The following is a 72,089-nucleotide window of genomic DNA, read 5'->3' as shown; positions in this document are numbered from 1 at the left end:
TTTCTATGCTAGCAGTTGTGAGACTCTTCAGTGACTGTATAGCAGCGTGATTTGTCGTGCTGGAAGAGGTTCTGTCAATTTATGCTAAATTATGGAGTGAAGAGTTAATATTCGTGTAATACTTCTGTTAAGTTACAGAGGAAGATCTAATTGTTGAGCCAACTCTTAGATCCTGTTAAATGGCTTAATGGAAAATAGGCGCAATTGCAGAGACGTTAGTCCTAATACCAGCCTTACATGTATGATCTGGTGCTGTTGGACAAGCAAGTGAATTTTAGGAACTTCATTCTTTGTCCCAAGAACATTTGGCACTTAGTCAACCAAATGAGATTACTGTAAACTTTGTAATTTATTCATTATGCTTTACTACTAGGAAAGAACAGCGTTGGCATGAAATTCTGTGCTCTTCACAAGGACTTACTTGTGTTGTGATTTCCCGTGTTGAAGCTGCCCTGTGCTTCAGCGGGCGTGTGGTCAGTATATCCAGATCCCTTGTTACTGTTGGATAGCCTGGCAAAAAGAGATTGATCTTCCCTTTTGCAATCCTGCAGGAAAACCTTACGAAGAATTTTAAGACTATGGCGTTTTCAAAACTGATAAAAGTTGAAGTGCCCCGTGGGGAAGATTTGGGAGGTTCAGGTGTATCCAAGAAGCCCCACGTTTACATATTCAAGTCTGTTTCTATGCAAAAAACTGTTCAAATCCCAATTGCTTTTCTAACTAAGGATACGGTGTTAAACTGTGTCCATAAAGAATAGTTCGACTCTGATGCTTGTCAACATAAACAAAAAAAAAAGTTGGATTTATTTTCTGACCCTTTTTGAGGGATGTTATTGCTCTCTTCGAAGTAACCATGGCTGTAATTGCTGGAAGGGGCTAGTGACGCTTTAGCAGCGGTGATAGTCTTTCTGCTCGTAAGGTCTAGTCGAGATAATCTTGAAAACTTACATTTAGCTTCTTTTAGTTATAATCTTTCTGTTAGGCTCTCTAAGCAGAACACTCATGAGATAGTCTGTAAGACACTGATGTACATTTATCAGGAAACAGAAGAGAATGGAAAAAGGCAACCGATACCACCTGTCAGGAGTGTCACCTGTCCTGTTTACCTCATAAACACGTTGTCCAAAATCCATAAGGTGTGACTTGTCTGTCTCTCATGAAACCTCAAGAATCCTTTATTTCTCTGGATACTCTGTCAAATGCCCATAGATCCTTTTGTGTCCATGGGGCCGTGTGCTCATATGGAAGAGGTCCTATGGAGAAAAAGAAAGATTGCCGGTAACGTGGTCAGAATTTCTCACACTTCTCTTTGTAAGACATTGTTATTTTCTGAGGATGAGTAAATTTTATGTCATGAAGCTGATGGAAGTTCGGTCTTTAAAATTCTTTGGCAAAATGACCTTTTTTTGATTGAATTACTAGTAGCTTGGGTAGATGAAATGGATGGGTGATGAAAGTAAAGAAGGTACAAATTTTTTAAGTGAGCGTGCCTGCTTTTTTTCAGAGTATCCTTCTGAGAATCTGAAATTAAAACCTACAACTCTCCCACAGTGTTCTTGTCAGGCCTCCTAATTGCAGTGATTATTGATTTCCTCAGTTGTTTTCGAAACTAAGTTTATCACATCTGAATTGTTACCTCAGTGTTTATTTTCTTGACTTTTTATTTCAGCAAACTATAAAAATCATTTATAATAAATACCTTTCACTTTAAGCTATTTAAAACTTTACCCAATCTGTTTCCATTTCTACCTCATTAATTTTTGGCATATGTTTTAAAATCCATTGTCAAAAAGGGATTGGACCCCAGGGGGCGATTACCCCTGTTCTTCTTTATTTCCCTGATTGTGTTGGGCTCTCATAAGAATTTTTGGATAGCTGGTTGAACCCTAGAACCAACAGATAAATAATAGACCAATTATCCGTTAATGGCACAGCACTTGCTATATTCATCTCCTGGTGTTGTTTTTTTTTTTTTTTTAATGTGGAATGCAGGGCTTGCAATTTGAAATTTAGTATTCATAACCTGGATCATTTGGGTTTCTTGGTGATTTCATAGTAATTGACTAAGTTTGTCGTTGGGGAAGACATGTTTATAAATATTGTATGTTTTCTACTCAAGTCTTATTGGAATGATAGAAGGTTTTTTATTTGAATCATGGAAAAAGCAGGATGAGAGAGATCATTCTGACTTAAACAGTGCTGACTTCTGTGTACATAGGCAGATTTTCAGCTTTTGATGCTGCGTTTGATTTTTTGAAAAAAAAAACCAATGTAACTTTGTCATGCTTTAAAATGCTGGGAAATCATTTAACTTTGGCTAAAGTATAGTTAAGAATATATTGAGAACAGCACTTCCTCTGTGCACACTCAGTGAAGTTAGGTCTTCATTTTGCTTTTAATATTGGAAGAAAAATCATAGGCCAAATATCCTTGAATGCCAGAAAAAAAGAAAGATTGTGTTGTGCTACTTCAGTATCTAGAACTGCAGGGAGGCAATTTGGGAGGTTTGCACAATGCAGACTAGCTTGCCATAATGACCCAAAGGCTGTTCCAACGCCGTCTGATTCCTGTTGGGTAGTGTGCGCCTGCCACGTCTGCTCATTTTCCCACTGCACCCTGCTTTCTTCTTCTATATCCAACAAATTAAGGATATTATAGAGAGGATTGACTGCAACTGGCTATGGTGTGCCACAGGAGGATTCGAGGATGCTCGTTCAAAACAGCTTTATGTTTTTACAATACCAACCAGCACACGCTCAGAATGAGGATCTCTCGTATATAGAGAATCTGTATTTCCACCATAGTCTTCCAAGGTGGTTGTCTGGCAGCACGGATTTTGGCATTGTGTGGAAATCCTGTGGGTTCTGGCTGATCATCGAGATGCTGGGTTCTGCTGGGTTTCTGCTCGGCTTTACTGAATTAAACAGAAATACCTTTTGTTGTTTAATTCATTTTGAACAAGTATTAGTTTAGGATATTATTACATATTTGGGGTTCCCCCCCCCCCCCCCCCCCCTTTAATTCTACAACAACAGCCTAGCATTCTGTGCTCAAAACAGCTCTGAAAGTCTCTGCCCAGTGGTTTTTGGAGAGGAAAAGGACATAGACTAGATGAATTTAGAAGAATAAGTTGTTGAAAGGAGTTATGCTTTGCTGTGGGAATAGCTGAGGAGGGGAATGCCTAAAGGAGTTGCTTCTCACAAGGACAAGAACTTAGTTTAATGGATTTTGGACAGTTTTGCTGAAACGTTTTTGTGGCGTGGGGAAGAAATTATCTCAAAATGAACTATCATCTGCGTATAGGGGTGTGTGTGTACACACAGCTTTTATAACCAACTGTTAACTGGTTCCAGTGCATTCCAGTGCGAGGGGCCTACTTTTGCCTCTTTCAGGCAACAACCTAGCTGTGTCACAGCCCAGCTGGGCTGCGGTGACCACCAGTGTTGGGAGGCCTCTTTCTCCATTTCTCTTGCTAGAGATTGGATCCCAAATAGGTTCTAGCCTGATAGCAAACCGCCTGTCCCCCAGATGCAGCAGAGTCGATAAAGCAGGGATTTCAGTGCTATGTGTGGTAACCTGCTATAGAATGGTAGTTTGTTGTTATTGTTATATTATATTCATTATTCCTTTTAGTCAGAACTTTGGGAAAACCTCCCGTCAAGCTCAGATTTTAGAATCTTGCAGTGTTATTTCTTATCTCTATATAGCTCAACGTGTAGTGACCTTTTCTTTAAAACAAATGACTGTGTCACTTCTAGTAAATAAGACTAGTTGTTAACGTTCTGTTGGGAGCTCTTTCTGGGTTCAGTCGTGGTTTGCTAGAGTTGCAAGAACTTTTCCTAGTGTGGAATGAAAAAAGGGCATTACGTCTGGTTTCTTCAGTATACAAGAGCGCTCTGATCTTCCGAAAGAAACGGATCGCTCTGGACCTCGTCTTGCACTCATTGGAGCGGTGCTTCTGCTGTCTTTAAATGGTGTGACCCATGGCCCTAGTTAGAGAGTCTCACTCTTTCTTTTAAGAACTTCTTTTTATTTCAGTCACTTTTAGCTCTTCATTTCTGGTATTTCAGCGGAGGGGCACAGCTGATTGATTTGGTGTAATACATGACCTCCTGCCCTCTGGGGAGGCGGTGAATTCTTCATTGTTGAAGCTTTTTTAAGAGATATTTCCAGGGCTCGTTTTAAATGTGAATTTGATTCTGTTAACAGTCATCTCTGTGTGACAGTTTCATTTACTTCCCATGCTAATCTGTCAGACAACATGGCATCTCTCGCTGCCCCCGGATCCGCAGCATTCATTTATTAGCGTTACACTGCAACAAATGCAAAAATAGCTTCACCTTAATGTTGAACCTTGCCAGCCCATTTCGGCCTCTGTACAACTACTGATGGTTTGGGGTGATAGTGCTCTTTTAAGAGGGCTACAATCTCTGGAAGTAATTATCATTTAGTGATCCAGGAACAATTTGGTTAAATGTTCTCAAACATCTAAAAGAATCTTCTGTTTCTGTGCCGTGCATAATGTGGTTTGCATGAAAACCACACCTGCGTATCTTTGCGAGCCGTTTTTCAGAGGTCACGAATCATTCTTTCTATGCTGCAATGAAAACAACGTTCGGTGATGCAGTCATGAGAACAGCAGATTTGATGCGTGCTATTCTTCAAGCACCTTATTAAAGCACTAATTATGATCCTTATCAATAGAGGCGAGAGTATTTTATAAAGGAATCAAATACAAAAATCGATCAGGCATTTCTTACTGACCTATTTTCTATTGCCAGGTGGAGGGGTGAAGGTGTGTGTGGGGGGGTTTTATTCCTTTTTTTTTTTTTTTTTTTTGTGGGGATGAACAACATACTAATTTTTCTTCCAGGCTGATGTAACCTTTTGTTTTTTTTTTCTTTTCTTTTTTCTCCCAAGTCATACGGAGAGGTAGCGTTTCTACAGAGTTGCTTTCAGTGAGCTGTGCAGATTAGTTCCCTGGTGTTGTGCATCACTGTGACGTTTTGCAGGTTGAAATGGGTGGTGTTTGGTGGAAGATGTGCTACGTGTCAGGAGATAGCCCCTCTGCTAGGTTGGGTGGGCATGTGAGGTGTTTAAACTCCGCTTTAAAGAGCAGTTCAGTGGATCGTGTGAATATTTTCCCTTTTCAAAGACAGGAGGTGAAATCACAGGAGAGGGAAATTTCCTGCTGTTAGGCATGAAGCCATTATGACCTAGGACGAAAGTCAAACCTCTTTAATCCCAACTGAATGTCCTACTGACTATTTCACAGTGTCATTTTGTAGCATCTGGCGGAAGAATCGCGCTGTAGATTTCCACGTGGAACACAAGCTGGCTAAATAAACAATCATAAATTGTGGGAAAACATGCCCTATGTTTCTCTCAGGGCTTAACTAGTGGGATGTACAAGTCATTGGAAAACAGTGATAGAGAAGTGATTAATATTGATAACTATTTGGCTGCTGATAGCCGAGATGTGCAGTTGCCTCTTAGCAATGCAGATGCTGGAAACTATTTTGAAATTAATATTGCTATAATTAAACTACTTTAAACTTATTGGTTATTCCTTGCCAACATCATGCATTGTTCCAAAGAAAACGTAATTTAATGATGCATCTGTAGAACTTTTGCTTTTACAAAGTAGTAAAATAACGTAGTTGCACACAGTGACGAAATGCAAGTGCTGTCGTTAGTTTAATTTTGCCAGACCTACTGAATATTTGGTGCTGCTGTTCTTGCCTTGTAGCTGTTTGTTTAGGATTGGGAAAAGTTTTGGAATTACTTGTGGCATTTGAGAGGAGGATAAAAGTAATTCTGAGAAAGATACTTACAGGCTTTACCAGTGGCCCATCATCTTTTGTCACCGAGATGTTAATGCTTTAGATATTTGGTTTATTTTGTGTGTGCGCACGGCTTAATGCTGGTAGTTGGTCCAGAGGTTAATTGTCTGCAATCTCACACTGCGTGAAAGCATTTCTGGTACCCATTTTAGGCGTGTGTGTGTTGACGATGAACATGTTAGTGTAAGACAGGCCCCTGTCAGGATCTCTAGTATCTCCATCTAGTACTAGTTCTTAATTCACAGAGCTAAAGAGTAGCGGTGTAGGTGAGAGTGCAAACACCTAGCTAATCTAATGTATAGCTGACTGCCAGTCTATACATTGTCCTTGTTATGTACTCTTCTCTCTTTCTCACCTGCAGTTAGCACTGTTGGAGGGGTAAGCCATCAGCTAATGCTGTAACTGTAGCACCGTGCAGTAAGAGATTTTTGCTGCATAGTGTATTTTTGCATGGACTGGGTTCGTCTTGAAGTGTGTAAGTTGTAAAACAACAAAAGAAAGAACTGAGGCGAGGAGCGGGATGTCATTGACATCAGTTAGGGCAGCAGCTGATAGCAGGAGGCTTTATGGAAAGCAAAGTCACGTCGTAGCTTTCAAGATGTGAGAAAACACTTTATGACCTGTGATACTGGACAGATACGAGTAAATAGATAGCACAGACCCACAGCTTTTGTGTACTGGCAGTCATCAAGATTACTCCCAGAAATGAAAATTTCCTCAGACCTGGCAGCTACAAAATACTGTATAATAGTGATGTGCGAGACCTTGTGACCCAATGGAAATTATGACCCTCTTAACAAAGAGTAGTTCTCAGTGGTAGGTGGACAAGGAGTACTACTAGAATCTATCCAAAGATATTTCAGAGAACTAGCTTATATAATATAAAGGCAACTTTAAAAGTTTTTTGAGCAAATGTTTGGCTAGTCCACGCGAGAAGACTACGTCTGAGACTTGATCCATCTTGCACATTGCATCTATTTTTCATGCAAAGTAAAATTAGGCCCCACTGGGTAGTCTGATGCTGACAAAACTCATTTTAAGAAGAGAATAATATTTGTACAAATGCATAGTATTATGATAAAAGAGGGAAAACTTAAAATACTAAAACCTCTTTAATGTATGCTGTATTTTGTATAGGTATATTACTTTCTTTTTATATGCAGTTTGCTTTCTTATGAGTTGCAAGTAGGAGTCTTCATTTAGAATTTAAACCCGAGAACAGGACCAACTCGATGCCATTTACATTTTTAATTTCAGAATAAGTTCCACCTCTGTAATAGCAATAGCTATCTCCTTTATGTGAAAAGCAGTTCCAATAGCGGAGGCTACAGTATTTGGGTCATCTTCATTTAGGCTGATTTGGAGAGCCAATTTGCTTGGAAATTACTTTTTTTTTTTTAAATTTTTGGCTGCTCTGTTTTTCAGCTGGATTTCTGTCTCTCGGTGGATACTAACGCTGGCATGACAGAAGGGCTTGTATGGAGTATGAGAGGATAGGAAGACAAGAATTAGGTTGCTTTGGCTGCCAGAGCCTAGCCATGCTTGTAGAGGAGATAATGTGAAATCGCTTGGCTGCAGTGCTTTTAAGACACAACTGAGTGCTGGAACCTGTATTTTCCTACAGCGACAAATTGTTGAGAGGTTTTTACTTTCCATGGAGCTTTGCTTCTCCACCCCTTTATTTTTACTAAATCTAAAATCTAAATTCTACTATTACTAGCATGATTATTATGGCATTTAAGAGCTTAGAAATGTGAGCGTTCCCCTTGTGCTTACAGCCATTATTGGAAAATGGAAATACTAAATGCTAATATAATCTGAAAATTTTGCTCTGTTGGCAAAAAGTCTCATGCTATACAATTTTCACACTTTATACATTTAATGTGATAAAAACCTAATTTTAATACCGTAAAAAGGCTGTAGTTTAAAGTTGTTATTCTTCTGTTGCTGTAGGCTACACGCATGAATATAGTGGTATAAGTGGAAAATGTATGATCTGTTATGGTGTGTATGAGGAAGCCATTAAAGCCATGGATAGGAAAATCACATAATTCTGGTTTCCCCCTGTTTTTACGTTTGTGTGACTGAAGGGCCTTCTTTCCCAGTCTGCGTTATGGAAACACGTGGAAGCCTGCTTTGTAGGTCTGTTAGCTGAATCTGGAGCACTTGTCACGTGTTGGTCATGTCAGTTGTGGCATACAACTATCAGCTGGTCTGACAGTCTGCCTGTAAGCGTCTGTGAGGCCTGTAAGTGTTCTGTGGGCAAGGAAAGCTTAGAGGGTGTCCCAGGCGGGCAAGGAAAGCTTAGAGGGTGTCCCAGGCGGGCAAGGAAAGCTTAGAGGGTGTCCCAGGCGGGCAAGGAAAGCTTAGAGGGTGTCCCAGGCGGGCAAGGAAAGCTTAGAGGGTGTCCCAGGCGGGCAAGGAAAGCTTAGAGGGTGTCCCAGGCGGGCAAGGAAAGCTTAGAGGGTGTCCCAGGCGGGCAAGGAAAGCTTAGAGGGTGTCCCAGGCGGGCAAGGAAAGCTTAGAGGGTGTCCCAGGCGGGCAAGGAAAGCTTAGAGGGTGTCCCAGGCGGGAAAGGAAAGCTTAGAGGGTGTCCCAAGTTACCAAGTGCCGCAGCCACTGAAGCAGAAATACAGTTCAGCTCGCCAGCGGTCTCCTCCAGACCATGCCCCCTGCAAGAAGGATGGACTTGTACTCATTGTTGAACTACAGTAGAACAGGGAAGCGATTAAAGAAATGAAGCATGGCACGGTGTCTCTCTCGCAACATACATGAAGTATGAAGTGGAAATATAAATGGAAATAAGGTATTTTTTGTACTGTTTACCTTAGAAAAAGCTAAGTTGTGCCTTGATGGAAATTATTTTGAATATTAGAAGCGTCTGTGACCATTGGACTTATTCTCAGCAACCAGTCCAAGCCCAATGGCTCTGTCCCAGGCCTTCTAGCGCTTTGGGTTACATACATTTTCCTATTCATCCAGCTAGGTTTCCATAAGTGCCTTTGAAGCCTTCAACAGCACGTTCTATGGACAGTAAGAATGACTTTTTATTGTCTTTCCAAATGTCCGCTAGCCAGTGCACAATATTCCGGTCTGACAAAAAACTGGTTTCCTACTATTCCAGTGGATTCTAGTGTCGTTTGCCATGAAGAAGACTGTGGAGTACCATCATTTTGCTGGCCACTTGTTTTACTGTACTTTGTAATTCTACCAAGCAATGAAGGAAAGTGAAAGAAGTCGCAAGTACTTTCACTTTTCCTTTTTAAATAACAAAACCGCTGGTGTTCATTTACATGGATTTCACATTATAGCAGTAGTACTTACATTTGACTAGTTTATATCCTCTTGGGAGGATTGATAATGCTAGTGAAAACAGCTTGTTTTTATAATTCACAAATCCAGTGACAGAAGGGTGGTGCTAATTGAGCATAAAGAATGTGGATGTGTTCAAACTCAAAACCGATTTGAATATGGAATAAAAATTGGCGTATGCCTATCTCTAGAAGTGAGGTGGGCCTGTCTCTGTGGTGTTAAGTAGCTGAGTGTTTAACAAAATCTGTTTGCAGTTTTGTTAAGTGTGTGTCAGATCTGGTAACCTTTCCACTGATGGTTTTTCCTCTGTCTCAGGGAGATAATTAAGCTTTACTATTTAGGGAACACCTGCTACTTTTTCTGCTTCAGCTTGTTTTTACGGAGTTGCACATTACTTTTACACCACGGATTCTAGTTGGTTTGTTTTTTTGTAATAATAATAACAGCTTCACGCTATGGTGTGAAAGCACGCCCTGTTTAAAGTAAGAAAAGGAGTTTACACAGGGCATGGTTCTCGGGATGTAGAAGACGACAAAGGTCACGTTGGCCTATGTGACCGCAAATCTAGAGCGGGGTCCTGGTGGTCAGCAAACTGAACAGGAGCCAGCAGCGTTCCCTTGCAGCAAAGGAGGCCAACAGGATCCTGGGCTGGCCCAGAAGTGTTGAGGGAGGTGGTCCTTCTCCTCTATTCGGTGCTGGTAAGGTCTCAGCTGGAGTACTGTGCCCAGTTTTGGACTTCCCAGTATGAGAGAGGTGGAATTGCTGGAGAGAGAGTAACAAAGGGCCACTGTGATGGTGAAGGGGGTGGGGATCTCATCAATGGGTACAAATACCTGAAGGGGGCTGTGTAAAAGAGACGGGCGTAAAGAGTTTGTCTTTGTGCACATGTGAAGATGAACGAACCATCGATTGGACAAACTCGTTAGTCAGGATGCATAGATGTATGGAATTTGAATCTTAATTATGTGTTGTTCCTTACCTGCCTCAATGGCAGTAAGCAGGGAAGGTAAAAAGCCAGCTTCAGCTTTAGACCTCTTTGTATTTCTTTATACTTGGTGGTCCTGCACAGGTAAAATAAAATATTGTCCCTCGCAAGCCTTCCCTTACAACTTGCTCCTCAACACAAAACAGGGTTTGGCAGTTAGTTATACGCAGTCTCCTGCCTCAAGCTATGCAGAATTTCTGTGAGCTTTTTTTTAGCTGGGTATCTGTTCATATGATCTGTAGCAATCAAGTTTTAAAAGTATAGGAGAAAAATATACCAAATCCTTTGTGGGCAAATGTTGTAAAGTGTGTAAAGAAAAATATTTCATCAGAATTTTGCAACCTGAAGATTAGTTCTCAGGGCAAGTATAGATGGTGACTAACTTGTAGTTAATACACAGCTCTCCAGTAACGGTATTTTTTTCTCTCCTAGTCATCTGTTCTGGTGAAATAATAGAATCCATCAGGCATGGTATTGTTGAACTGCTTTACACTGAATGCATGCAGATGTGTCTTACTCAAACACTACTCCTGGAGGGATGTGTGTGTGTGGTGTGTTTTCTTTTTTTTTTGGTTTTAGTTGTTTAGTTGTTTGCATTTAGTTGTTGAGGCCTTGTAATTCAGTGGAGATGTATATATGGTAGGATTGAAAAGAGTTATTGACTATTGCTGACTGAATTAAGAGGAATATAGCAGCAGAATAATGACTGGAAAAATTGGAGAAAAAGGAATCTTCTATTGGCTGGTGCAACAGGAGTAGGCCACCTGTACAACCTGCAGCTGGTCTGTTTTCTGTGCTCTTGGAAAACCTCTAAATTCTTTAAATCAGTACAATTGATTGAAAGTTACTAATGACGACAGTATATTTCGGTGCTGTAAGTTCTCGGTTGTGGACTCAAAATTCACAGCATTTTGACAGCCTTAACTCTCTTCCTGTTTATTTGAGCTGACTCTGCACTTCTTCAGAGCACCACCATGGAACTTGTTCAGCGTAAGGCGCATAGGGTTTTGAAAATTTTAAAGGGGTGACAATGCTGTAGCCTTCTGGGTTCCAAAAATGCGCCTTGGAATTTCTTCTTTGACAGCAGAGTGAGAGAAGGGCTCTAGTGAGTGTCTGGCTCCCTGTATTTCTTCTGTCTGCTACTAATAAAAGAAGACTTCCTTTGAAGTTTTGGGTGTATGATATTGTTGGTAATTACGTATTAGCTCATCCTAATCTTATGAGGATGCCAAGCTCTCTTGAAACATCGTCTTGCCTGTTGTCATTCAGGCACCAGAATTGTTGATTATTCATAAGTATAAGGAAGAACATTGAAAGGGAAATTTTAATGTTGTTTAATTAAAAATTGAATCAAAGCCCTGGTGCTCTGAATTGTACGAAGGGCAAACGGCTAGAAGAATGCACGTCAGGCAGTTTGGCGAAGAAATACTTTTTCTATTCCATTTTCAGTTGCAAACTTTGCACATGGGAATTAGAGATGGATGAGCAACTGGGAGCAGACGTGTTGGGTAATGGCTGCCAGAGATTTTGGCAAACCTTTTTTTAATTTTTCTAACCTGGTCCATAGATACTGCAAATGTTGATAATGGCAGCTGAGGTGAAAAACTTACACAGCAATGTAAAGAGCAGCATGTGAGAAGCGTGTTTTGGGATTTTACTTCTAATTTAAAGTTGTCAGCGCTACGAGTTTTACCCCTTCTTAAAATAATTGGTTAATCCCAAGAGGCGTTAGGCTTGATAGCAAAAGAAGTTCATGCCCTCTTTGCTTAAGTAAAAAGCAGCCTGGCATATAAATGGGCTTCTCATCTGCTGGGGGGTTTTGGTCGGTGTTGTGTTCTCTTCTCATGCTGGAAGCTACAGAAATCGCCGCAGGGGTGTGCGGCACTAGCTATCGAAAAGTCATAGCGAATTAGTGGCGGTCTAGAGAACTCTTCACCAATTCAGCATTGGTGTATGTAGTTCTTTACTCGGCAGGCTGAAGAACAAGCTGCCTGTTGGTCGTAGAAGGCATCTAGAAATATCTGTCAGTGCTTCCGAACATCTGCTCCTCAACCAGAAGCATCAGGATGGTAACTGCTGTCTTAACTGAAAGCTTCTGAGACTGGGGAGGGAAAAAAGAAAAGTGGTGGTGGTGAATGCACATCATATGTGGTAGTATCATATCTGCCCACCGTAAAAAAAGGCAGTGATATTAAAGTGTATTTTTTTTGCCTTGTAAGGCACTCAAAACAGAACTCCCAGGGATTCCCGTAGTTTGTTTTATTCACTGACTTGATGCCGTACGATAGAGTGTGTTGCCAGGTCAAGGAAAGCTAGGCCAGCATTACCCAGCTCTTAGAGTATGGCTCACTTGGTGCGTCTAAGCTTGGGAAGCAAAATTTATTTTCCTCTGGAATTTTTCTTTTTTGGAAATGAATTTTTAAAGACTTAATTTTGATTCTAATATAACCTCTTAAGCTTCCGTGTTTCTGAAAAACGGTGCGTCTCCCCTATGTGTGTGAGCAAAGGCTTTGAATTGATTCTGCTATTGTGTGTAGAGGTATGTTTTGTATTTTCTTTATGTCTAATTGTTTTTTTTTTTGGGGGGGGGGGGGAAGTCAACTGCAACAACATCTTGTTTTTAATCTCAGCGGTTGTCACAGGTGTGGGATAACAATAAAAATATTGCATCTTACATCACTGCACTCTGCTAGGGCTCTGCTGAGACTTAATCTACATGCAACATCTCTGCAGCATGTAAAGGCTTTAATAAGAGAAAGTCAATGAGCCTCATGTACCTTTTATAAAACATGACATAAGGCAATATAATTAAAACTAAACTTATTTCCTGTGGTGAAATTAACTTACAGAAATGAAGGTGTTTATTTATTAAATAGGATCTCTGGAGTTCTCGCCTTATTCGTACCCCTCCTGGGAAGGTTTTGATTGTTTGCTTCCTTTCTCTTGCCTGCTTGCTGTGTAATTTAAAACTGATATCTTCCTTTGGGAAACAAAATTTGATCGGAGAACAGCCTGCATCACTAGCTAAACAAATTACCAATGTTTTGCTCACTTTTCTTTCCCTACTTTTTTCCCCCCACCCCTAACTGTAAGGTGAAAAAAGAGTGTGCAGAGGTTTTAGAAACACAGTAGTGCAGAGCAAATTGGGTTTTTTTCGGTAATAAGAAGGGTCTTTTCTTTCAGGGTAGGTAAACACCTTTTTTTTTTAAGTCACAAAAGGAGACAGCAGCTGTTTGCTTTTCTGTTGGCTTCCCTGTGACCAAGCGCTTTGGTGCTCGTTGTTGGTCTCCTGGCACATGAACTTGAATGGGTACAGCTGCTTTATGGTCTAGAACATGTAATTTATGGAAGGATTAAAGAGATAGGCGAAATCGGTGTTGGTAACCACCTAATGTAAAATGGCCAGCAGCGTCTTTCCAATGAGGTATTAAAATAGAAGGCAATGCAGCAGAGTTTTGTTTGCTTTATGAAGAAAAACAAGCATCAGTGAGTAGCTGAAAGGATGATTATGGCCAAAATCAAGAAAGGACAGTTGTTTCTTTGTGTGCTGTAATTTCTGCTAATAAGACTATGGCAAATAGAAGATTTCTTCTGATGTGAAAGCATGTTAAGATACGGGCAAAATCAAATTTTCATGCTCAAACTTCAGTTGAATGAGTTTGAACTTGGATCCTATATGGATCTGCTCTGGATGGTTTGGATTTCTACAGTCGGATGGAAGAGTAGTTATTCTTTTCATGATGACTTAGTGAAGCATGTTTCCATAATCCTTTCTGCAGAGGCAAAAAGCTGAATGATTTAGATCTTGTAGTCCCTGCAAAGTAGGAGTACCTTATAACTGACTTGGAAGATTTTTTTTTTATATATATATTTTGCACACCTATACACTGCCTCTATAGAATTGTTATTAATTACATTCTTTCTTTGCAAGGTTTTACTGTATGTTGTAGAACTGAGAATGGTTTAGAATATTCACTGGAAACTGAGCCACCAAAGTTTCATGTTCTAACAGAAAAGAGAATGTCTTTTTTTTTTTTTTTTTTTCCCCTTAGCAATGATTATTGAAATTGTGCTAGAAAATTCAAAAAATAATATCAGTCACCAGCATTTCATCATGCAGTGAGTGGAGGTTTTTATAACTAAAATTTAGAAGTAGATTGATACTGCGCTGTACCTTTTGGTTTGAGTGAAAAAGTCCTTTATCATACTGATATATGACAGCATTTTAACTGTGTCAGTGATTTTCTGGAAACGATATCATCACATTTGTTGCCTGCTTGTCTGCATCAGTGATACCTGTGATTTAGGTTCAGTTCTAGTGTTGTGTGAATCATTTGCTAGTGTGTGCTTTTTGATGAGAGATGAAAATCAAAAAGCAATCTAAGTTTTGATTATTTTTTTTTTTTTTAGACTTCTGGATTGCTAACTCTGATTTTTCAGACTTGCCAAATTTTTGTGTACTAGTAGTATAGTCTGAATACCTCTTGGAAGAACTGGAGTTAGAGAAGTATGAAAACGCTGACTTGCTCTGAAGATTTCAGTGAGTTTGAGAGGTGGTCTGGAAGACTTCTTTAATCATAGAATCCTAGAACAGTTTCGGTTGGAAAAGACCTTCAAGATCGAGTCCAACCTCTGTCCCAGCTCTACCAACACCACCAAACCATGTCCCGAAGTACAACCTCTACCTGTCTGTTAAACCCCTCCAGGGATGGTGACTCCACCACCTCCCTGGGCAGGCTGTTCCGATCCCTGACAGCCCTTTCAGTAAAGAAATTCTTCCTCACGTCCAGCCTGAACCTCCCCTGGGGCAGCTTAAGGCCATTAATGCACAATCACAGACTTGCTGAAGGAGCTCATGCTTCAGGTGCCAGAGGGAGATACTGGTTTACTTCACTGAACAGGTAGAAAGCTTAGGAGAAAGCTAAATTGTCACCTTACAGAAATGGTTGGGCGACTTCTTGGTTGCCCATTGCTCAGTGCACTCCTCATACATGAGGAATAGATAACTCTTTTGGTGAGTATAGTGAAGTGGGGCTCTGGCTTTTCGCCGTAATTCGTCTGCCTAATGTTAGTAATATTTTCTGCCTCGTAACAAGTATGAATTGATGACTTCAGATTAATAGTAGGTATTTGATTTCTTCAGGTGGTTAGTATGAATATTGTGTTTGATTTTACACTACTACTGTTCTCGTTCTGCGTATTGTAGGAGCAGAATGGAAACTAAGAATACAAAAAATTGCCTTTGATTTTTAGATGAACTAAGCTAAAACAATATAGGATGAATTATTTAAGAGGTTTGAGTTTACTAACATAAAATTTCCTGAAATTAAACAGTGTGTGATTCTGAAATACTGACGTGAATATTTGTTTCCTTCGTAAGGCAGCACATCAGATGAATCACTAAACAAGAGTCTATTGAACTGCTGCATAAAACAAATAGTTGCTTTATAAGAAGATGGTTTGGTTTTGCCATGGTTGTGAGTTGATCCAGAAGGACTTTGGCTTGACCTTTGTAGGAACTATCAAGAGGAACCAAAGTGACACTAAAAGTTGTCCCAGTGGAAAAGTTGTCTCCTTAACCTTTAAAAAGCATACAAAAATACTGCACTTTTTTCCGTGGGCCCTGAGTATTTTACTTCACTGCTCTGTAAGTTTTGGTGTGGGTTTTTTTTTTGTTTTCCTGATTTTGCGGAGTCTCGAGGGAAATGAGCATTAAAAGGATTTTTAAACTGAGTGAAAGTCCTTCTGCAAGAGTGTGAAGAATAAACTTAGTTTTTCATTCCTGTGTGCTTCTAAAGCTTCTCATCTTACAGCCTTTAATATCTTCATTTTGGAGTCGTTCCTTCCTTACGTTCTGGCGTAATACAAGTTTTCCATGGGCTTACAACTGCCTTACTGTGCGCTTGTCAACTTTGTGGATATTTAATTGCTAGAGAAGTTAATTTTTCTCCTTATGGAATGTGCCATTGATGGTTTTACAAAGTGTGTCCTCCTCATTTTAAAACAATTAGTCCTAAGAAGTGTAATTGAATGTAAATGAATTAAATTCATGAGGGAGGTAAACACCGGGGATGGAGAGGAGCTACTTAAACTAAAGGACAATATTGGCACAAGAACTAATGGGTGTAAGCTGGCTATGAATAAATTCAAGCTGAGAATTAAAAGAAGGTTCCTAATTGTTAGAGCAGTGAGGTTCTGCAATGTTTTTTTTTTCAATCAAAGCAAAATCATAAGCACTGTTACGAAGGAGTTTGATTGCCTTAAGAAAAGCATTAAATTATGCAGTACTTGTCATGGCTGGGGACTGGCCTGACATTTGGTGATCCCTTCCTGTCCCATAATACCCTAGGAAGGGTATATTTCCCGAGAGATTGGTTTGCAAGTCAGAAATTTATATATCCTGATGGATGCATAAATTTCATTCGCGTTGATTTTTTTAGTCATGAGATCAGCCCTTGGCACGTTCAGTTTGATGTGTTGATTCTCAGGGGTCAACCTGGAGCCTCAGTTCGAGTTGCAGAGTCTCTCAGTTACTGGTATGTGACAGTGGGAAGCTAGATGTTGAGATGGAAGCTCGAGATTTCTTGCATTTGGGTTCTCTGAATTTACATGAAGAAAGGTTTATAATCTTTTTACCTGACAGTGTACGTGGAATTAAAAGAACTGTGTTGTTTTTCTCATTGCCATGACTCACTTTTAAATACAAACCAAAAATAGCCCTCTAAAGTGCTCTGGGGCAGTCTACTTGGGTAGCTTAAATGTTGCTTACTGTGATCCAAAGTAAAATTGTATTAATAAATATTAATAAATTGTTTTAATTCTGTATTTAGCCTGCTTTTCCCCCTACCTGAAGTGTTTAAATAAAGGGAAATACACTACCAGGGTAATGGACAGGTTTTCTCATTAAAAGTGTGTCTACAGGTACCCATTCCAGTGACTTGTACTGCCTCTAGTGCTGACTGGTAAACATGATTTACTATGGATTCAGCTACACGATGCCCACAGACCGTATTTCTGAACTATTACGCACTAGAACTTAATTTCTCTTGCAGCTTTGATTTTTTTTCATCCTGAAAACTAACCAGCTCCTGAGTTGCTGTCAAGCAGTAGCCTTCCAGGAGACTGAGCTGACTTGCGGATTCTTGAGAACTGGCGATCTTTTTATGGTCTTTACTGCCTCTTCATGCAATCCTGGCATCTTATTTTGTGTGGTGGGGTTTTTTTGACCTTTTATACTAGCATGAAAATGTCAAGTTCCTTCATGAAATAGCCAGAAAGACACTACGAGTAGGCTTTTGTTCAGTTCTCGTATTTATATTCTGACACGGGCTTGTACTTGTTTGTTTTGACACTGTGCTGTGCAGATTGATCCAGTCCTTAAAAGTCATCCTGTGGAAGCGGAATTTGCCTCTATCTAAATAAAAAGTTCCATCTTGCCATCAATAACTGTAAAAAAATAATCCATCTGGCCACTTAGAGATGGACGTTGGAAGTTCAGTTCTACATGTTCATAGCGAATATGTTGACTAACCTGTGACAGCTGAGCACGTGTGCAGTGAGCTTAATCAGGAAGGTTTTCTGGAGGCTTCTCCATGATGTTGAGCAGCTGCTTGCGTGTCTTGCTGTTGGGGAATGGCAAAGTTATTACTTTAATATGTTAAAAAGAGCACCTTCCTTAGCGTAAATGTGTTTTTATTTTGTTAGGAGGCGTTAAGGTGTGCCTGTGTATTAGGGGTGCGCTCCATTAACCTTTCGCTTGCAGAGCTGGCTTCGAATCTGGAATGGGGCATCAGAGGGCCTTTCAAGAACAAGTTGAAAGAATCCTTCGTGCGGTATATGAAAGGCTGGCCTTTATGCCGTCTGACAGTTGCTTTGATCATATTTCTCTTCTGGGAAGGTGGTTTTTATAATACTAGACTCTTACAGGTATTTTCAATAAGCTATTACGAGTGGAGCAGATAAGTGCTGTAACAGTCTTTGATGTCCATTTGATTTGTCAATGGTTATTGTGGGGGTTTCGTTCTGAAGTAATTTTGTTTACCAAACCCAGTGTCTAATTAAATCAACTAACTAAACAACATAGTCAAAAAAAAAAAAAAAAAGTCTTATTTCCTTTCTGGAAAAATTGAGTTTAGGAGTAAGTTCCATATTCATGTTTTATTTACAATTGTAAATGCACATTTTTCATCAATATTTTCTGACAGGTTTGTATTGGATTTAGGCCCAGAAGGTTTTCTGCAGATGCAAGGTTTCCAAAAGCTATTGTTTTAGTGATTTTTCACGGTATATTATAAATGGCTTGTTTTCTTTACTGATTTCTCTTCATTTTAGTCTATCTGAAGACACGCTCTGCAGATTAATGTATTCCTACTGGGTCCAGCCCCAGTTAGTTTAGCCCTTTGTGAACTGTTCCTGGTTTTGATGTGGTTGGGGACTGTGGCTTTGAGTACTTCATGTTTGGAACTAAAGATTTAGAACCTGTGTAGCTGTCACTTGCCAGTCTGGCATAAACACACAGCATGCTTTCTCCTCTCCTGGCGATAAATAACCTTTAGGATATCGCTTTCACTTTCAAGCTTGTCTTGGTAGTTTATAGTCTTTAATAGATACACTTGAAGATGGGTTTTTGTACTTTTGAGTGATATTTGATTTCATTTGGGAACTGAGTGGTAATGGTTTGCATCATTACACAGTAAACTGATAAAAAAAAAAATTCTCAAGTAGAAGAGGAGTGGGGGAAACCTTTGTTTCTGTGGTGTGACTTTTTAGATTTTTGTTTTTATTACCGGAGTGAAATGTATTAATGCCACAGACACAACACAAATGTTATAAGCCAGGGTTGGAATTAAAGACAGAAAATTAGGACAGAGGTGTGGGAGGAAAGAAAAAAAGGGCTTTTGGAAATGTGCATGACCTAGCTTTGCTGCTGCTGCTACTGGTGATTAAATTCTTTGTGGGAATAATAGAAACGTTACTGCGAGTGAGTGAAAGGAACAGTTAACTTAAACTTCTAGGTCAGCCTAAATGCTTTCACAAGTCCCATCTTTTGTAAATACCAGTCAGGTTTGAAGTCTCTTACCCTTGGGACAGGTTGGCTTCAGGAAGATAGAACACACGGTCTTCATCAGTGTCTGGCATTCTGAGATACAGTAAATACGAGTTTCGCTATCTGTGCTTCTACAGATTGTGGGGTTTTCCATCAGAGATGCGCAATATTTTAATATCCATCTTAAAATGCACATATTTTTTTATTCTACCCTTTGCCTATACTGTAAGCTCCTTGAGGTTCTCTTATTTACATTTTCTAATGGGATCTTGATCTGGTTTGAGAATAAGGTGGCTGCAACGTCAGGTAAATGCAAGTTAGTGGGAAGTGACTTCAGCCAAGGTACAGATCCCTTGTATTGTACAGCCTGGGTGTAGTTTCTCTGATGCTGTTTACTGGAGTGCGTTATTTCTGACGCAAACTTATTTTCAACTATTAAATGGAGGGCCAAGCATTTTGGGTATAGGAAGTTTATGCCAGAACATTTCCAAGGACTGTTTGCACTGTCTTTTGTCTCCCTGGAGACTGTCCGTTGCACCGTAAGTGTTGTGTCCATTGTGCATATCGGAGGGGGGAAGACCTAGTAGAGTCGTTTCCAAGGTATTCAGAAACAAGAGGAGAATAAGTGCTAAGAGCAGGAAGACATTCCTGTCTGATATTGGAGGAAAGCACTTGTTCCTTAAATCCTGTGTGGAGATTTTTTTTCCTGCTCGTTTTCTTCTGGAATGCCTCTAGTGCCACGGTGGCTGTGGTTGCTGGTAAGGTAACAGGCTGGCAGGAATATCAGGGCTGTCTGAGGTACTGTTTAGGATTAAACTTTGGTAGGAAACTTTTTTCCACAAAAAAAATCCCAAACCCCAAGGAACCCTCTTCCTCCTTTTAATAGTTTGTAATCAGTGACCTGTATGTATTGGCATATTAACTCGGTCAGTAGTTAAGGCTTCTGTTTTCTTCCAAAAGCTATTTTGTGACGAGGGTTGATTGGCTGTTGGACTGGTTTTCTGTGGCTCTACAGGTGATTTGATAATAAGCATGAAAAGTGCTGACAGTGGTCAAGAGCAGGGTGTGGATAGTTAGAATAGAATAGATAGTTGTGCATCGTGTTTCAGCGTTTGAAATTCAGCGTGCACATTGTTTTCTTTTTTAAAACTTCTGTTAGAAAAATGTTCAGTCAGAGAATTATAACTGTGGTCTAAGTGGTTCTGGCCCTGGTTTTCTTAAATTAGGTATTTTAAATATATATGTCTGGTGATATATCATTATGGAATATGAGAGTAAATCGGATGTGGAGGGCCAGATGCAGGGCTTGTGAGTGCTTCCTTTCTCTCTGGGAATAAGACCGTATGTTCAGACTCTTACGCTGAATCAAAAGGTAGAGTGGAATTGTTTGCTGAACAGAGAGAAATCAAATAGTATTTAATTGACATTGGTTTTATTTAAAAGAACCTGGTTTTGTTTTGACATAAACTGTGAAGGTGACCCGTTCAGACTTCATTCCTATTGTGAAGAATTTCAAGTTGCTGTAACCCTTTGTAATTAACAAAACAGCCTCTTTTAACAAAGTAGAAGAGACAAGGCTGGTAGCCAAAGTTTACTGTTTTCACTGTAAGTAATGTTTATTAAGTATTATTGATTTTAAATACATGGATTGGTTACATTTGTATGTGTTTTGCTCTCTAAATGTCTGGATAGGTCAAATGCTAAGAATAAAATGCATCCATACGACAGACTGTTTTGCATGGGCAGCGCTTGTTCCAAGCACAAAGGAGTGGCGTGTATCTTCTAGGTTGTTGAATGCAGTCCCGTCCTAGGACAAGCAAGATTTTTATAATGCTTTTGCACGTTGATCAAGCTTCAAAGTGTGTTTTAAGTTTTGCACGTGGGTCTTGGAGCCTGCCTTACTCAGAATCTGTACTGTATAGCCCAGTCATGTGATGTTGTATGAGAGTGCTCTGAAAACAAGTGGAAAAAGTGAGCATTGACAATATATTCCAAAATCAAGTGCTCTCGTTTGTGTTTTTTCTTTTTGGCTGTATCCTTATTACCATTCTTCTCCCTAAGCAAAGCTCTTTCTGTCAAAATATGTTTGCTGAATAATAAAGATCCTATGTAAACTCAAACTTTTTTTTTTTTTTAAGAGCTTGGAGGTCAAAGGCCTGCTTGCTTCTCCACGGACTCCTTCAAATAATGTGTCATGTGCCTGCCTCTTCCTGGGAGGAAAACCTGTAGTGCATTTCACAGTTACACTGACATTTGCCGTGTTCCATTTTGCTTGGGAATTGTTAGAGGCTTTGTCCGTGACAAACGTTCCGTTTATGTAGTTTTGAGTGATAGGAAGGTTTTCTCTGGACAGCAAAAGTTCATGTAAATAATAAAATAAATTTTGATGTTGTAGGAAAACAGTGTATTAATACAAAATCACTTCTCTGATACTGTTAAGAGCAGCTTTGTTTTAGCGTGTAAGAAACGTGGCACTGAAATACACTTTGACCATTTCAGCAAACCCTTGAAAGCACTGCGTTGACCCTGATGCTCCTGTGGCAGGATTTGTGGTGGGATGTGGTGGTCGGCTAGTTGTTGTTGGAATTCAGTCTTCCCAAATGAGTCTCTTGAATTTCTGCTATTAAATAAGTGGCAATGAATGCCTTCTTCAGTACCAAGCATTTTTAACTGTCTCTTGGATACATGAAGCCACACCAGCTCTGACATCTCTCCTAGGTGCTAAAAGCCTCAGCTGTCCCTTTCTCAGCTGTCACAACTTCCAGGTTTCTTTTGACAACTTCTGTAATGATGCCTCATATTCAATGTGAAAAAAAAAAAAAAAATGTCTAAAACCTGATCTTTAGCATGGAATAAATGCCGTCAAGAGTACTGGATAAGAGAGGAGGGGTGGGCGGATGGTGATGCTGCCTAATTTTGTCTCTGCCAAAGGAGGGTGAAGGTGCAGGGCAGAAGGTAGCGTTTTTACTGTGTCATTATTTATTTATTTCAGTTTTGCTCTTGGCCATTTCAGAAGACGATATTGTTTTGTGCAAAATGAAATTAGCAGTTCTGATAGCGGCTAGATTCTGTGAAAATATCCTTGCTGGTTCTCCTGTGGAGTAGCTTCAGTAGCCTGCCTTCCTAACTGTTCTTAACAGCGTGAAACCTGATTTTACCATGTGGAAGCAGACTTTGTCACAGCGGGGACAAGGCAATGTGCATGTGTAGCTGCAAAAAAGCTGAAGGAGTCCCAAATCACTGCAGTCTCTGCAGGGTCCACCTTTATGCTTCAGTAATTTTTCCATCACTTAAGATAACTGCATCGACATAAAGGAGTTCTTATATAGAGAGAAAAATGGACAGTGCGGTGAAGAAGTGAAAAGCAAGGAAAGGCATAAACCTGAGGTCTTATCTATGTGAACTGCGTGATGTGTATGTTGTAATTACGCACTTAGACAAAATAAGATGTGTAGGTTGTGGGATTACAGGGAGCTGCGGAAAAGGAAGGCTCCACAAATTTTAGTCAACTGCGTTTTGGGTTCAGGTTAATTTAGGTCAATACCAGGTAATCAAAAACTGAGTCTCGGGTCTGAAAACGTTGTGAGAAGTATTTTATTCCCCCATAGTTCTAATGAGGGAAAGCATTAGGCGACAGCAACACGATACTATTTTTGTTTCAAAATATGTGACCAGGTTTTAGTAATAGCTCGTCCGTGCTTCCAGACGGACTATTAATACAGCTGCTCAGTAGACAAATACTTGCATTTAATTAAGTACAAAACCAAATAGAAAGCAGCACAAGCTACTGTATTTTCTGTCATTACCATTAAAAAAAATATTGGCGGTAATAGGAGGCAGTAGCAAGCAGGAGCGTGGTGTTTGTTTTCTTTCCTCCATTTGCTACTTTATTTAATAGTCTCCATGAATAGAACAGGAGGTCTGACAGGAGACAGTGAGTTGGAGAGGTGAATGTGTTGTATAGTAGTAGGGAAATCCATGTCTGGAAAGAATGTAAAAATATTATCTCCAAGAATGAGTTACCTCTATTTTTAAGGGCTATTTTGATGCACGTCCATCCACGTGTTGCCGTGTGTGTGTCCCCGCCCCGTTAAATGTATTTGTTCCCAAGGCAAAAACCTTTTATTAGATTTCCTCCCAAAAATCATAGTTTTTGAGGTGAGTCTGTCGAGAAGGTATTTTTCAGGTTTTGAGTAATATCCAGACATTTGGTGTTCGTCTCTGGTGCAAAGGAAACTTCTTCAAGTAGCTAAGTAAATTCAGTTCATCTATTTTCTTTTATACAGCTACACTAAATTTATAGAATACTGGCATAATGTTGTACTTCTGAATGCAGTTCTCTTGAGTCCTTTAAGCTGAACAAAATGTCAGGCAGTTGGTTTTGTGTTTTCAAAGCATAGTAACATCCAAAAAAAAAAAGATGATACAAGGCTTTCGGCTTGGTTCTGTGCTGAAGGGGGCAATACAGTCAAACACTGGAAGTGTCAACTATACTCTAGTGGCATTGCAGCAAATTCCGTATCCTTGCAGTTTATTTAAAAGAAGTTCACGATGCAGGAAGCAACTTGGAATACGTTTGAAAATACAGTATTAGGATGGAAATAAAACAAGTTGAAGTAAGACCCTGACTTGAAATGGGAAATGCTTCTTGAGGCTAGTAGCGTGTGTTCATACAAACAAGGCTGCTGCTATAACGGGAGGAGAATGTTTGTCAAGGTCAGTACGTTTGTAAGCAGTGGAGGGGGGGCTCTTAGCCTTAGACATCGGTATCTACTGTTGATGGTTCTGAAACGTTGCAGCAGTTCTTTATCCTGAAACAGAAATGGCGAGTCTCTTACCTACTGCCCCGTGGCAGCTGTGGATTTTTTGAATGCTTGACTTGAAGTTCTGGAGCTGCTCTGGGCAGTGAACTCGGTAGGAGTTTTAATGGTATGGACTGTAGGAGTGACGAGCAGTAGGCGGTAAGAGTAGGGTTGGGTAGAGTACAGTAGGGAAAAGTTATGTTCTAAATTGTGTTGTTATATTTCAAGGAAATTACTCCTTTTGTTTAAGTCTGTGGATTTGTTAGAGCTAAGTTAGAGGCTGGTTTCAGCTATTAACCATTGTACAGAGTAGATGTTTTTAGGGATGTTCAGTGTCCTGCTAGAATAGATTATGTTCTATTTATTTATTTATTTATCTTTAACATCTCTGTAGGGGGCACATCCTTTCCGTGTTTGGAACCAGCATTGCTTTGTTGTTGCAGAGGCAGTGCTGATCTCAGTATTCTGCTTTCTCTTGTCTCTCTGCTTTCTTCCCTTTTTTACCTCGGGGCAATGCAGGATCTCAAGATCTGCCTCCTTGCTTCCCCATCAGAAACAAAGCTTACATTTAAGGACAGGTAAAATAGCCCTAGAGAGGGGAAAGGTAGTGGGGAAAGGTGCTGACTAAAAGACCAAAACCCCTAATGTTGAAACTCCCAGAGCTTAGAGCAATGTGGGACTCTGACAGTAGTCTTTATACACTATCACATTCATATCAGTACTAGAACATAGTGCTGTTGTTATCAGTGATTAGATGGACGTGGGAGAGAAACTAGTGAATCCTCATATTAGTGAGTAGATGTCACTGAAGTAAATGGTGGGGATCAGGGGTTGGGTATTTTTTAGTAAAAATTGGTGCCTCAAAACCAGCGCTCAGCTGAAAAGAAACATGTTATTTATGTCAACTGATCAAACCAACTGTTTTAAAACAGAATGTGTGGTTTAATATTCCACTGTAAGTCTGGGTAATTTCTTACTGCAGGTCTTGCTCATTCAAAGGTCTTTAGTGAACCGTTGTCCTGAACAGGCTCTGCAGAATGGTACCTTCTGTACATGGGATAGGAATGTGAAGGAAGTTTAGTCTGATTAATAGAAAGTACAGTTTGCACATGTCTGTCTTGTCCAAACGGAATGCATAGTGAATTGGTTCCTCCACATGGAAGCCTGGAACACATATTTCCAATTTCTGTTAGTGGAGAAACACTTCAATGTGTTCTGCTCTGCTTAAGTCATCAGCTAGCCCTTTTATTGACCTCATTTACTTACCTTTTTTAAAAAAAATCCACAACTTTATTTCTTATCACATGCCAGGGAACATGAGGACAGTAGTGTAGAACACAAGCGTTACATCGCTGCACCAGCAGCATTGTACAAAAGAGGTAGTAGCTCGCTATTGCTAATTTGCTTAACGAAGGCAATGGACATTCAGAAAAATGAGAAACACCAGGGAGAAGAAAATAGCATTTTGTAATGAAGTATAAAACACTTGATGAAATAATTCTAGATTGAAACTGAACAGATCACATCTTAAAAGAAGAAATGTAGGGAGTGGTGATTCTTGCTAAAGCACATGCTCTACTAAGCGTTAATCACTTTAAGTAGTCAGTTTGATTCATAATGAGTTACCTTAGGATTCTTACTAGTTTTTCATAGGTAGACAAGTAGTGATTTTTGTCCTAAAAAAAAAAAAAAGTTGTCCTAAAAGCAGATTCTTTACCTGCTGTGCAATAAGCCAGTTCCACACAGTCAGGAGAGATACTGCCTTTATTCGGGCCTGGGTTCTTGGTGGGATCAATCCACAAATCGAGCACAGCCGGGCCCATCTGCTGGTCACGTTGATGTTGCAAAACACTCATTAGTCATCATCTAGTTAATACATATCCAAAACTAATTTGCATTATGCTGAATCATGGTCAAGGCTTGACAGGTACATGCTTGGGGGTCTCATACAGTCTCTGGTGGTCGTTCGGGGGTCCCAACCACTCCTCGAATTGACCGTGTATGGTCAGGAGTCTTTGAAGGGCATCGTGGGTGTGGTCCAGCCTATGGTGTTCCTGATAATTTGCTATTATCTTGGGATATCTTCCAGAACTTCATCAGCCCCTTTCTTTCTTCTCTGGTTCTTGCTTTGGTCTTTGATCAGGGGGTTGTGGTTTGAGGGATGTGATAGGTTGTACTTACTTTTTAGGTACAGTCAGACAAGCCTCTGTGACCTGTGTACTCACAGCACATGATTTAAATGTCCGAGCTAAACCCCTTTAACCACATCCCTGCAGGGACACTCAATTTCCAACTCCGCATAGTGACCAAGACGGCCTTAACAGCGTCTTGCTTTAACAGGCCGTGTAGAGGCCTGATCCTGCCCTCGTTGCCCATTTCAAACTCCTTTGTGGTCTGCCATCACCTGTGCTGTGTGGATTCGGTTCAGTAAGTTACCGTTTCTGGATTTAAAATAGAAGTGCTGAAGCTCTGGATGGGTAACTGCAACACCACAGTGTCTGGAGTAGTCTAAGGTTTTGTGGGTGATTGATTTCTGAATATTCTGTTGGGTGCACGTTGTACGTGTTTACTTAATTTATATACACTGAGCACACATTATCTTGAAACGCTGTTTTTGATGCCATCTATCTAGCTAAATATTATCACACTTTAAAAAGCCCCTGAAAAAAAATGCAAGCCTTCCTTATCTCTGTCCTCTCTCATATTCCCATCTGAGAATCTTCTGTCTATTACCACAAGTAAAGCTGAAACGGGCATTTTATTCTCCTTTCTATTTCGTTGCCTGATAACCCATGGCTGTTAGTGCAGAGTATTTGACAAGATTAATGATACAACTCACCTCTTTGTGCTACTCTCATTACCAGTATTTATCTTAAAATCCACTTCCAGAAGGTAGTATGGGCTCTTGAATATGAAAGCTACTGGATATTCTTTTAACCACTAAGCTGAAAGCTGATCTCAAGTAAGGGAAGGATGCGGATTGATTAAATACACAGCTCTGGGTAAATCTAGTAAATATTGCATATTGCGATATGCAAGAAGGCTCGAAAAAACCACTACATAATGTCTGAGTAATCTTTCTCTGTATACTTTAGCTAATAATTCATTGATTTACTGCTTCTTATAAATGCTCAGTTTTCAATAAGGAGGCTGTTCTTCACTGAAATAACGCTATTTATGTGTTACAGAAAATGCAGTCAACATAATTACTATTTATACTGTTGGTTATTTAATAGTTTGTGGTTTTATATTTGTTTTCTACTCTGTACTCCAAGTTTCCTCAAAACTATAGTAATAGTAAGTATGGATGAATGCAGATGGGAGAGAGCTTTTACTGTCAAACCTGAATTTTGGTGAGGAAGTAGATCTGATGCTGCTGTCCAGGCTTATGGATGTCTCTTGTAAACGTAAACCAGTGAGATGGGATTTTACTGTGTTTTGTGGTGGAGCCCCACCTTCTGGGTACTTACCCTGTCCTAGGAGTTGAAAAGTCAGTTAATCACAGTGCTGGGCTACAAACGCTCTGCATAACTTCTTACCCATAGAAACAGAGAAGAAGGAGTGCAAGTGAAAAGAGAAAAGAGGGGTAAGTGCTCTTTCTCAGCTTGTTCCTTTCCTTTTCAGGAGCTTTATTCTCTACCAGTCTCCAATAGCCTGCTATTTTCCGTCCCATATCAGGAAATCATTGCATTTTTGTAGTTCAGGGCATGTTTTTCTGAGCCAGGGTTGGGTTGGTTTTTTTGTTGTTGTTGGTTTTTTGATATATTTTTTTTTTTCTCTCCTGGGGGGTGGTGTTACTTAAGGTTCTCTTATAACCTTATGCAGTGTTTTGAGTTGCGTGGAAGATGGTATCAAAATGGCTAATAGACAAGAAATCTTAGTTCTAGTGCTGGCCCTCATAGGAGAAGTTCTGTTTTATAGCCTCTATATAGGTGATGTTGGATTCTTTGCAAGTCATGGCCGTTGTGCAATTTCTGAAGAATTACTTTCCTCTCTTACGTGGAAACACCAGTTGCACGGACTCTTAGGGAAACGAGGGAGACTGATTAAGCCAACAGCATCTGAAAGTCCTTATTGAAGGTGGCATCTCAATGCCGGGCAACGTACATAAACAGTTTGTCTTGAAAACCTGGAGTCTCAGGATCAGCTCTGCCTGATGTGAGTGAGAAGCGATCTCAGCCCCTGCTGAGCTCAGGGTTTAGCAGGAGCAGAGCATGGGGGGACTCCTTGCCCACCGTTCAGCGTCTTCAGAGGTGGTGGTTTGCTCGCAGGGAGGTCTGCCAGGCTCTCTGAATGCGGCTATTCCTAACGCACGTGTGTACGCAAATACAAAGGTTTTGAAACAGAAAATGGTGACTTTTGCCTCATTTGGGTGCTGGATTGCCTGACCACGATGATCTGAGGTGAGGAAAATGCGTCTTTAGCGTGAGTAAGGCATTCAACAGCAGCAGCTAAGGAAGTCGGAGGCATCTGTTTTCCCCAGGTGCTGTTTTTGGCTAAGGAGTTCAGCTCTTGCCAGGGATTGAGCAGGGCGCCCAGACACGACTTGAGCGACACTCGATGTTGTGACTTTGTTTTCTATCCTTTTATTCCTTGAGCTCAGGGGTTAAGATAGCATGAGAATGCCGTAGGAGAGCATCAGCCCTTAGGCAACCCGAGAGTAGCTTTTGATAGTGAAGCTGCAGTGTCCAGTGGTGAAGAACAGTTAAATAAAACTGTTTGAAAGACGGAGTTGTCGTGTGACTGCCAGCATACTTTTTAAGGTAGCTCCAAATTCCGTGCTCTTTGAGCTGATGTTACAGTTTGTGAGTTAACTGATCTCTCTATGTTATGTTAGCTGTAAAAACATTTTGCCCAATATTCAATCGGCAGTGGGTGGATTTGATTTGATGCCTTTATAAAAGATTTACTGCACATGCATGATATAACCTGAAGATAGCACATTTATCCAAGTGTTGTGGCATATACCAAAGTATTTAGGTTTTTAAATGGTCTGGAAATACAAGGGCAAATTATGAGCAGCACGTGATTTTGTTTCCTGTTGGGGAATATCAGGCACAGGCATTGTCCCCTGGGATTAGGAAAACTACTTCATATCGTAAGAAATGCGTTTGTGCAGACCTGAATAAAAAACAATCAACTGTCCACTAGTATATATATATATTCTTTTTTCTCCAACAGAGACTTGAAAGACTAGAAATTTACTCAAGTGTGACAGTGAAACATTTTGAGCTATAATAACTAAATTAATCTTGAAAAATTAATTTTTTTTTCAGAGCCAGTGGCCAAGGAGCAGCCTAATGTAATTTCCTGGTGAAAAGCTTTGTGCAAAACGGATGTTTGGAGTATTGAAACTGCAGGAAAATGTAGGAGTATGCTTTAGTAAAAACCAGGATATTAAAGCACAGGGGAAGGTGTGTTGAGTGAACAAAGTACATTTCTGTTGTAATCAGTAAACACCATGAATTAAAATTGCAGGGGAAAGCAAATGGACTGTTTTTATGAAATTAAACAATATACTTAATATATATAATACATATATGCAAGTGCAGTAATGTTAAAAATAGGAAATGTGGCAAAGTTAATTGCCATGAATATTTTTTTGTGCTCACTTATGTTCATTCATGTCTTTCAAGTAGATGCTCTTCAGTGAACAAAGAAAAGGAAAAAGTATGGTGATTTGGCAGAGACAAAAAGCTAAAATACAACTTCCAGCCCCAATTCCAGTGGACTTGGTCTCCTTTCGCCTAAACCAAGTAAATTCAAGTTCTTGCATGAGTTCATGGCAGACTAAGAGAAATTATTTGATTGTAAGGATTTGTTATTGCAAGTATCTCGAGCAGATTTATTTCACCTGATTGTGATCCGTCCGTGGAATCGCAGCTCGAGGAAATGCAGTAGCTGACCGACTTGGACTTTTGACTGCCTTGAAGGTCGAACGTATTTTCCTTCAAAAGTTTTCTCACCAATAGGACAGAAGCAGGAGTTTTACAATATTCAGTGTTTTACAGTCCCTTCAGTATGTCTGAAGCGACGCTGGACCTGTCCAGCAAGCATAACCTTGGGAGAGACTCTGTTCTTACTTGGCTTGGATAGGAATGATCAGATACTGAAAGAAACAAGTGGATGATGAATTTACTTGGAACAAACCTGGTATAGTGCTGCTTACTCGAAACTGTGATTTGGAATAGCTTTTGAAGCAAGAGTGGAGAACCTTGCGTACAGGCCTGGCACTGGTGTGGTTTAACACGGCTGCTCGGTCGGGAATGTAACTTGCAGCCCAAGTCGTTATTTCCCGGATAGATTAGGATAAGCCCACGTACCTGCATGGGCATCCCTCGGTCAGAATCACTTTCTTTGTGCCTTCTATCCCTTCTGAGTTCATGATTCTTTTTTCCTAGCAGTTCTGTATGTTTTAGATCTGAATCATATTTGCTTTCTTTGAGGGCTGACCCTCTGAAATCAGTAGAACACAGTGTAACACATTGAAATATTGGTCTGTAATAGTTTGACTGACTTGGTAGGTATTTAAAATTATTATTTAAATAAAAAATGGTTTACAATTCCCTTCGAATCTCCTGGAAAAAAAAGTCCAAAAAACCCCACAAGCAATTAATTTTTAATCGAAATAAGATATTCCTTAACACGGATTTCTTTTGCTGATACCCCACTGAATCTCTGATGTGCTAAACTGGGTTCATGGCTTGTTGGCTGGTGACATGGTGCAAAACAGCTTTATGCAGAAGGCATAACAGAATCCGGGCTATCACCGCTGAATTTACGTGTCCCGGTAGATACCTGTTTATAAAGCTGCATTGTTCAGTCAAAACAAAAGGTGCAAAAGAAATAAACAAAAGTTTTGGCAAATCATTCTACACAATTCTTTTTAGGATTTAAGATAGGGGTTAAGTAGAGTTTTTTGGTTTTGTTTTTTTTTTTCCCTCCAGTCTCTGAATTTGATATTAGAGAGCTGGAAATCTGTATTTTCCTATACTGGTCAAAAAATGGTGTATTAGAGCGTTATCACTGACATAGTTTGTCACATTCTGTAGGACACTTTAAAAAAGAGCTTTTCTGTGCTGTGTTAAGGTGGTCAGATAATATTTGAATATTATTTAATATTCCATTTCAACAGCTAGTGAGGAGGTTGAGAGGTTTACAGGTGTCTGTATGCATATGCTGTTAACCGAGACTTGTGGCGCACCAATGAGCTGCACGTGCTCTTGATACTTTTGGAGAATTCTGCTCTGTTGTTGATGATAGCGGTAACTATTCTTACAAGAAATACCCTTCTCTCTTGAAGATTCTTTATTTTGCTATTTGAGTAGCTAATAACTGTCGCTGGGTGCGGATGCAATCGGTGACAGCACCTCCTAAAAAAATAATTGTATTAGAATGAAATAGCGTTGCTCTTGCGCTAGCAGTCACTTGTGTGGGAGCTAGGGGTGGTTTATGGTTTTACTTCTGGTATGTGTTTGGTTTAGCATACTTGTTAAAGATAGAGAAAAGTAGGGAAGAGGCCTATGTTATACCTTTTGTAGAAATGCTTTTATTGAGTAATCTCTCCAGTTCATTTACTCTAATCTTAGGAATAGGTTTTAGGCTTTGATGTATTCCCCCTGGTCCGTGCTCTATACAGCCACCCTCTTCTATGGAATTCAGCCTGTGGTGGAAACTCAAATTTTGTACCGGTGAAATGACACAGTCAGTGTGGAAGCTCAGTGCCCAATTTTTCATCTTTGATTTCCATACTGGCTGTTAATAAATGTTAATTAACCTCAATACCTTCTACTTAATAGCAAAAAGGGGCAACATATGGTTTCAGTCATGAACTACCATGGCCATAGAGATATTTTTTTGTTTCTGAGGCAACTTCAGTTCAAGTATTTGATTTAGGGGAAAGTAAAGCTCTTCCTGTAGTTTACCCTCTCCCTATTTCTTTGAACAATGCTTAAAGTGAGCATTATTAGTGATTAATTGGTGCAAGAGCCAGAACTTAACCTGAATTACTTGCAATCGTATGCAGCAAATTCTTATATTTGAATGATTTACTGTAGTGTCTGCTGCTTATTATATTTTTTTTGAATTTACCTGTGTTGGACCAGTTTTGGTGCCCAAACATGAAATACATTGGGCGTTTTACTGTAATGATACATTTTTTTTTTCCCAGAAAGCTAGGTAGAAATCGTTGAAATTTGCTTAAAATTAATCTTCAGTGTAATATAAATCTACTAATTATTGAATCTGTATCTTTAAGGGTTTTGTGTGTTTGGTGTTTCGTTTTGTTGTTGTTTAGGTAGTGCAAATGTGATACTTGGCTTGTCTGATATGGCTGCCAGGGAGGGGAGGGGGGATCAGGATTCTACGATTGCCACAGACTGTTAGAACTAAACCCCATATATGCATGCAAACATGAAATAAATATTTAAAAAAATGGTGCGTTTAAGTGTGCTTCTTCATGATTTCTGGAGTTCAGCTGGGTCGTTTTTACTGGGAAAGAACTCTTGTTTATTGCTTTTGTTTATGAATGATAACAAGTTGAGAATGCATTAAGATGCCATTTACAAGTGAGTGAATAAATCAGTTTTTGGCCTGTATTAATCTAATGCCAATATGGACAAATACTCAGAAATAATTAAAACGATCAACATGTTGGTATTGCATGCAATGTCCCACGATGCTATTTTGCATAAAAAGGGCAAGGAAGGGGAAAATGTCCATACATTATGGATTTAATTGGCAGTTTCTGGTTATTAGAAGAGAGAGTTATTTTCATTCTTAATGTACTTCATGTGAATTTAGTATTTGAGAAAGGTTGGTAGGTGAAAGATTAGGTTAAGGGTTAACTTGTGGAAGGTTTAGTCCTTCTGGATTGACAGCTCTGCGAATCTGACGACAGCTGTACGAAGAACCAAACCAGCACAGACGCTGCTGCTGCCATCTTCTTATACCGCTCCGCGCCTTTCCAGTGAGGCATCGACTTTTATCCAGGTTTTATCTGTAGCTCTGAGACGTAGTCCTTCAAATCCTGGCTTTTTTGCTAAATTTACTTGCCAGAGGACTAAACACAAGATTACAATGATAGCAACGGCTCTCTTCAGGATCCCCAGTCTACTAAAAACCGGCTTGTGAGGCCGTGCGTGCCGCTATATTGCAGCCAGCTGATCGTTACTTTTCCTGAGACACCTTCTGGGAGAGGCCTGAAAGCACTAAACCTTCAGCAAACGCATTGTTTTGCTCTGAAGTGGTCAAAGCTTGTAAAAGATATCAATTTGAGCATTCAAATTCAGACTTCGGCAAAGTTCTGTCCTCAAAAGTGGCAAGGAACAGGCTGCTCTTGAGCTGTTTTGATGGCCAGTAGGTGATCTGTTTCCCCCTCTCTCATTCTGTTAATTGTGGGTTGCTTGAAAATGTTTGAGGAAGCGAACGAACATGAGTTGGAAGCGAACCGTTCAAGGCTGTACCTCTTATTCATGCGTATGTGTACTTTTCAGAAAGAAAAAATCATCTTTGAACCTATTTATGATAATATTGCTCTTCATAATATGACCTTTAAATAGTATTTCCTGCGGCTTATATTCATGCTATGTGCAAGTATAATGTAGTAGCTAAAGCCTGTGGTATTTATTTCTCCAGAGAGTTAGGTCTCCAGAAATAAGATGTTTCTCTGTGGACTTAACAGAAAAAAATATTTTAATTCTGTTTTTTTTTTCCCAACTCGGAATGGAATACTCAAAAATGAGAAACATTTATGGAGTTATGTAATTTTATAATTAAATTATTTTTCACTCTTCATTTTAAGATTCCCCCATCATAGCAGATGATTGTGTTGCGTATGAAGTGGTGAGTACACTTGAAAAAAGCAATAGAGTGAGCTTTGTAAGATTATTTTTTTTGAAAAAACTCAAGGCTTTTCAGGAAAAGCAGCAATTACTAACTTGATGTGACGTGGTAATGCTAGATCTTTCTCTCTACTGGATTCATAATCCACCGTGCAACTGTGGCTAGTGTCCTCAAGCAAGAAGAAAGAGGATACAGATGACGGAAAGTACAGTCTCTAAAGTTTTATGTAGGCTTGTTGTAGGCTAGTAGTGCCCAACACTACTGCTGTGACGGGTTGCTAAGGTTTATCGTTACAGTTGGCCTTTTAACAATTAATATGATAAGAAAATTTCATATATTCAACTATTCATGTAATTTTGCCCATTAAAGGACAGCTTTGCTGAGATCTGAGAGCAGCTGCAAATATTTTCACTGTTTAAGGACATTTTCCTCTTAAAATTTTATGATTCTCTTTGCTTTACTAACTCATATGAGTAGCAAAGTGTGGTAAACTCTAATGGTATTAAAGTGCTGCAGTCATAGGGGAAGGGAGCCCGATCTAGAAAGTCCTGTGGCATGAACTTCCAGTAAAAATTCTCAGTGTTCTAAGCAGAGTTCCTTTAAGGAATTTTGAAGATACCAATGTAAGACATGGATGACAAGCTGGGAAAACCAGGTTAAATGAGGGAAACATAAGAATATGTGGTTATAATTTACATGATCTTTGAAGCAAAGCATGTTTCGAGGACAAGCTAGCTTTGGAAGCATTGGAGAAGGGCGTGGGAGAAAGTCGTTGCACGTAAGCGTTCGGGAAGTGGGCTGTATCAAAGAGGGAATCGGCCACAGTGCCAGGCTGCTGAAGATGAAAGGAGAGGTTGTTCATAGAGGTGTTCCCCATCATGTTCTGGTAGTTCTGCTAAGACTGCAAGTTTAAACAGATGACCTGTAAGGTCTTTCGTGGCCCCACTGTCTTTGATCCACTGAATTTGACTCATTTGTTTAGTAATTCCCAAATGTTATTCAAGTAATGTACATTAACAGGATATTGACTTCTCTTGAGGCAAACATCAATGTTTATTGAAAGGAGAAATAAATATTGACTGAAGTAAAGCCAAAGTCAATTTTTTCCTCAGAACTATAAACCTTAATGTTCACTGAAATGCCAAGTAAATATACAACGTTCTCCATTTAAATCTTGATAATTCTGTGGAGGTATATATAACAGTACCATTGCTGTTTACGTGTAAAATATGACTGCTGTAAGAAATAGGTAAAAAGAATGTGCACAGGTTTAGGTTGTTCGCCGATGGAAGCACGGCTATGAAAATGTGATTTGATAATTTTGTCGATTATGGTCAATTATTTAATAATATCATGGCCTTTGGCAGAAAATTTTATTTGCATTCTACATTAGTGTGTGTTTTTCTGTGATGGCTTTTTTTTTTTTTTATTCCCAGGAGAGTAACATTTATGATGTACTTACTGCAAGTGTGAACTTAGGCAATTGAAGGAATTGTCATTGTTTTGTAAGCCAGCTAAACGTGCGTGCGTGATCAACATGATTTGTATGCTTTTAAAGTATCCTGCCTGAAAGAATATGTTTATTAGGAGTTATGTACTTAGAAAAGTACGATCTATAACATTTGTTAGAAAAAGTGTTGCAGGTGGGTTTGTTCCTGTATTGTATTTACCCCAGAAAGTGGTTGTAAGGGTGCACTCACACCCAGGTTAGCTACTTGGCTAGACAGAGATACCTGTCTAGAAGTAAAAATAGCAACTGATGTAAATGGAGGTGCAGGTCTTACAGCTCAGCTTTGAGAAGACACTAACAAGTCTGAGTTATTAACGAAGGCTGGTTTCAGACTCCTGAAAGTTTATATCGTGATAGAAGATCCTGTTTTGTTGAGCGATTCAGTCATGAATGACTCTTGTCATGAATAAATGAGCAATGGCCACTGAGGGTCAAGGTACAAAAAGCTTGTGAGGAAGCCAGGTCATGCCGTAAGTTCCATCAAACTCTCTTGTGAGTATATTAATTGATTTTACGAACCACTGCATCTGGGTAAAAACTATTACTGCTGTCAGTACTAGTTGCAAAAATCTTCATGGGACTGGTGAAGGCCAAGAAGAAACTGCACATCTGATCTGCACTGTTAGTTTTGTTTTAACGTTCAATGTTTGCTTTCCGAGCCCAGTGGAACAAGGTCTCCATGGTCTTCATCCTTGTAGTGGGGGATCTAAAGGATTGGTTTTCACAGTCGTTTTCGTTTTACTAGTTGTCTTTGTCGTTTTTTTAATGCCATACCTCCCGCGTAAAGGACGCATAATTTTGGCTGTGGTTAAGGGTTTTCATGCTCACTAAGGTGGTTCATGCACAGAAAGGTTACCCTAAGTAAGATCATCCGCTTTGATTAAAGTGGCAGTGATGTGCTGTCGTTGCGACATTATCCATGATGCCCGGAAAGGGGATACCTTGTTGTTTGTGCTCCCTTTTCTCTGGTGTGATCTTTTTTCTGACTGGCTCTCCACCGTGCCGAGTGCAACGTACGCAGTCCGTATGCAGAATTTTTTAACTGCCTGTTAGCGCCACAGAGCGTAAACGGACATCAGACTCTGATCCGGTCTGTGAACGGAGAAGAGATGTTCTGATACAGTAGGTGAGCTTCAGGTTTTGGAATAGCGGTGTGTGCTGTTTTCACGTACGTAGCCCTCGGGTGGCCCTGCTGGTTTCAGAAAAGCTGTGCTTGGGAATGAAGCAGTGAAGTGTTTCAGGCGAAATTAGACACAGGAGGCGACAGTCAATGGGACTTCCAACGTGGAGGAGACACTGGAGCGAACTTACTGAGCTACCTGATGTAACCGACGCTTCTGCTGAATGCTAAGTTTCTTCTCAGGCAAGTTGCAGGTTGTATATATGAAAGCAACGTAGCTGTTTAATTTTCAGTTCTAGTTTAAAAAGTGAGGGGAGAGAAAATACGATGCCCTCCCCTTTCATAAAGCTCAAATCAGTAATGTTACTTCTTCACAGAGAATGCTGTCATTGAATAACGGTCTGCTGCCAGGAAAATGCTGAAGCAAGCTGTCTTGTGTTTTCAAAGCGGGCAGCGCTGCCTTTGAAATAATCTTGTAGATGTTACCCGATGAAATACTAAATAGAAGACCAATTCCACGTCTTTTGACAACGTTCTGTTATAATGACTTTACTCCCATTATATCAAATGATTGATGTAGATGTAATCGTTGTGGTTGATGGATGTTAGTGTGGCGGGGTGACATTTGATTTCTGTTCTGTTTGAATTCCGATTAGCTTAAAGAATGAATCTGTGCAGTGCGGTTAGAAAAAACTTTACTGTACCTGTGTGACTAAACTGATGTCTGACTGACATTTATTTATTTTTATCAGTGTGGAAAGGTCACCAATCCTTATTCAGTGAATAAAAAAAGTGAATTTTAATGCTTGTGAAAGGAACCAGATTGACAGCCAGAAGAAGCGAAGTCCTTTCTCATCTGCAAGAGAGACGTAGCATAGACAAGAAGGATGTTCCTGTCCTGCCTAGGGAGTCTTTATTCTTATTTATGAGAGAAAAAAAATAACGTTGATGGTCCCAGGTATGATGAACGGCGCTACCCTGTGTTTTGGCCATGTGGGTTTGTATCATAACCTGCCATATGTGGCCGGGAAGGAGTCTGAGAGAAAGTAGAATTTCACGGTCTGTTTCATGTGGGAGAAGACTAGGGGCTGCTGATAGAGTGGCTGTGTGTAGAGATGACAGAGATGAAAAATGTGTGGAATTTCGGTTACTTTCATCTTCCTTTCTGCACCTTCTTTCATCTCAAAGCTATTGCAGAGAAAGAATAGTGACTGGTTTTTTTTTTTTAGCAGGAAGGTCAAGAAAAATATTTCCTTCTGGATATAGAACTAATTCCTGTTGTTATTTTATTTTATAACTTTTATTACTGTTCTGGCCTATTTCTTGTTTTCAGTTGAGTTCAGTCGAGTCTCTTGGTGAGCCCTTAAGAGCTGGAGTGGTGATTTCCAGCCCTTGTCTGCTGCAGGCTAAATGCGCCTGTGTACCGGGTCCTTCTGAGCTGGAGTTCATTTTCTTCATAGCAGCCCATGTGGTGCTGCGTTTCAGATTTGTGACTGGAACAGTGCGTTGACCGTTGCCGTACTTGCAGGGCACCGAGGGCTTGTCTTTTTCTTGCGCTGCCCACCCCCTCAGTGAGCAAGCTGGGGTCGGCAAGAAGCTGGGTGAGGACACAGCCTGGGCAGCTGACCCAGGTTGACCGAAGGGATGTTCTGTGCCATAGGACATCATGCTTAGCAATAGAATCTAACGGGAGGTTTTTTGGGGGTGACCATACGTGATACTTAACTGCTGCTACTGGTGGTTTGGTAGGCCATGTGGAATGGAAAAGGTTAAATAATGATGTGTGGATCTGCTTTGCTCACATCAGTTCCCTTTAATGTTATTAAAAAGACTGTCAGTGCAGTAAAATTCTCTCTTGTGGTTCATGCTCTGGCTCTCGATGTCATTGACATCCGTTTGAAAACGTGTTTTACAAGTGGTGTTAATTACAAAATGTGGAAATGCTGAGGGGGCAGATTCTGCTCTTTTTTAATTTCATATCTTTCCCCCCCTCCCGTTGTTGCCTAACCCCGTTTGATCTCAACTGGATTTCGTAAAGGTGAGCTGACCCTTGTGCTGGCATAAACTATTGGCGTGGCTTGTTGTATACGTACTGTGTATTTTATGTTTTGTTGGAAAGAATGTGGTTAGGTTTCAGAGAAGGCAGCTGTCCGTGTGCTCTTTTGGCTAGCGCACAGAGGGTTTCATAGAGTCCTCTGGCAGGAGTGGGAAACTGAACGCTTTTTTTGTTGAGGGAAACGAACATGTTCCACCAGAAGCTGTTGAGAAGGCTGTATGAATGCTGCAGGATGAACACCAGTATGCTTTAGAGATCTTAAGGCAAGCGGGCTCAGTTTGTCCCCTCTTATTCCATAGCCTGTAAGAGTTCACCCAGGTAGCCTCCCTCGGAGACCAGTGACTGGTCTGATGAAAGTGTGTGTTTCAAAACGGGACCCAGGTTTAGTTTGAAACTATTGAGAGAAGGGCAACGGCTTCAGTAGTACCCATGGTTAATCACCATCACTATCAAATATTTATGACTTCTTCTTAATTTGAACTTATTTGGATTTAATGTCAAGCCCGTTCTTAATGCTGTGTCTTTCTCTGCTGCAGTTAAAGAGCACTTTGGTACCCGATGCTTTCTCCCTGTGAATGTTCTTACACACTCTAATCAAGTTACTGCTCAGTCTTCTTTTTGATAAGCTAAACAGATTGAGCTCTTTCACTTTCTCACTTTTAAGACGTTTTGTCCAATCCTTGAATAATTTTTAGAGGCTCTTTCTTTCTTTTTTAACACCTCCTTCAATTTCTCAATATTAGTTTCAAAGTTTCTCTCAGAAGGAGAGAGCATATTCCAGCATTGATCCCAGTGATACAGTATTTAGAGAGAAAAGGACCTTTCTGCTCCTTTGTTTGTACATAAGCCTCTCTGCTATAGTACAGCCTGCATTTTTTTTCCCCAGATGTATGACTTCGACTATACTAAAATATGTTTGATTCAGATGGCCTGCTTTACTGTGTGTTCTATAAAGTACAATCTTTCAAGCTTAATACAAGTTACTTATGGTTTATACCTTCATGGTCAGAGCATTCTGCAAATGTATTTTGGAAAATATTTGTGTGAATGAAATGAGCTCCAGAACTTACTTACATATATTGCTGTTGTAGTTAACGTATTTTGGATGCAGCTAAATAAATAGATAATAGTGGTTTGGATGTTAGACAAATACTGTTTGTTTGTTTGCAGAGATGTATTGAATGAACTCTTGATATTTGATCCACAGTCAAGTATTTGTCTATATTCTCCCTCAATTATTAACATGAATTAAACTAAAAAAAAAAGGCTTGAAAAACATATCTGATGGTACAGAAATAGCTCCATGCAGTAGTTTGTGCGGGTTTTTTTCAGTTCTTCATATCCCATGGCTTCTCAGCTCTCAAGTTCTTGTCTATGTATTTGTGAACTTTCTCAATTGGAACTAGGTAATACGCGTTTTTAGTGAATAATTCACTAAAATAAAAATTTTGAGTTAAACAAGTATTTGCTTTTCAGGTTCATATGCAAAATAATTCTTTGTTCCACTCCTGAAAGTTTAAATATTCTGAGGTATTTGAGATGATACATGACATTATTTTTCCTCTGAAGTTTTCTTTGAAAAGATTATGACTTCAAAAATATTTAAGTCAACTTAATGTTGAAATTACTTTTCTGTTGTTCAGTTCCCCGAGAAGATCAAATGAAGCTTTTGAGTTGATCAAGCACCAATTTTAAGAATGAATTATTTACACAACTTTAATCTAGATGTCACCTAACCTGTTTGCTTGTCTCTCTGTATCTATCTGATGCGCGGTGGTTGGAAAAATATATATTGTTCTAAATTTGTAGAAATTTAAGTACGTAGAAATTCAAATGTGATTTGCAGACTGAATTAATCCTATAATAAAACTTGAAGTTGATATTTTATGGAACCTGATTGCTTACTAGCCTTGTTTTAAAGCAGTTTAAATTACCAGAGGTTCTCAGCTACGGTGAACGTTATTACGTGTCCTCGCTCTGTGATACAACATGGCAGCATCTTAAGGTAAAGGACTGCAAGAGAGGGAGAACTAGGTAGGAAAAAAAAAAGTAAAAATAATTTGTTCTAAAAGACAGAAGGTCTAGAGTCAGCCTCACAGATTTATGTTGTGTCTGTGCTGCCTACAGGTGGATAAAACCGATCAGTTTGGGTCTTTGGCATTATTCTGAAAGGAATTGTTGCTGAATCTTAATCAGAAGAGGTTGGTGGTTTTGCTCAGAAATTGTTCTGTGTTCTCAGTCCAGTGCCATACCAGTTGTAGGGCATTTCAAAAGTGTTTCTGTGTCAAGCTACTCTCTAAAACTTTGCCTCTTCCTAGTGCATTGAGAGGAAGAGGAAGGTCCAGTGGGATGTAGTTCCTCAGCCCTTGCAGATCCGGTGGAGGTTCTACCTGTTCTTGGGAGGTAAATAGGGAGTAGGAGGTACAGCTGTTAACGGAGAAGGTGGAAGGATCTGAATCTGTCAGTGGACATGCTTAGACTGAATAAAAATTGTACCTTTGTTTAGTCGTAGCCTCTCGGAAGAAAGGTGTAAGGACTGAGCAGCCTCGAGATTGTTCTTGCCAAAATGATGCTGTCGGCTGAGGTGCTGGCAGAGCAGTTGTGTGACGTGTGGTACAGAGTTTAAAACAGAAAGCGTTGGTATGTTAAATTAAAAAAAAAACCCACGGATGAAGCATGAGCACTTACAGCATGGCCGGTCACAGCAGGCAATCCCCCTCCCCACCCGTCAGCCCTTGAAAAAGCCCGCAGAGGTAAGTGGCCAGTGTGCTTGGGCTCGGTGAAGTAGTCCAGCCACCATTTTGAGCGCAAAATAAATTTGATTGCGTTAAGAACCCTGCTTTTGTGGTAAAAATGTGATTACAACGATAAATGGATGGCGTGGTTTAACCATAACATAGTTTGCCTGTTGCAAGATGTGGAAAAAAAGGCATTGAGTGGCCTTGCTGGCTAGGCTAGCCTGTAGCAGAAGCTGTGGTATGAAACATTGGAATTAAAACTCCTGAGAAAGCTTCAGTTGACCCACTTACGTATTGATAGCCGACATACTCCAATATTTGGGTGGGGGATGTTCACCAAGAGTTTATGCAAAGCCCTCCATTTCCCCTGAAACTGCTTTTGAAATATAGATTGGTGCTTGATTTAAATTCTCCCTCCCCCTGCTCGCTCCTCCTTTCACCGTGGTTTCTGCTGGGAAGAAATACAATGTTTTGAAGCGCAGAGGGGGAGTAGCCATCTCTCCCAAAATGTTCAGGAAGAGAAGCTGAACTGAGGGACCATGGTCTAGGGCAGTGGATGCCTTGGCTTACTGTCACGTAGTTTAGAAGCAGCCTTCAAGCCTGGTGTACGTATACCTACAAAGTCTGACTGAGATTCTAATTCTGATGCTTTCATCATGTTTGGCTGCTAAGAGTGATAATTAACCCTAAACAAAAACTTTAACAAATTTTTTTTGAAAAGCAACTTGACTCAACGTTCCACATGAGCTACATGGATAAAAAGGGAAACTTAAACGAAAAGCCTAGTCCTAATGAATCAGCCAACTACACTGAAAGATTACAAGTAGTGGGAATTTATGCTGCTTGCCAAAATGTCGTGGAGATGTATTCTTTTTACCACAGCGGGAAACAATACCCTGCTGTATCCCGTTGTCATAGCGGTGTTCCGAGCCTGCGCTAGCAGCTTGCGCTGTGACAGCCGGCTGAAGCCCCCATGCAGACTATGTGGAAGTCACTGGAGATGAAGTAGTTTTGAAATATTTGACCTTCTCAGGGGGATTTCGTTTTGGCTCCAGCTGCTGGACCCTCCTGTTGGAAACATTAATCTGGACGTGCTTTTAAATGCTGAACAACACAGACAATTTGGGAAGTACGGCGTGGCTGCCAATAGGTAGATTAAACAGAGAGAAAAGAAGCGACAGGGAGATGAGTAACTTCAAATTGGTGGAAGGGAGAAAATGTAAAGGAAGAGAATCCAGATAAAGAAGCGGTTGGGACGACAGGGAGAAGAAAGACTCGGACGTGAGAAAGAAGAAAATAAAATACAGCGTATCAGAAGTAGAATCTGTGAGTTAGGAACGTTTTCAAAGCTCCGTGGCCTCCCTTAATCCTTGACATATATTGCTTTGAAAATATGCCCATTTGATCTGTTCTCTTGAAAGCTTTTTTGGAAATAAAACATCACTTGACCTTCCTAAAAAAAGCAGCATGCTGACATCAGTAGCAGTGACCAGCATTTCATCTTCTGTGGGTTGGAACCTGTGTCTTGGCCTTGCGATCTCTTCTTATTTTGGTGGTTTCTGTGTGTTACATATCTCCCTCTTGTTTCTGTTGCCAGCATTTGCCTTAGTTTTTTAGTTTCAGGCAAATCTTTATCTTAAAAAAAAAAAAAAGAAGATGGTGAATTAATGCTGCTTTATAGAATGAGAGACAATATGGAAAATCATTATTTATATTTCTCAGGTGCTACTATACCAATATCTTTCAGTTCCAATCTGCAGTAATGTACACTAGTTCTTTTTCAAGAAGAACTTCCTTGGTGAAATGATGTTATATGCTCTGCCAGATACCGTTGCGGTATCAATTAGTGTCTGGTAAAAGAAAAGCCTAAGAATAGAAAGCTCATTGAAGAAAGTACTTAAATGGGATTAGAAAGTCAGTATGAAAACAGAGACCAATTTGATTTGTGCAAAGATACCCTTAGTGTTGATAACAAAGGATTTAATATCTTAAATGTGTTTAAAAATAGTGAGATTGTTACCAGGTATATTAAAAAAAAGAATAAGTATGCTGCTTGGGCTTAATTTCGGCAAAGGTCTTAGATCATTGTGTAGTTTTGCGTATTTTGTGTGCAGTAATTTCTAGATGTTGGAGTAAATGGTAGTTTTGCATGAGTGAAAACTGCTGGTTTGGTCCCCCATGATTCATTGATAAGGGTATTGCTTCTGACATTAGATTCAGCTAAGGGTAACAGACAATAACATGGCTGATTACTAAAGTAGAAGATGTAAATTCTTTCACATTTCTATGCATTAAAAAGGCTTAGAATTCCTGAATTTTAATATAAAATACAATGAAGTGTATCAAATAAGATTCCCCTATCTTGCTTTGTAATAATAAATTGCAGTGTGCGCATTCAAAGGGTGAAAAATGGCTTTAAAGAACCTTTGCCTCCTAAGGTTGAGAAAATATGTTACCAAAATCTCATTAAACACTCTTACTTTTTGTGTGCGTGATTGCATGTTCCTTTTTCTTGAAGTGATTATATCCAGACTTGCATGATCTTATTAAAACCAGTTGGGCACACAGAAGCTAACTGGGTCTACATCAGTGAAGTAACTGGTTTGTTTATGTATGACTTTGGTTATCAGCTGCAATGAGAACAGAAGCAAATACGTTATCTTCTTATCTGGGAATCCTGGAATGCATTTTCTACTGTGTTTCTTATTTTTGGTGTAGGCTTCACCACCTGCTGTCCTTCCAGGCTTCCCCAACATCCCTTGTTGAGCTGTGCTGATAGTTCAGCCTTTCATGCATTCCATTCTGAGGTTTGAGTGCAAGGAATTGAGCCTTTATACACAGGCTTGAGAGAAGTAGCAGTCAAGACCTGCGTGAAAAAGATGTGGGGTTGGTTTTTCTTTTCCAAAATCTCCCTACTCCTTTTAGAATCTGTGTACGGAGGGGAGAAGAGAGTGGATACTGGTTGAGATCCCTCCCCACTAGAACTTCATAGCCCCAAGTAAAATCTTCAGAGTTACAATTTTTCCCCTCAGGCTAACCCTGGCAGTGATGGACATACTAGCGCCAGAATGCACTGCAACATGAAGTGGAGTCTTAGTGGAGGAGAATCACTGCTAACTGAAAAGCATTCGAGCTCCCGCTGTATCCAGCATTAACTTCTTGCAGCGTATGTCACAAAGGAGAAAAGAAAATAAAGGCTGAAATTTTGTACCTGTTGGAAATGTAACTCTCAGAGAATAACACAGCTTTTTAAAGTCGAGTTTGGAATTCGGAGTCTAATTATCCTGAATGATGCATAGTGCTTTTTGGTCATGTCCCAACAAATGCCGTCACTAAAACCAAACCGAAATCTTTTAAGTTGAAAATATTCTTATTTAGCAAAGGTGACTGCAAGTAATCGGGGTTTTTTAATCGCTCAGAAATAATGCATGATGTGGATTTTGTCTCCTAAAACAAGATTTTTAAGAACCTATTGGTGCTAGGAAGGAAAACAATTGGTACTTTGAGTATGTAGCTTCCATAATTTGTAAGTGTTCTGGGATCTCTGCTGCCAGCTGCTGTTCTTGTTCCCTGAAAGTGCATGTGGTCTGATTTTTACAGAAAAAAAAATCCAAACCAAAACCCAAGAAAAGAAGGTGTGTGTGTGTGTCGTCCCCCCCCCAACAAACGGGGTTTGCTATACAAATAATAAAAGAAATAAATAACACCCTTAATTTCCTTTTTTTTTTTTTTTTTTTTTTTTGAAGCAGTTGTTAATTTAAAATAACTTACTGCATTTTAATCCATCAGTTAATCTTAGCATGAAGAATATGGCAGCCAGTATCAGGAATTCACTGAAACTCACAGAATTTTTTTAGGTGGTGATGGATGCTCGACGATTGTAGGTTTACTGCGGAAGGGCGAGTGAGTTAGAAGCTCCCTAGCTACGTAATTTTCTTGGTGAGCACCTAACCCATTGAAATAACTCCTGTTGATGCCTCCTTTTTACTAAATGTTTACTCCTAGGTGCGTGTGGTTGTTTGCCTGATTGCTGTGATTACTCACGTGTTCCCCAATAATCTTTTTGTTGTGCCTTAGTGCTGAATGTAGTTGGACACGATCACATCTATAAGAAGAAAAAAAAATGGCTTGGCTGTATGTGTGTAAATGGTCACAAGTTGAGTGATCTTCCTTCAAGTGTTAAATGTGGCTTCGCTTTTGATAGATTGTTCAAATGATTCTATCCAAATTACTTAGTCCATTGTGTACTTAGCAGCAAAGGGGAGAGGAGAGGAGAGTTATTGTCTTGAGCGATCTATAAAGGCAGGAAAGTTGTTTTTAAGAGAACATCAGCTTTCCTAAGCTCTCCAGTGATGTCTAAAGTGTATTTTCGTTACCAATAGATGGCAGCAAAGCTCTTCAAGAGACTGCCGTAAGGTGCTTCACGACTCGGTGTTACTGTAAAGTGCTTTAGCAGAAAGTTATTATCTGAGTAAATGTTGTTCCTGCTGCATTTTTCCTGGTTCTCTACCTATTTTTGCTTTAAAATAGAAAGGAAGAAGGTATGGATGGGCTACAAGTTAAGACTATATTTTATGACTAAATATATACTAGGAAAAAAAAAAAGATTTTTAAAAGAAAAATGCATTTTGCATATACAGGGATATTTCTCAATCCCAATATATTAATTTCAGCTAAAAATCTTAAATATGTCCGTTTTTTACTTAACGGAACCTACATGCTTTTCAGAGAACATCAAGAACAAACATCAAGACTCGCACTTTGCTTGTGAGGGCAACAGAGCCTGGGTCAAGCAAATCTGAAAATAAACCTTGAGCGTTCTGTGTCGTAAACCCTAAAGGTTACCGTGGGAATGGCACAGCGTTTAGAAGGGCAGTTTCTTCTCGAACATACTCTTAGGAAAACTGCATTCTTACTGTATTGTTTGCCTCTCAATTTTAGTCTGAGAAGTAAGGATCTAATAGCATAGGATCCCGTGGGGTAGCGTTGGAATGCCAACGTTCAGATACCTGCCAATACGCTATTACGGGTCTGGTTGCTCAACGCTGTGATTGACTTTGGCCAACGGGGTGGGGAGGAGCAGGGTGATGGGGGACAGGAACACAAACCACAGAGGTTTTTATAGTGCCGTTCCTGGGCTTCCGTTTTCCAGAGTCGCCTCTCACAGTGAGGAAGCACAACAGATCTTGGAGGGAAAGGCCAGAAGGATTCCATAAGGGCACCTGGGGTTGGCAGTGGCTGGAAGCTCTCCGCTGAGCGGCGAGACGAGGCAGTTGGATCAGGGGAAGCACAGCTCGTAGTGAGAAAGCGAGTTCTTCCGTTTCCAATTTCCAGTGCTTTGGGATATCGAGTAGCACATTCTTAGCTGGAAAAGAAGATCTGCCTCTCAAAATGCCGTTCTGCCTTCTGGCTTATTTCACCATGCATTAATTTCCACCGTACGTACAAGCCTTGTTTTCTGTCTGAGGCTGATTTTGGTTTTATTAATGTGTTTTAGTTTGAGGAGGGATGAGTTATCCAAGTCCTATTACTTGAATTACCTTGATAGGCAGAGTAGAGCAAATCTCTTAACTCCAGATCTTGCCACTCCTCTGCCCTCCCTTTCTATTTGCCGTACAAGGAAGCTGTTTACTCTGCAACATCAATGCGTTTTCTTTATTACTCTTAATTGAGATATTTGAATATTGCTGCGTGACTGACTGACCATTTCAAGTGAAAAAAATATTGCCTGGATGTGATCTTACTGCAAAGGCTGATACATAGGCTGGTAAAATGGACAGAAAATCTCTCAGCCTTACGGCATCTGGATTTGTCAGTCTTCCCGTTCGGGAAGGAGGCGTGATACTCTGCCCCTTTTCTGTTGCCTTCGGCCAGAAGTTCATCTTGACTGCAAAATAAATTTTTCTTGGTGAAAGTTTTGTTGAGATCAATGTATCCATGAGAGCTTTTCCTTGACTGACCAATATTTTTCAGTGGGATTTTTTTTTTCTACATCAGTAAATGATCAGCCTCAGAATGCCTAATCCTTCAACTTTTTTGAGAGGAAGAGTTAGATTGCCCTTTTTTCTTTCTTGTAGTTGACCAGATTACATGGGCTTTGCTTTATATTGAAGTTATTTAGTTAAAATATTATTTTTTTTAAAACATTAAAATGTATTCTGTGGTAACTGTCGGAAACTCTAGAGCCAGTGCCTGTGCCATGTTTTGGCTCATAAGGAGTCTCATAAAAGGTGGTTCATCCATTAATACAATTGTTTTTTTTTTCTGAGGGGGAAGATTGATATTTCTGAGAGAATACTGGAAGAGAGGGATTAAAATAGTAAGAAGATTAAATTTTTGTGTTTCACTTATCCCTATATTATCAGGATATCTCTTGTTTGTGCATCAGTTTAGATGATCATCTGTTTTTTTTTTTTCTTTTGTTGTGTGTTGTGTTCTTACACAGGCAGTAGACACTCGTTATTAAAAAATAGTTTCTGATTTCCATTGCTTGAGGTTGAAAAACGTGATCCGATGAAAGCCAAACTTGTGCTTAGGCTCTTAATTTTTGGTATGTTACAGTTGCTTTTGTTTTCTGCCAAATCTGAAATTTGTTCCTCTCCAAGTAATGCAGGGTCTTGGAGATTTGGGTGACCAGTGAGGACAGCTAGGGCATCGTGGTGTTGGCCTAATAGAGAGCATCGTATGTTGATGGTTCAGTAATACTTTATTTTGGTTTGCTGAAATGCCATTCTTCTGCAGGCATTTATTTTTTTGGGTTTATTATTGTTGGGCTTATATTTTTTTGGTTTTGAATCTCTACATCTTAAGAGTCACATCAGGATCATCGTTTATTCTTGTTTTGTATATTTTGTGGGAAGATGCCTGGTAACTGGCATGAGCAGGTAATGTTCTTCACAGCTAGGTGAAATGTTGGAGTCTTGCTGCACTTTGCTTTTGTGGTCTAGGCCTCTGGCAGACAAATCTGAAAATGAGTTACAAGGCTGACACATTCACCCTTCTCCTCAATGAGGTGTCGGTGGTACAAACCTCCTGTCTGTGGTGATCTATAAATTAATACAGAACTTGCGAAGAAGCCCGGAGGCATTTTCTTTCGTTCTGATATCTGTTGATTTGGGTGTGTTTTTTTTTTTCACGGCAAGCTGAAAACACTGTCGTGCACTGCCTTTCTCTGTGGGGGCTGGGATGTGCTCGGTATCCTGAGAAATAACACAGGGCTGGGTCTTGGTGATGAGGGCAAGTGATTCATTGCTAAGGAGGCTGTATACTGTTTGGCAGAAAAATCCTGAGCTGGTGAGCATTGACTGTAGTTCACGCTGCCTTCTGACATTTTCTGTAACTTTTATTTGCTTGAGACCTCTGTGCTGTATTTGTGGCTTGAATCGATTGAAGCTTTTAATAGCAGTTAACTGTGGTGCATGGGTAGCAATGGATGAATGGGTGTTTTATGTTACCATACATCCTGGGGAATGTCCTTTTTGGAATAGAACCCTGTTGTTCTTAGTAAAACCTATTTAGAGGATGAGATTTTTTTTTTTTAAAAGAGCCCATATAGACAACTTTTTTAGTATTTTGCATTTAGTGAATCTCTTCCTGGAAGTGCTAGTAATGACTGTTGTTCCAAATAAAACAAAAAATGTATCAAGGAAAGTTTAAATTGAGTTTATGACAAGAGTTCAAAGTTTCTCTGTATTTATCCTATTTATTCCACACATCTAGTTATCATTATATTTTTTTTGGATCTGGAAGTCCCTGAAGATCAGTCATATCCATGAAACACAATAGGTGGCCTTCTAGGCTAATTTATCTGAATTTTCCACTTTCTAAATGTAAGTTTAAATGGAGATTTAAGAATGTGAAATATTCTCACACTGTTTCCCCTTGCCCATAGCTTTGTAAAGTGATTTCTGATGGATAATAATCACAGGGAGTAAGGAGAGTCGTGGAACTGAAAGAATATAATCAGAATATGTCTCAGAACCTATACTGTGACAACTTAGAACTGTCTTATAATGTGATGAAGAAAACCTTTGCAGTGTTGTTGTATGTTAGCCTGAAAAATCCCTATAGGGGAAATGCTTGAAAACTGAGCAGGTGATATACCCAGGGTCGAGGCTAGACAAGATGCTAATAAATAACACACTGTGGGGAACTTGTCTTTAGTGGATGCCGGATTAATTAGTAGGTACTTTATGCAAGCCTTTTTCTTCCCCAAAGTATTTCCATTCTGAATGTAGCCAGTTAGACAACCAATGATCATAAGTCATGTTATTTTAGTTTGCTGTTTAACTGGTTTTATTAGAGCCTGCAAGAACTGTATGCTCTTAAAATCAAGTTTACATACTATTTAATATCTTATTTATCTCAGCTATCGTCAACAGTGTTCTTCACACAATACTTCAGGTAAACTAAAAATAAAACAAAACTTCAAACTAAAAAAGGAATGCTCTGAAACTGTGGTCCAAGGTACATCCTTTCCTGCCCCTCCCCACCTTTCCAAAAGCACCCCAAGCCTTAACCTATAGTAGATCTCGGATGGATTTTGATTTCATGAGTAAATGTTCAGCTTGGAAGAAAGAGTCATCATAAACAGTACAATCCTGTGCTCTGGGATAATGTTGCCAGCGTGTTCTGTTTTCCTTCGCACTGGCGTGCCTTTTCTGGAGAGTAATGGTCTACTTTTTCTTTTTTAGTATAAAAGCTGAATTATTTTATTTAGGTGCCTAAAAACAGACTTGTGTCTCGAAGCCACTGAAGTGAATTTGAAGATTTTGACCTTCGGAGCCTGATATTAAATATCCAGTTTGGAAAACTGTTGACTCTATAACAATCCATATAAAATATAATACGTTTTGACAGCAGATCACTAACTGGTAGAGAAGTGGTTTTGTTCCATCAGTTGTATCCAAATCCAACCTAGACTGCTAGCTGCAACTATTAGAAGTCAGCAGCCTGCTAGAGGGGAAGAAGCCTAATGATCCTTCAGGGAACACGAACTGGCAATTCTGTCATAGTTTGGGTTCCTGGGATGATGGCAATACTGTCTGGATCATCTTTATGATCCTCATCTTGAAAAATGCCTTGGCTAGACTGGGACAGGACCATATCCAAAGCTAAATGAAGGTGGCAAAGTCCTCAGTAACAGTTGAGTGCAAGAGTTGTGGTTTTGTTGTTGCTCTTCTCATGTGCTCCATCAAGCTGTTGCCCTCGGATAAGAGAATATTTCTTTCTTGCTTAGAGTTCTGGGAACTAAAACCAAGTCCAAACCCAAAATGCGGTCTGGTTCTAGACTGCCAATCCGGGTGCTGTAGTGATGGAAATAGCCAGCAGGAAAGAAAACATTTATAGCTAGCTTTGTAGGCCTGCAGAGGGGGAATCCCAGGGGTTCTTTCATATTTGCATAACTCATGGATCATCATCTTTTGTTTTCAGGTTTTAGAAGTGTGATTAAGTTTACTTACAGCCGTTGTTAGGTGGTACAGGTTCACTAGTGAGAAGCTGCAGAAGGCTTAACGTTGGTATTAAAGTGCTTTTATCTTGGTTGCCTAAACTAATTGATTTTTTTATTTTTATTTTTTTTAAAAAAGGCTTATCAGCTTGCCAGATACATGACATGATATCTAGTGATATCAGGTAGCAGGGTGCTACTGAACTTGGACAAGAAATCAAGCTCCAGGTTTGGTCCTTTCTGAGACTATTGGCTCTTATTGGCTTTCAGGCTATTTAAGACTTCTCCTCTCAGATATTTATGGAGCAGAGATGTTTTCTAAATGAGCGTATTAAATGTGCTTTCACATGCTGTGCTCCTTGGCAGGTATTTTTTCAAGCATTTCATAGTAACTGCTTATGAAAAGTAGTGAAGAAATTCTGCTTTTACTTCCTCATGCCCATACATCCAATCACAGGGAGAAAATTGGTGGTTAGTTCCCTGTCACGTCTGTCATACATTGCTGGAGTAAGGAAGGCAAAATCCTTGCTGTCTTCCTGCCATGTGCCTCTGTGAAGCCCTAGTGGCCCATTAAAAGTAGTGATATTAATGGGGTTTAAAGACAGATAGGGATCTTTTGGTTAATTTACTCTGATCTCATGCATAACAGAGAGCAGCGGTCTTGTCAAGGAATCTCTGCATCAGAATTTATTGGAAAATCTTCCCAGCTCATGTCTTCATTGGCTCCATCCCTGGAAGCGTTCAAGACCGGGTCAGATGGAGCCTTGAGCAACCTGGTCTAGTGGGAGGTGTCCCTGCCATGGCGGGGGGGAGGGGTGGAACTAGATGGTCTTTGAGGTTCCTTCCAACCCAAACCATTCTAATTGCATTCATTGCACTTTCTTTTAGTATTTCTCTCTTTAAGTTTCACTGGACGTACCCTTCTGGCGTTCTGAGGTTTTGGATTGGTTTATTTAGAGCGGCTCGCCAACCTCTCATCTTCTGCATGCCTTCTCCTGTATATGAACAGCCACAGGGATCACTAATGGTTCTCATTATTCGTTAGGAATCGTTTTTTTCTTTTGGTATGCCCAGGTCTGGTTGGTTTATCCATCCTAAATGTTCCCAGGCAGTCACACCCGTGACATTTCTTGAAACAGTGTTTTTTCGACATTGTCCTCTGCTCCATTCTTTCTTCTGAAATACAGTTTTCTGAGTGCTAGAGGGCATTGCCGAAAAGTCACCGTTCATTGCTCTGTAGTGATAAGCAGATACCAGAGTTATTTAAATGAAGTAAAATAACGAAATGCTTAAACATGATCTTTTCAGTGCATATGTTATTCTTTAATAATGTCTTTAAAATACATATTTCTAATTCTTTGTAACATTTCCAAATACCTTTCTGTAAGAATTAAGATACTTTCCCTCTCTGGCAACTTCTCACAGCACAAATGAAGATAGTAAATTTTTCAGTACCTCTTAAAGCATGCGTGTATCTCACCGTGAAGACCGTGCTACATTTGCGAGTAACTCCAATCAAATTCAAGGAAAGGTATACATGTGATTTAATTTTTACACTACTGGATATTATATGTTACATACATATATTAAAATTTATTTTTTTTCTCAAGTTGATAATATTTCTCATTATTCAATGTTGTGTTTGCTGCTCTTCGTGTTTTCCAGGTGAAATTTTAGAATGTGAGATGCCAATTCTTAAATTCTTTTTAAATTTTCTTTTTTTAAGCCTGCAGTCAAATTTGAACCACAGATGATGGGTTATATAGACAGTGAAGCTCTGTGTTTGCTAGGCTGCTTCTGTCATCTTTGTTTTGTGTATATGTGTCTTTAAGCTAGTATAGTTCTTAGATGATTTTTATTCCCTCTCAAACTTGTGATCATTTTTAGTATTATTCAGAAACGCTTGGCATACTGAAGTGCACAATTAACTAACCAGTCTAATTTGGAAAATTAGTCTGCCATTCTAGGCTCTGAGAACTACCATTATGTTTTAGTATGTAAAGTCTACTAATTTTCGTTCCTTTACAATTTTCTTTTCTTTTGATCATTTTCTACTTTTAGCAGGTTATTATTTTTCTGAAGACATTTACAATGAATGTTATTCACTGGTCATGGCAAACCTTCAATTAACAGACTTTGATGCAGCGTGTATCATTATCCCATTATCAAGTCATCCTTTTCTTCATTGGTTTTTCAACTTATTTATTTATTGTTGAGAAATGTTCTATTCTCAATTAGTATTCTTGAAGGTGCCTTTTCAGCATCTCCAGTTAAACAATGCCCCCCTGCACAGTGACTGCCAGATTTCAGAAGCGTACAAGGTTCTGTTAAATAACCCCCCAACCATATTTAGACGTGTTTCAACCAAGAAAACAACCCAAGCCGACGTAAAAGAACCTCTCTAAAAACCCGTCTCCCTTTTATTCTCTTTATAAAATTTTCATACAAAAGGTGATCACTTCAAGATACAAAATCGATGGTGACAACACAGTTAGGTGCTGACAGTGTTGTATGGATGTTGTAAAAAAGATACTTGTTCTTATTTTAGACTGTGAAGTGCCTGCATTTAGTAGTAAAATAGTTCTATTTCAAAAAGACGTAGCATTTTGTAGCCTGCTTTGCCATCTCTTCCATGGAGGCAGCCCATCTTCCTTTGTGGACAAACTTCACCTTCAAAAATAAGGCCCTTTTCCTTACAACAGCTGTCTCGGAGAGCTTTCAGTCACCTTTACAGTGAGTTGTGGTGAATGCCTTAAAGACTAGTGGATCCAGGGCAAGAGTGACAGGCAAGTTTCACGAGTGGATACTTGCCCATACCGTGAAGCGAGGGTTATGAAGTTGGCTTGTCACAGCTTAATCCGTCTGTTTTGAGCATTGCTGATCTGCAAGTCACGACACGTATCCGTTGTCAGAAATTAGCTTAGTACAATCGTGCTTTTTGACTCTCACGTGTCTTCCTTAAGATTTTCTTTTCTGTTCACATATGCTTGTGATGTGACTGTTTGCTGAAGTGGCTCTTAGGCGTATTTACTTTGGTTTATCGTGGGTGGTTTTTTTTTTCTTTCTCCCACCTAAAAATCATGCCATCACTCAAAAAGTCCAAACAATCCATGACAGAAAATCCCTGTGAAGGAGGAAGATGCTGGTGAAGGCTACAGTAGTATTAATCCTTGTGCCCGAAGGCTTTAGTAGGGTGTTTCCATTTAGTCTTAATAAACTTATAGGGTGGATAATTCCTCTTTTCTCAAAATGGTGCTATGCTTTTCCTCCCTGTTTCCTGTAGGATGGATCCTTTTCCACTTGAGGAGTTGTTGGCAGTGGAAACCTGATTGGATTTAAAAGGGGCGGAAGTGCGTGGGATGAGTCTGTAAACACACTGAAAGTAACCCCGCATCGTAATCCTTTTATTTGTTGAGAATATAATTTTAGCTGCTAAAACTGAATGCCAGTTTTCAGGCAAAGTTTTGCTGTTGTTCCTTTCTCTCCTCCCAGGAAAAGCCAAGTGGGAAACCAGAGTACTTGACAAGATTTTTAAAGTGCTTGTTCGCATTACAATGCCTCTCACTCTAATAGTTCACTTTTTTCTTAATAGCCTGCTCTGTAAGTTACCAGAGGTTAAAGGAAGAACCTAACGGAATGTCACTTATGCTTAAAAATATCAACAGTAGTTTCTTTTGAATTTTGCATCTACTTACGAAGACGTAACTTGATTTAAATTGCAGGGACCTGAAAAAGCAGGTTAAAAACGTCAATCTCCCGAAGTGGAAACTTCAATAAAAACCAGCAGACGCATCTTTACAAAATGAAGTACTTATATGTATTATTTTTATTGTGGGCTAATAGGCACTTTCTTCCTCCCTAATTGGTGTGTCTCAATTAAAACAATTACAGAATCAAATACGTGAATATTAATATAGCATTTAAATGGATACTTTATGATACACAAGTCAAGAAATTCACAGTTAATTTTTCCCACTACAACCTTATCTTCGTCCCCTGAAGTGTATGCACTGCAGTGAAGGACTTTGTTTTACAATTATACCACATGAATACATAAATATTAAAAAAAAAAAAAAAGAAAAAGAAAAAAAATATTTAAAATATTAGATACAGACTGACTCTGCTGGTTGCCTTAACTTGAAAACAGGAATCACAGTGGTACAAATAATCCAAGAATTAAGCTATTAAACACAGGTTATGAACATCTCTGCGTCAATCGTATGCTGGGTTTCCTCTGCCTGTTGTAGTCAGTACCATACTGGATCGAATGGTCCGTCTTTGCTTGTGCTGGGAAGTCTGCGTGGTAACAGATCTTCCTGTTCAGGAGTCCGCGAACCAGTGGACTTCAGGCCAAGTACAGAGGAGTTGCATTGTGGTGATGTTTAGAAATCGTGGATATTACCATATTGTGTAATTAGAGCTATTGATATTATCCTTGTATGGCAAGTAAGTAGATGACTTTGCCATTTTATCTTGGCGGTAGGTTAAGTGGGTTGGCTGCAGTCGTGACGTGAAGCTACATAAAACTCTTGTGGTGGGAAGCTGAGAATTCCTTACTCCTAGTGGTTGATTTGCATTGACGTGTGATTTCTAAAATGACTTTAAAAATAAAAATGGTGGTGATAAGTTGTGATAAACTTTTGTACCTGGTATGATGCTTTCTAAAATTTGAGAGAAATTCCCAGGCAACCTTCAATTTTGGTTGTTACTGACTTCATCGGGTTTATCAGTTGCGCGGCGTTGCGGTGATGGGGATGTGCTGGAACTATTTTCCATTTTATCTGCTTAACTACTTAAAACGGATTGTCTGTTGCTACAGCACTGGTAGCGTTGATACGGCAGTCAATGGCAAAGCTGTCAGAGATTTCACTAGTACGTCCCTCTCGCAGGAGAGGAATCAGGACTTGGGCACTGCATCAGACAAATCTGAGGCGGCTCTGGCCCTACGGAAACACCCAGGATCTGGCCAACTGAGAATCCTTTGATGAGAGAAGTGATGTGTTTGTATCCTCAATATTCAGTAGTTCAGATCACTCTCCAGAATTCTCCAACTCTCTGTTCATCTGCCTGCTCTGGACAGCCCTATATTGAGCGTGGATTTAGGATTTGGGGAAGTCTCACAAGGCTAACGAGCCAGACGAGGGCAGAGTAAGAAACGCAGTGTCACTTCACGTGCCATTTAAAAGCAGAAGGCAATTCCCAGCTCTGAAAAGAAAAGTCTAAATTCTGCTCGGTGAAGCACCGCAGGATTAACAATGAGGGCAGAATGTGGCCCACGATGAATTTTACATTATCTAGGCTTAAAAAAAATCGGAGAATGTTACTCTTAGGAATAAAAGCTGTGCATGCAACCTACTGTTTTCTTTTTCCTTTTTACCCTTCTGCCCCTCCAAATACTCCCTTTTCCTTCAAACGAACGAGCAGAACTCTGTAAGCGCAAACATCTGCAGTGAGATCAAGCATAAGGAGTTTCAGCCCAAAGTGGTGTTTTCCGACAGTGTCGCAACAGGAATGGGAGAACAGTCTTAGCCCTAACTGGAATGTTGCGACAGCTCTGACAATGTAATTACCAGCTTTTAAGCTTATGTTGTCTGGAGGAACGGTTTCAAAGCTACAGCATGGTAGGCTTAAAAGTTTTCCAGGTGAGGCAGAGAGTTGTGCCTTGCTGGGGACCGGTTGCGGTTCTGGGAACTCGATGGCTACAGGAGTCCAGAGGAAAGAAAATCAGCTCTGCATCAGAAAGTGTGTGTGTACTTTGGGGTGTGTGGGTGTGTGTGCTTTGGGGTGTGTGGGTGTGTGTGCTTTGGGGTGTGTGGGTGTGTGTGCTTTGGGGTGTGTGGGTGTGTGTGCTTTGGGGTGTGTGGGTGTGTGTGCTTTGGGGTGTGTGGGTGTGTGTGCTTTGGGGTGTGTGGGTGTGTGTGCTTTGGGGTGTGTGTGCTTTGGGGTGTGTGTGCTTTGGGGTGTGTGTGCTTTGGGGTGTGTGTGCTTTATGGGGTGTGTGTGCTTTATGGGGTGTGTGTGCTTTATGGGGTGTGTGTGCTTTATGGGGTGTGTGTGCTTTATGGGGTGTGTGTGCTTTATGGGGTGTGTGTGCTTTATGGGGTGTGTGTGCTTTATGGGGTGTGTGTGCTTTATGGGGTGTGTGTGCTTTGGGGTGTGTGTGCTTTATGGGGTGTGTGTATGTTTGTTGCAAATCTGCAGTGGTAAGAGAAACTTCTCTACGCCAAGTTGGGTAAGTACAGACGTCCTTTTATTAACGATGCGCACCGGGGACGTGGGATCCTTCCCAAAGGTGTCCGCCTGCACATTGCAATCCACAGATATTTATATGTTAAATTAATACAGATTCAGTCTATACAGTGCGTATTTGTTATCATCCTCTCGGTGATTGGTTCTTCTTCTCTCACTTCTGATGCAAATTACCTCACAGCCTCTGTCGTGGTCTTCCATTGCTCCCTTGTGAGCAGGGGGTATAATTTGGGTGGGTGGTCCGTGAGTCGGAGGTCTCGACCACTCCTCGAATTGACCATGTGTGGACAAGGAACATGTCCTTGGCTCGTAGGCTGTTGGCTCGTACCTCCTTCGGTCACGATTCAAAGATTATACACGATGGGCACCATCGTAAATCCTGTCCAGCAGACATCTGGGACTGCAACACACTGTCCTTGTTTGGAACCACTAGCAGATCATGGCTTAATGAATACCTCAGGTCTGGAATTTTACAGGGTTATGCCAGCAGCGTTGGCAATACAGATTTTATTTTATATTGGATCATTTATTCCATTTGAGACTTATTTTCCCAAAATAATCATCAGTCTCTGCTATTAATATCCACTAATTAGAATTCTTGATATTCAAATCAAGATGGGAAAAGTAAGGGGATTTCTGAGCAGTATCCTAAAATCCTAAATCTGGTGCTTTCTGCAGCGTGTTAGATACGTGTATTTGACCATTTGCAGTCACTGACTTCTCTTCTTTGGTGGAGCGCTGTTGAAACTCCCATGCATTCCAGCTGAACACTCTTGACTGTGAGCGAAGTGCAACTCTGACTTCAAAAAGATTAGCTAAAAGGTTTTGGCTGTCAAATGTCTTGACTTGATGGATGTTTAATTACATAATAACATCTACCTCAGGATCGGCCCATTTCATGCGCTTCTTAAGAAAACTAGTCTGTTCTTCTGAGTCCTACTTTAAATATTTTCCTTTAATTATACGTGCATGATACCAGGTTAGAGCTACGCTAAATCACTGCCTTTCCATTTGGAGAAGTGCTACAGTGAAAATAGAACATTGCGGCTATATAAAACGCTGCCCCTGAGACCAAGCCTTATATAGTCTGGTGTGTCCGTGCATCTCTAAATTTAAAATGAGTTCATTTAATGCGCGCTGAGGGCTTTAGTCCTTGCCCTCTGGTCCCTACTGGAATGTGTGTCTGCGTGCAAAGGGGAATGGGATTAGAAAGGGCAGAAAAAGAGCCTGCAAGAAGGTTCTCCGGAACGTGAGGGCTGGGGGATGCCAGCTGATGTGACTTTAGTCAAACTGCTGGGGTATACGGCGGGAAGCGTGGACGTGCTTCATTCCCGCAAAATAATACCCCGTGCGTGCTGTCAGGAGTGCCCAGGAGCGGAGATGGAGGGGCAATTTATGTAAACGAAATAAGTATTTGGCAATCTCGTGTTGTTTCACTTCATTGACACCGTTTACTTTTGAAACACGGGATAATAAACTGTCAGCGATGTTGGATGAGGACAGAAACGTACTCAGTCAAGGAGTGCTGTGTTTTTGGAGTGAACGTGTGTAAATGCTGGTGATCGGCAGTGCTCTGTGCTAAATTTTAGGATAATGGGACTGTTTGGTTTCTTTTTATGTTCTTGTATTTTCTTTCTATAGAGAGAAAATCGAGTGGATGTCTTTATGTAATTGTCCCCCCGGACTACTTTATGCAGAAAGGCTGCTGAATTAAAAGGAAGTTTTTGTTTTAAATGCAAATGGTTTGTCAACATTAAGGATTCAGCGCTTTATGCAAGGCTGCTGTAGGAAGGCCTCAGAGAGAGGGAATGCCGCCAACCCCATCTTTTGGGTTTTTTTTTGTCACTTAAGAGTTGAGCTGCTCACTCTTTTGTTTGTTTTTGGGGGGTTTTGCTTATTTTTCTCTTTTTTTGTTCTGTGTGCTTTTGGTGGCTGCGGACTCGAAAAGCTGATGTTATGGGAGCACCCCAAAAAAACCCTCAATAAAGCGTTGTATATATGAAGTCAGCAAATTCGTATCTGCAGTGGCTATTTTGAGAGTTCTGCATTTCAAAAAAATTACATGGCTTTAAACATAAAGTTTTGTGATTAAAGAAGGATTTTATTTTTTTTTTTGAAGGAGGCAAGAAATAGGAAATGTGCTGTGGCGTGCAGACCCCAGTCCTTTTATGCCCCTTTTTTGACAGCACGGAGGTGTTCTGAGTTAGCAGCTGAGGATTCCCTGCACAGATCATGCCTGGAAAGATGAAACTCGGGCGCTGTGGTTAGTAATCTCTAACACACGTTAAGATTCACCTACTCCCTGGCCTGGTTAATGGCTGGGGAGTATGAAGTAGAAAATTTCCCCCCCCCCTTAGGCTGTCAAATGGCCTGGCTAAGAGGCAAATAGGGGGTACGCAGTGTGCTCCCCTCCTTTCCAGCAATGAATCTGATGTGGAGCACAGTTTGAAAGGGGATGCAGTTTCCTACATGCGAATACGGAGGTGAAGAGCGCTCACAGCACACTGAGCCTTGGCACAGGTACATACTGCAAATACACTAGTATGTTGTTTAAGAAGTGTTTTTCTGTTTCGTGTGGCAATAGCATGATATCGGGTACCGGCTGCTGTGCAGTTGTATCCAGCTCTGGTCTTATTCGCTTGTTGTCAGGATGGTTCCATGAAAGAGTTTTAATTGCTTTTTATTCCTATTACTAAGTCCTTTTTTTTTTTTTTTTAATATAGTCAAGGTGTCAGTGCAGCTAAGAGGCGCTTGCATTCCCTTGTATTTAGGTAGTAGTAAGCAGTTTAAAAGGATCCCTTTTAGCTTCTGGCTGTGCCAAATTCACCTTTGCGCTTTTTTTTTTTTGTTTCTTTTCGATGTTGGTTCAAGAAAACAAGAGTTATCTTTCTTACTTTTTCTCCCAGCCCTGCCCCCAAGGGCTGTGTGAGATGCTGAGTTGTCTGCAGGAGATCTCCCTCAGCGATCCGGACATCAGCACCAGACGGATTAGACGAAAGCAAACCATATTCCACTGACTGCAGACGCAGTGTGCTCTTACGTTTGTATAGCCAAAGTCCCCGCTTCCAGGACAGCAGACCTACATCGGTTCATAACATCTCAGTTTGTCATCGAACATCTAAGCATGCTTTTTTTTGTTTGTTTTTAATTTGAAGCAATGCCGTGTATCTCTCCTCCTCCTCCCCTTCTCAAAGCCGAGTTCTGCTTTAGCCTTACAAGCTGTAGAACCTGCTGTTCTTCATTACTCTGTGCTTGTGCCTTACGACTGTAAATAGCTATTACGTTCTTGAAGAACTAAGTGATTCCCCCCTCCCTGTTGGTTAAATCTCTCCTGGGATCGGCATGTACTAATGAAATGATACACTCGTTTGTTTAGGCAACATAAAACCTGGTAGTAAATTATTAAGCTTTGCATGTGCCATTAATAATACATTTCCACTTTAAATCCCGTATTTTCATAGTGCCAGAAATTAGAATTGGAAAAATATGTATTATGCCATTCGGCTCGATCTCATCCACTGCAAGATTGCCTTGGTATATTTAAAATGTATATTTCCCAGTGCTTTGTTTTATCTAATCAAGTGATGAGGCTTTCAGCATTTCTTGAGAATCTAATCCAGAGCCTGGTGGGTCCCACTGTTAAGACTTTTTTTATTTTGTGCCAAAACTTCTCTCCTCTCTCTCCGTTTTTTTTCTTTAAGGTTTCCTTTAAGCAGCATTTCCAGCATGCTCTCAAAATCCATGAACTGCATAGTGCTTCACCTCATTTTTTTTTTAATTAGGTTTTGGATTTGTTAGTAATAAGATAGTGGAAGTATCGCCACACTTGGGGGATGGATGGATAAAGATTGCTGAGGAGTTTGCAATGCAGCCCGCTCATTTCGCTTGTAACTTAGATTTACAAGCTTGCTAGCTTGACCTGAAGTTCGATTTGGGCTTACAATTTTATTGCTTGTTTGTATTTTGAGGTTTCTTAAAACACATTCTTTCTAAAATGGCTTACATTATAGAAATTACATTTTTACATTTTCTGTAGAAATAAGCCCTTAATGAAGATTATTGCTAGATTTCTCATTCCTACATCAGAATAATTTTTAGCTCTTATAAATGTTTGGCATTTTTCATGCCTATAGTATTAAATACATGTGTGAATAGGCCATTGCTACTTTTATATATTGCCTAAATACTCCGTTCTGCGTTCAGATACAATTATCTCTACCTGTCCTAAAAAGGCTGTGTGATGTAGTAGGAATTCCTCACCTATTTTGGAGGTGCTATCAGGAGTGTGGGGAAAAAGAAGTCGTTTAATTATGCCCCATATAGATGGGACTTATGGAGAAGTGTTGTTCATAGGCGTAAAATGTAAACGTGAGATATTCATTCAATAAACAACTGGGTTTTGTGAAAATGCTTTGGGTGATTGTAGGGAAGTCTTTGCAATAAATATTTCCAAATGCTTTTCTGACTGTTTTGCAGTACATTCAGTTGCAACGATCAATATGCTCCTTCTGCAGCAGGACTCTTTCTAGGAGCAAATGCACATGTTTTTGTTTGTTCTATTCCGGTTTATTTAATTCCTGCTTATGGGATTCAGTAAAGGTAATACCTCTGAAAGGATTTTGCTGCCAAGAAACCAAAGGTGGCATCTGTTCTGGATAAATATGATATTTCGTGTTCCTCAGAATATTTGAGGTATGAACTTACTGACAGATGGGCAAACGGTGTCCGAAGTAGGCTGTGTTTTCTCCTGGAGGTTGGTCCCAGATTCCCTGAGTGATCCTCCTTGCTGAATGTCCCAAAGCAGGCATGTGAGATTCAAAACGGTGATGTTATTACTCTGGTGTTGAAAAGTCACTTGCCAAAGTTATATGTGGCAGAAAAGGGAGGTCGGGTAATGGGTAAAGAAAAATCGATAAAGAATTGTTCCAGGCATCTTGGACAGCCAGCTCTTTACCTGGGCTGAGGTTTGGCACCGGGCTTGCCCTTGTTTGAAAGGGTTTTGAACTGTGTGAAGCTGTTGCTGTGGTGCTGGCGATAGGCAGTGACTGTCTGTACGCTTTGCAGGCGCTAGTTAGCCTCAAAAGCGTACGCTGAAATCCTAGACCCCCCTTGAAACTCTTGAAAGAAATTTGATTTAAAATAGGAGGATGAAAGGCTACTTTGTTAGTGTTAGAATTGTACTTAGGAGATGAAAGAAACTAATAATAATAAATTATCATATATAACTATTTTATTGAAAAAATTATTAAAACAGAGCGATCATGAAGAAACATTTGCGTTTCTTTTGTTCCTCTCTCTCTTTTTTTTTTTTTCCTTGTCCTATCTATTGCTCTTCTGCTTAAAATTCTTTATGCAACAATGTAGACTTGATTACAGCCGAGTAGATTATGATTTTCTGTTTGAAAGGATATTTATGTTCATTATGCAGAGATCTTTGTGTGCTTCTGATTGTCTCCAGTGGTTAGGCATTTGAAACCTCCTGGATAGCTGCTGGTATAATCCAGCTCTAATAAAAATGTGGTTTATGCATATCTCAGGAAGGTTTAAGGCAGCTGTGAGCTATTCATACTCTCTCCTCAGGAGAGGTCTGAAACTTTCTATTTTAAATAAGGTGCCTTCTTCAACTTAAATTTAGCTAGAGGAGAAAAAAAAAAACCTCCCAACATCTACGGACCCCCTCCCCTGGTCCCTCCATGTTTAATTGGCTCTGGACCAGTGACAGGACCATCCCTTCTTCAGTCCGGTAATCCAGTTCCCCTTGTGTTGAGCCGATACTCAGAATGGGAGGGATTTTGATGGGAAGAGCCTGTGGGATAGAGCCAGCCTCTTGATTTGGTTCTGTTCCAAAGTTAGGGAGGTATGCTGGGGGTGGGTTGTTTTGTTAGGTTTCCTGGTTACTGTTCTTTGTATGTGTTTTAATACGTGTATATAACTCTACTGACATAGCCGTTTGTGCCTTTTTATAGAATTAAATTTAAAAAAGAGGTTTATATATATATATATAAATATATAAATATTTATATATTTATATACAATATAAATTTAAAAAAGAGGTGTATATATATAATTAAATTTAAAAAAGAGGTACATGTAGGTGGGGTTCATGAGTGGCTGTTAAGTCCAGTGTTCAAATGCCACCTTCAGGTGTAGAAGCTCAGGAATGACAGACTATTGGAACCTGGGAGCGTTTTATAGGGGAAGTATCACTGTATTTGTGTGGCTTCTCCTCTTCCCTGAGATCTGATGCTGCTTGCTGTCGGAGCTGTGATAGCAAGCCTGGAGGACCCTTGTTGTGATCCAGTACGTTCTTAACGCAAGCAAACAGACATCTGAACAACCCGGTTGCAGGGAATCTTTAAGAGAATAGTGGGTTGGTTTTTTTTTAATGTGTCTTAAGGCTATGAAGCGCATGTTTTAGTTATTCAAGGCAAGGTGATATTACCGTGTGTGTTGGGTGAATTAAGTCCTGATGATGACAGCACCAGCGCTCCAGGCTGCTGTCTGGGGTTAGTGGAGCACATCCAAAGACAGCTCTCCTCCCAGCGCTCTTCCCCCAAAAGAAGGACAGCCCTCCCTGCAGTGGCTCACAGCAGCGAGTAGGCAGGCACTTCCTCGAGAAATACACACGTTTAGGGTTCGGATGGGGTCTTGAAGTCGTGCATCTTTGTTAGGGAGATGCTATGCCCGAGTTAATACATCCAGCTTGATGTGTTGGTGGCTGCCTGCTGCTTCTAGGACCGAGCTGGCAACTTGGCGCGGTGCTGGACTGCGCAGCATCATGTACCCCTAGTGACACGAGTGTTGGCTGCTCCGGGGATCTGGCACCTCTAAAGCATTCCCTCGCTTTCCATCTCTGCATTCAGCCTTTTTTTCCCCGGAGACTGACAACAGAAGTGCTAGCTGTGATCATCTTCTTTCGTGGAAGCTGATGTTGAGCTCAACCACTTGTATTCTGTGTCCTCGTGAAACCGGCATCAGATAAAACCGACTCGAGGCCGTCGTGGGCATGGTTTGGTGTTGAAACCACAGCCTCTAAACAAAAGGCTCTCTAGCCATTAGCAGTCCCTTGAGTTACACGGTGTTTTATAAGCTAAGCAAGATAATCTGACACGTTCGAGGATTTGTCTCGCTTAGATGTCAGAATACTTGAAAATTCAAACTCGAGACCTGTGGGGGGGAATAAAGCAGAGACTGAAGCGGGTTATGCATCTAGCTGTGTAAATTGGCGGGCGGGGGGGGGGGGGAAGAGGGGAGGAAGGGGGATGAGAGAGGAGAGGAGACCAGAGAACTGTCAGCTCTTTAAGGAAATCCTGCTGCTGTCTCTGTCAGAGAGAGATGGGGAAGATGGGCGTTGAAACAGTGATCACAGCAAATGGGGAAACAAGAAAGATACGTCGCAGTAAAGAGAGTAGCAAAAGGTGTGATGTTTTTGATAAGCAGCTTAATGTTCAGATTATTATCTGAAGTGAAGTTCTGAAGGTTCTCTGATCGCTGTTACAAATCCACCAAGGGGTCCAAGTACACCGTGGAGAAGCTCCAGTAATGCTTCAGTTGCTCTGCACAAAGGGATAAGAATCGTTTTGCCAATATATATTTTTTTCAACCGAGACTCTGCAGCTTCCAACCTCCTATGTACATCAGTTAGAACGTTGTGCTGAGATTTGTCTGGCGCTCCTTTGCTTTTTTTTTAGCCCACCTTTTCAAAGAGAATTGTGAAATCTTTCAGAGCTTATTGCGTAGTTTTGTTTTAGGTAGAAAGAAGCAGAACACTGCTCTTGCCTGCAGGTACACAGAGTGTTCTGGAAAGATCAAGTTTGTAGTCCTGCACAATGGAGAGTCGATGTAGAACAAGGGTCAGAATTTTGAACGTGAACTACAAAATGAAGACTCATATGCTGTTTATCTCAGGCTTTATGTTTCAGTCGTGGTCTTTGACTCTGTGGTAAACTAACTGGCTTATTTTGGTGTGTTTTGTTGTTATTGAGAAATGTGTTTATAAGCTGCGTGTCTTGAAAAGCAGGAAATGAACCCACAGGTATCTGAATCTGTTTTCTTTTAGACTGGATACACATGCAGAATTGTTATGTGAGATGTGTCTGTGCATCCTGCGTACATGCCAAATGACTGCTTAGTGGCTGCGTGACACTAGTACATCAGAAACCAACTTGTAAGGGGAACCCTGCCGTGTTAAGAACCACACACAACACCCACCTTTCCTAAATATTTGCAAAACGGTGTTTTGGTGCCATTTTGCGGTCAAGGAATGGAAAAGCAAAATAAGTGATCCGCTTAGTTCAAAGCGCTGTACCAAAGATGGAAATTGCATGCCACCATTTTTTTTTTGGCAGACTTTACCTGGAAATGGGTGAAGAAAAGACAGGCTGTGTTAAGAAAGAGTATTTGGATAAACCCGAGCAGATCCCAAGACTGAGCGGGAGGTCTGTGTTCCCCATTCCCGCTGAAAACTTACTGGTGTTTCTGTGGCGCTCCCACCCCTCCTGCAGAAGATGGGCAGCATCAGCCGTAGGACCCTGGAGAACATCATGGGGTGAGCCAGATGAACCCTACAGAAAACTAGGGAGGTACCAGTAGGTGTTACTCTACAAAGCTTTTAACTGAATTGCTCTTGAGCCTTTTCTGCATTTAGCAGTTAAGGAGAGTTCTGAGCGTATGTATTATGGTAACTGAATTAATAATAGCTCTTTGTTGTTCTGTTTTGATTAGCTTATTATGACTTTATTTAGAGCAATAAAATATTTGCTTCGTATATGTGGTATGTTCCCTTTTGATGTTACTGAGCTTTTCAGTGTAAAAATAAAATAAAATAACCCAACCAAACCCCATTACTGGAAAGTGTAAGAAACATTAAATTTAAAGCACAGCTAAGTCTTAAGTGGTTTTCTTTGGGTATAGAGTGCCCAGTATTTTGCCTTGTCTTTGAGGTGAATATGCCACAGAAGGAGGCAAAAGCCAAGCCAAAGCTGCTGATGCTTTCATGCCAGTAATTAACATCAGTTTAATCCGAGGTCTGCGTGAACCCAGGAGGAATGCAGTTACTGAATTCACGTTGTGGAACTCGAGGACAGCCAGGAGAGAAGTAGCGTCCTGCTTGTTGGGTCACTCGCCAAGTCAAGGTGTACGTTCTTTGCTGAGAAGAGTGATCATACTGGCTGACGTGGAAGGTCTTCCTAGCTCAGTGTGTTCTTTCTAGCAGCGGTCAGAAGGGATGATTAGGAAAATAATAGAGGAGGCGGGCAAGTATGGAGTGGTCTTTCCTCTACGGTAGTCTCAGCTTCCTATAATGAGCAGTGTAGAGATTTGAGTCGTTTTTTATGGAAAACATTATGTTTTATAAAGGTTTTTCATAGTTCTTTATTCCATTAATTTATGTAATTATTTTGAACTGTTAAAAGGTTTTCCGGTAAAAATACTGTTCCAAGTGTTTCTGCAAACAATTGTGGAGTATGGGGGGAAAAAACCTTCGTGTTTCCTAACTTAGGCCCAGCTAATTCTTGTGTTATAAGAAGACGTTTCTATACTTTGTAAATATTTGAAATATTTTCAGGCATTTTCTGCAGTCATTCTTTTGCTGGATGGGAACCTTCTTAGCTGTACATCGTCCGCAGTTCACAGCCCATTTCTCGTACCTCGCTCTGAATCGCGTGTATGCGGGGAGGAGGCTCCGTGAGATAAAGGAGATAGCAGTGGCAAGAAGTTCACTGAATAGCTGCTCTAATTAGGGTGTGACATTAATCAGGCTACAAAGATATTTCTGCGTAGGTCAGAGAAAGAACAGCAACAAAGTGAAGTGAGGTATTTCCAAGGGGGAGATACGGGTGACAGGGAGAAAACATGTCTTCGTTTCTGCTTATTTTGAGTGCTTTAAAGTTGAACTTTCTAATGAATTATAAATTTTAAAGTTTTGTAAATGATGTTATACTTCATAATACTGTGCTTTGCAGTAAAACTTCGCAGTGTCAGACAGCTTTGCTTAGAAGATAACTGAAAAAGAGCATTCATTGTCGCTGTTACTTTTTTGCATTAAATGTGCTTAAATTACGGGTCAGTCCTGATTTTTCGGATTGACATTGGTCCAGGAAAGCCAAAGAGTTCTTCACCTTTGAGTTTCTATAACAGTAGGGATTCCTAAAGTAAAATTTACTTGACAGCCCAATGACACATGGTTGAAAACCCAGCTAAGCATTCCTGCAGCATTTGTATTGGTTTTTAAGTCGTGTGTTGACAGAATTTACAAGATTTGCAGACGCTACTTTAACTTGTGCTGAAATAAATGAGGGTTTCTCCTTTGTGTTTCTGTGGTTTCTGTGGTCTATGGAGAACACAGAATTCTAGCACAAAAGAAACATTTTTACAGTGTAATGTCTGCTTATAACCACCTTTTAAGCTGTGGTTCTTGAGTGGAAACCAAAATCCTCACATGCTGTATTCATTCTTTTTGGATAAAACTCCTGAGGCAGAGAGTGTAAATGGGGCGGCAGCGGCTTTTAGAGGCACGAAAAGATATTCCATACTGTTGATGGGAATTTCCTCAGCAGCCTGACCAGTAGCACTGTTAAATTTTTGGGCATAGTGACACTGCTATCGTTAGTGCTTTGATTGTAGAGCATTTTAGTGGTATAGAGCTTATCCGGCTTTCCCTTAAGCTGTTCAGATGTGTGTGTGTGGGAATCCAGTCTGTGATTTATTTGTAACTGTCACAGAGAGGCTAGGGGAGAAGAATTTGCTACAAAGGCTGCTCTGGAGCGTTGGAGAGGTCAAGAGCTTTGTCAGTCAGTTCCTTCAGTCGCAGTCAGGTGAATGCTCTCACAGTACAATTCACTGTAATGTTGGGGAATTAATTGCATACGGGGTTGCAGTTTTGTTGTTTAACTTAAAATTCAGACTATGGGATATTCCTCGAAGCCTACTCATTGCATCATTATAGGAACAATAGTTGTAGCGATTTTTTTCCTTCCTTTTTAATCAGGAAATTGTTTTGATGTGTAAACCGTCTCACATAAGAATGTGCAGCTGAAGCATCAAAACAGCAAGGGTGGCAAAATATGACCCATGCACCATCCCTTTTGTATGTAGTATATAATTATCTCGTCCTAAATAGCTTCGGCTTTTCTTTGCCATCTTTTCTTTAGACCATTTCCTTCTGGAAAACTTTAAATTACTCGTATCGTGGTAAACAGGCTTCAGCTTTGTGTACGGATGGACCTGGGTTCCCTTTCCTAAAGGGAAACAAGACTTTCCTGAGGAAGGTTTTTAAGGTTTGAATGTGGTTCTTGGGTAGGGAGGAAGTTTGTTGTTTGTTTCAGAGGGTGTATGGAGCAATATGGACAGCACTGTGGAAGCTTTTTGCGCACCTACTCTCTTAAGAATTCGAATTTTGGTTCACATAGGAAACAACTATGGGAAAGACTGTGTTCTCTTGCTGCTCTGATGGTCAAAAATGATGGCAAGACTCGCAACCATCCTTTCTGTATTAATATTGTGTGAAATGTTAATTTCAAAAAATCGTAAAATCTTCTGTTCCAAAGGGATTTGGCTTGTGTGGGTGGGTTTTGTGCTTTTTTGTCTAGCATAAGCATATATTTAATCTTTTAGTAGGGCAGTATTTTAGCATTTATAGCAATAACAATCCATTGAAATTATGAAGCTGAGATAATATTTTAATTTCCTAGAAGTGTTCTCCCCTGAATAAAATTTTGGGCAGAAGCTCTGGAAGCACAGCAAATATTTGTGGGCTGTAAACTGACCACGAGGAGAGCGTGCTGCCTGTGTACTGGGAGGCGGCAAACTCTGTTTAGTAGCGAGGCTCCCTCGCTGGCAAAAGAATTTACATGTCACCGTCTTGTGTATTCTGTGATGGTAGAAAACCAAAGGTCTTTTCTGTGTGGTTTTGTTTAGTACTCGGCTTCTTGCTCTGTCAAAAATGTGTGTGGTTATGCAGCTCTGGGAATTGATAGAAGCAAAATTTGGCTCCATATTTACATTCTTGGTGACACGCTGATATAATAAAGCTGTTCAAAATGTCACGTTCTTTGAGGATGCTCTTCTTTCTTAGTAGCCCTTGCTCTGGAAGAGCGCTGAACTTGGTGTCGGCTCTGCGTACACCGCAGCTGCAGAGCTATACCCTCAGTAAAAGTGACAAGGTAGTATTAGCTGCTAAGGAAAAGCTCCCTAGAAAGCTTCGGGAAAGCTGATGTATGAGGGCTGTTTTTGCTAGGAAGAGCAAGGTGACAAAAGAGGAGATAGATGCCTCTTAAGAAGCCAGGCTTCAACTTATTTTAGAGGAGCATGAGGAAATAAAACAATAGACTTTGTAGTCAAATAGAAATGAGAGCAGGTTTATTGTTAAAAAAAAAAAAGCATCACAAAGCTTTCCCCTTATGAGAGACAGAGGATGGAATTGAGCACATAGAGGTTGACACCCTCGTTTCTTTTATGCGTATTATCAACAGGAAATCTCCTGTCTGTAGGTAACGGTGGTGATACGAGCAGTTTTGCAAGGATGCAGGCGCACCGGACAGTTGCAGATGGAAAAATGTGATTCCCAGGGGAGATGAAAATGTCACTGCAATCGAAGGTCCACTTCTCCCGCAAGCGCTTGCGATGAGGCCTGGTCTGTGTGTGCGTTTATTTAAAAAAAAAAAAAAAAAAAATCTGATTGAATGACATATTTTATTAAAGATGTGAAAATAAACAAACTCTTTTTCATTGACAAAACATAAAATCTAGTTGGACTGTAGAGTTCCGCTTCCAAGTTAGCAGTTTGGCTGCCGAGCCAACCAGCAGGCCCTCAATCCTGCCTGTGCCCTCCGAAGCGGTAACGTGTGTTTCTCAGAGCGTTTCACATGGCTGTTGAACTCTTTGGGCCGCTCGTGGTTTCTAAAGCACTCAAAACGCATTTTTGAGTCAGAAGCTCAAAAATTCGTACGTCTCCATGTAGATGTCTAAACCCTGGGTATCAGTATCTCAAAGTATATAGCATCAGGAGCTCTTAATGAAAGTGACGGGGTAACTGGGAGGAGCACTGCAATATTTGAAGGTGCAAAAAGAATAATTGAAAAATATACTGCTTGTGTGTATATATATGCAAGGTATTTTTTTTTTTAATAGTGGTAATATATATTCTTAGCCACGTTTGGTAAACAGAAGTCAAAATACACCTGCCTTCTTCTGATGCATGATCAAATGTATTCGGGTGAAACTCAATTTCACTCTGTTGTGCAAGCAACATTTAGCCTTGAGTGAGTATTCACACTTCTGCCAAATGTAATGTAATTCTTCCAGAGGTAACCTACAAACAAATTAGTTTTCTTTTGCTAGGTGTACTTGAAAAGGTTGCAGGAGAGAGTGGGAGATCGGAGAGCATATGTTATTGTTCAGTAAGCCATGCAGCAGATATCAGAAACTAATGAGGCGAAGAAAGGAAAGGCGGCAAGCAATGCAATCAGCAGCAACTAAATTTGGGAAAAGCTTGAGTGTTCTGGGAGACGGGAACGTTAAGTGCTCTCTCCCTTTTCTGTATGACAAACCTGAAAATGTGGAGACTTGAATAAAAGTGTTGATGCAATCATGCATGGAGGTAGCCGTCAAACTGCAAAAGCAAGCTCTAAGTCCCTAGTGCTCTATACCCCAATTAAAACAAGCAAATGAAGAAATACAAGACAAAGGGATCTGTAAATAGTGTGGTTTAATGAATTTTCTAGGTGGGGTACATAGTCGGAGCTGCCCATCATAGATGGGGTGCTGTCTTCATTCTGAAACTGTAAGCAGTTTTAAAGAGCTGTCTTCTGTGCCTTGCTGCAGAAATGTTCGTGTCTTCCACCAAATGGAAGCACATCTTAATTATTTTGATGGGGCTGTGGGACAGAATGAATTTACTGATACTTGGTCATAAGGAATAAAAAGCTACCTTCAGGCCTTGTTTCACGGGAGGAGGAAGAGGAAAGCTCTCTGTTGATTGAGTGGCACGCTGGGTGTCAATGCTGCAAAGGCCAACAGGAATGAACGTTAAAATTCTAAAATAAACAAAGTGCGGGGATGAAGTTGTTCAAAATAAATAGGTATAGGTGTTTTGAATCTTTTTTTTTTTTCTCTGAATTCTGAGGAAAAAGAAACCCTTTAGCAGCCGGTGTTACACAGAAAGTCGCAATGCTTTTGTGAAAATAACAATAGATTTTTCTGAAGCAGTTTGAGTTTTGTCTCTATAAATACAAGGTAAAATAAATGAGGTTTATGGCGTTATTGGTATTTAAGTGGGCTTTATTGCAGAGCAATAATGTGAAGTTCCTCAATTCAGGTAATGAAACCATTCTACCACTTTGTGCTTTTCATATTTATAGTTTCAGAGTGAGCCAATTTCAGGTACTGCTCTACATAGCTTGAAAAATTTTTCACTTATATATAATAATTCTGGACATCTGTATGTCTTTGCGGAATCATTTGATTGATTTAAGAAAATGTCTACCAAACTCTCCTTGCCTTTAACTGCTTGATAGATCCCAGCGCTGCGTGGTGGTTCTAGGCTTCGTCACCGTGTAATCAAACACCTCAACTTCAAAATTGGTCAGTTTATTGATATTTTTTTTTTTTTGAATTTTATTTTTTTTTTAGTGGCAAGGGATTTGAACGCATTCACTTTGCAGGCTGTTGTTTTCCCACTTTCCGAAACCAATCTGCTGTGGTGAGTGGTGAATTAAGCATGCAGATATTATGATAATTGGAGAAAATGGAATATTCACACTAGGGATGTATCTCTGAAAAATAGCGTGGAATGTCTTTTCCGAAACCTTTGTCACTAGGAAAAGATTTCAGCCTGGATTGTACTGAAGCTTTGCTCTTCTTTTCCGTGTTCAACTTTTGGAAAAATTATGAGGAAAATATAAATGTTTTAACTCATGTTTTGTTTGGTTTTCATATATGTGGCATTTATAAAGAGCCAAGTTAGTTATGAGGTCCTCTCCTGGCTGTTCCACCCTATCCTATGTTTTCTTCTGGTTAACAGTCCTTGAATATGTACTATTTATAATAAACATGAAGAGAAGGAAACAATCAATTTCTCACAATAAATAGGTTGATTTTTGTGCTGCCTCTAGGTCAGGCTGTGACACTGGCTATGTCTT

Source organism: Leptosomus discolor, chromosome 4 (genome assembly GCF_034619465.1).
Source record: "Leptosomus discolor isolate bLepDis1 chromosome 4, bLepDis1.hap2, whole genome shotgun sequence".
NCBI lineage: Eukaryota > Metazoa > Chordata > Aves > Leptosomiformes > Leptosomidae > Leptosomus > Leptosomus discolor.
This window is presented reverse-complemented; position numbering follows the sequence as displayed.